The 63787-nt window shown below is 42.4% G+C and overlaps 7 protein-coding genes across 11 annotated transcripts in view; all 7 read right to left on the bottom strand.

Annotated features, from left to right (window-relative positions):
* raver1 (ribonucleoprotein, PTB-binding 1) overlaps positions 1-153 on the bottom strand; it is a 9125-nt gene extending 8972 nt beyond the window's left edge. For both annotated transcript variants that reach the window (XM_062409025.1, XM_062409024.1), the window contains exon 1: positions 1-153. This exon is cut by the window's left edge and continues 190 nt beyond it. In XM_062409025.1, the coding sequence (XP_062265009.1) occupies positions 1-134 (134 nt within the window). In that variant the 5' untranslated portion in view covers positions 135-153.
* A 3019-nt stretch (positions 154-3172) lies between these two features.
* Positions 3173-13096, bottom strand: tyk2 (tyrosine kinase 2). Of its 2 annotated transcripts, XM_062407918.1 has the most exons (24): positions 12937-13096; positions 12240-12438; positions 12004-12127; positions 11779-11911; positions 11514-11677; positions 10906-11284; positions 10640-10816; positions 10176-10333; positions 9965-10082; positions 9680-9863; positions 8662-8777; positions 8404-8568; positions 8116-8203; positions 7786-7913; positions 7385-7520; positions 6838-6989; positions 6288-6438; positions 6106-6197; positions 5833-6022; positions 5381-5499; positions 4727-4899; positions 4031-4148; positions 3814-3924; positions 3173-3729 (listed from the first exon to the last, which is right to left on the bottom strand). In XM_062407918.1, the coding sequence occupies exons 2-24, from the start codon at positions 12421-12423 to the stop codon at positions 3637-3639; spliced, it is 3453 nt and encodes a 1150-aa protein (XP_062263902.1). In that variant the 5' UTR covers positions 12424-12438; positions 12937-13096; the 3' UTR covers positions 3173-3636. The 2 variants fall into 2 exon arrangements, with proteins under 2 accessions (XP_062263902.1, XP_062263901.1); XM_062407917.1 differs by having other exon boundaries at positions 6106-6438.
* Positions 13097-15045: 1949 nt separating this feature from the next.
* LOC133970923 (hsp90 co-chaperone Cdc37-like) lies at positions 15046-19794 on the bottom strand. Its single transcript, XM_062408080.1, has 8 exons — positions 19436-19794; positions 18877-19158; positions 17935-18040; positions 16784-16899; positions 16553-16675; positions 16196-16378; positions 16030-16101; positions 15046-15913 (listed from the first exon to the last, which is right to left on the bottom strand). The coding sequence occupies exons 1-8, from the start codon at positions 19541-19543 to the stop codon at positions 15773-15775; spliced, it is 1131 nt and encodes a 376-aa protein (XP_062264064.1). The 5' UTR covers positions 19544-19794; the 3' UTR covers positions 15046-15772.
* A 1075-nt stretch (positions 19795-20869) lies between these two features.
* Positions 20870-21902, bottom strand: cmc4 (C-x(9)-C motif containing 4 homolog (S. cerevisiae)). Of its 2 annotated transcripts, none has more exons than XM_062408081.1 (3): positions 21745-21902; positions 21601-21660; positions 20870-21494 (listed from the first exon to the last, which is right to left on the bottom strand). In XM_062408081.1, the coding sequence occupies exons 2-3, from the start codon at positions 21656-21658 to the stop codon at positions 21355-21357; spliced, it is 198 nt and encodes a 65-aa protein (XP_062264065.1). In that variant the 5' UTR covers positions 21659-21660; positions 21745-21902; the 3' UTR covers positions 20870-21354. The 2 variants fall into 2 exon arrangements, with proteins under 2 accessions (XP_062264065.1, XP_062264066.1); XM_062408082.1 differs by having other exon boundaries at positions 21751-21876.
* Positions 21903-22576: 674 nt separating this feature from the next.
* On the bottom strand, positions 22577-25491 carry LOC133971260 (vascular cell adhesion protein 1-like). 2 transcript variants are annotated; one of them, XM_062408543.1, is made up of 5 exons: positions 25365-25491; positions 24070-24336; positions 23440-23772; positions 23101-23355; positions 22577-23014 (listed from the first exon to the last, which is right to left on the bottom strand). In XM_062408543.1, the coding sequence occupies exons 1-5, from the start codon at positions 25414-25416 to the stop codon at positions 23007-23009; spliced, it is 915 nt and encodes a 304-aa protein (XP_062264527.1). In that variant the 5' UTR covers positions 25417-25491; the 3' UTR covers positions 22577-23006. The 2 variants fall into 2 exon arrangements, with proteins under 2 accessions (XP_062264527.1, XP_062264526.1); XM_062408542.1 differs by having other exon boundaries at positions 24070-24363; positions 25365-25462.
* Positions 25492-26810: 1319 nt separating this feature from the next.
* Positions 26811-31653, bottom strand: LOC133971110 (cell adhesion molecule 3-like). The gene is made up of 5 exons (XM_062408332.1): positions 31436-31653; positions 30537-30812; positions 30119-30445; positions 29736-29999; positions 26811-29462 (listed from the first exon to the last, which is right to left on the bottom strand). Exons 1-5 carry the CDS (start codon positions 31473-31475, stop codon positions 29314-29316), a joined length of 1056 nt encoding a protein of 351 aa, XP_062264316.1. The 5' UTR covers positions 31476-31653; the 3' UTR covers positions 26811-29313.
* A 1077-nt stretch (positions 31654-32730) lies between these two features.
* On the bottom strand, positions 32731-45902 carry LOC133971208 (hemicentin-1-like). Its single transcript, XM_062408474.1, has 11 exons — positions 45734-45902; positions 42766-43041; positions 41983-42312; positions 41504-41725; positions 41042-41269; positions 40686-40949; positions 37017-37280; positions 36755-36916; positions 35423-35641; positions 34969-35208; positions 32731-34007 (listed from the first exon to the last, which is right to left on the bottom strand). Exons 1-11 carry the CDS (start codon positions 45789-45791, stop codon positions 33805-33807), a joined length of 2466 nt encoding a protein of 821 aa, XP_062264458.1. The 5' UTR covers positions 45792-45902; the 3' UTR covers positions 32731-33804.
* Positions 45903-63787: the final 17885 nt, after the last annotated feature.

Below are 63787 nucleotides of genomic sequence, written 5' to 3'. Positions count from 1 at the left end.
CGGTCTCCGGGCATGCAGCTCTCGTGATCCGCCGCGGGGTCGCGGTGGTCGTGGAGCGGACGAGGGGCGAAGCTGGGTCCCGTGTCTGTGCTCTCATCCTGGGCAGCTGCGCTAACAGACACCGCGGCAGCCATCACTCGTGTCGATGGAAGTTTGATCCGGTCTGGAAACTCCGTGTGATTTGAGCAGTTTAAACAATACACACATGGCCCCAGCTGCGCTTCTCATTGGACGAGAGGGGGACGCATTCTCCATGACTACGACGTAACGGATGACGGGGGCGGGGCCAGTGGTCGCGCTCCGAATATAAAAGCTGCAGATCGATCGGGGTGAGGTGGGGGTGAGGGCCGGGGGCCTTCCACAGACTGAAGGGGCCCACTGGTCGTGTGTGAACAAGCAGACTGGTCACAATGCATACTCTGGTATTTTGAAGTGGTACTTTCCTGACGTACACTGCATCCTTTCACCGAGTTTCATGGAAATCATAGGAGTAGTTTTTGTGTAATCCTGCTTACTATCAAACAAGAACATTCAAAAACCTAACCTACCAGGCAGAGGTGATATATTAACATACATGTCGCATTGCAAAAGAATCCCTTTAATGAATTTATCCAGTCATGCTCATAATTCCAAAAGTCAACATTAAGGTCTATTTATCTAAGTATGATATTATTTTATTTTATAAATGACATGCACTACGTTGTTCCACCTCAAAGTAAACATTTAAACTTCACGAAGGAGGGCCTTTTTAATTAAACCAGTGTACCTAATAAACCGGATACATTCACCTCTGCCAAGGAGGTTCTGTTTTCATTTACATCTTGTTAGCAGGATTATTAAAATACTACTAAACAGATTTATACCAAACCCATAACGATGCAGTATGGATCTGGTGAGAGCCCATTCGATTTTTGTCAGGTAAGGAGGTGAATACAGGGATTTATTTTTCAACTTCCCGAAATAGGGCATTTTGTAACACTTGATTGATTTCTCAGAGAATTATGTGTGAATCTGAAAATATTAAGATATATGTAGGGGGTTGATATCAGTGAGTGTGTCCTTTGTCTTTTTCTTTTCCCAGCAGGTGTAAGGTATCAAAAAGCTACAAACCTGTTGCCAATGAGTGGCTGAGATAATGTGAATGCGGGAATGTAAAAATGGTTATGACATATCTTTTACTGTTTAAGAAGTGTAACCACTTTAATATGAAGGATTTCGTCGTGAAACCAGATCCGACAGTTACCTGCAGGGATTCTGAGGGAAATAATCAGACATACAAAGAGGTCTGATATCTATGAGTGTGTGCAATTTGGTGCGGCTTGATTAAATATAAGGGCACTGTTGGGCCTTGTTGGAGATATGTGCTCTATTGAGTGCCATTATCTATATTTTCAGTCTATTAGTAGAGTTAGATGAGATGGTGTTCCACTCAGAAGCTGTAGATTTGGTTTTGGTTGTTAAATAGGCCCCCCCAGTGTGCAGGGTTAATCCACCCATACATTATCTATACTGCTTATTCCTTGAGAGCTGCAGGCGGCTGGAGCCAATTCCAGCTGACATGCAGAATAACTCCAGGACGGAAAATTTGATTATCGGCCTTACTTTAAAATATGAAGTCACAGAATTTCTACACTGGACTGTGGCAGCTTGTGTCAGCTAATAGGAAACTTTTCTCCACACTGTTACTCAAGGACACAGAGACTCTGTTGCATGTGGCCACAGGATATCTCTGCTCCTCCAGGGTCCTTTGCAGTGCACGACTGGAGGGGGCCGATATCAATTGGCTCCTGGTGGAGTGTTTAGTTTCCCCCCAATGTTATGGATCAGAGCGGTGCAGAGCTGGACCTGCATGAATGGCAAAACCTCTTCCTCAACAATAGAATCAAGAATCCCCCAGACAGGTGACAGTCAGTAGCGTGCGGTGTGCCTCCAGATGCAAGTAGCACCACCTTGAACTATCTCTTGGCACTGATCATGTCCATATAGATTTCTCAATTTTTTTTTTCCGAATTAAACCGGTGAGAACTTGCACCAGCTCTAATCCATAAAGCAGGTTTTACTGGGTCTTTCTCAATTTGCATGAAGAACACTGATCTATGCACCTCGTATATGCAAATAGCGGCTGCTCCCCGCCTGCTACCTGACACGTAAATGTGTGTTTACTGGTTCTATACCGGTCTGATAAATTCAAATTACAGCAAGGTTGTTATTTTTCTCACACTCTTGCAAAAAGAATTTTGGTATAGATACAGCATTTTCCACAACTGAGCTGTTTTTTCAAGCTACATTACAATATACCATTTGTATTATATTTATCTATTGTCAGTGCATACAGTTTCATATAGTATGTGCACTAATTCCAATGTCTGTCTACACCTTGTTTATCTATTTGTGTAATTTCATTCAGTTGCGTGCTTTGTCGTTATATTCACTTGTATCATATTTATCTATTCATTCTTTTACTTGTTATTACAACTTTGTTTTAAATTCAATATCTTTTATACCTAGCATTCTACACATGCGTGACCTGGATTCAATGTAATTTTGTTCTTCTGTGCACTTGCCTTGAGTGTAGTTTGAATGACAACAAAGGGAATTTTGATCTTGGCACATCATGTTTTCACATATTATTTCCGGCCTACAGTCGTGCGATGTGACTAAGTGTCACCTAAATGGTTCAGATTAACCAATTCCTGGGTTAGTGATCTGCTTGTTACATGTATTATTACCTCATCCAAGGAGGTTATCCTTTCACATGTGCTTTTTTAATTTGTTTGCAGGATTACAGAAAAACCTCCGACCCAATTTCCACTGAACTTTCACTTTGCTTTAGCATTGCGACATAGGGCATTTTTTAAACATTTTCGTTTTAAGGGCATAACGCGTAGATCTCCATTTTCCTCTGTTTAGAACGATGTTTTTTGACAAATTACTTAATTGTGATATCAGAGCACATCCCTATTATAAGAACTAGACAGTCACATATATAATTATGTAGGGAGCTCTACTAGGTGCCAGTCTACTTGTAGCACTTTCAGATCCCTATAAACTAGTGGGGCATGAGTTCTAATGCAAGAGAGATGTAGCTGTGCTTTGTTGCACTCTCGACATCCTGGAACACATCATGTCATAATTCCTTACACCTCTTTGACAAACGCCTCAGTCTACTTCAGTCTTTAAAAACATAACATATGAAAAACTTTTTATTAGTATTTGCATTTGTTTTTATTTATACAAAATTATATGAATAGTTAACACACACAAAAAACATTAAAAAAAATTACAAATATAGTGACAGACGTCCTATTCTGAACAGTTTCCGTGGTATTTTGCAAGATGGCATCTGATACTGGGTGCCTGCCTGCTCGTGCTAGCATGTTTCCCCATGCATCCTGAAATCAGCCAGAAAATAAACAGCTGAATGTATAATTGTGTTAATATCACATATATGAGGACAACAGTGGTTGTATCAAAAAGACATCAATGTAAATGGAGGCAGCAGGCAATGCACAGCAGGAAACACATTACTGACTACCAAGTAATAGGTGGTTGCCATAGCTGCAAAGTGATGACACGTTGACAAATAGATCTTCAGCTAATTCATCAGCAAATCTGAGCCAGGGAAGAGTCAATGTTTTAGCCATTAGCCTTCAAACTTTCAATGAGGGATGTGAATGTCGGCCGTTGTGTGGGATTTGCAGCCCAACACTGCTCCATCAACATTTTCACCTGTAGGTAAGAAAAGTAAATATGAGAGTATCCGGCTCCTCGTCATGCCACATGTCAACTTTATTCATGAGCATGTAATGTTACCTCATGTGGACACTTTCTGGGACAAGGCAATCGCATGTTTCTCTCCAACAGTTTTATGAGGGCCATCACAGTCATCTGTTCTCCTGGTTCCGCCATCATTTTCAAAAACTTCTAAAAAAAAATACCAAGCAAGAAGTGACTTAATACAGGGTAAGTCACACATGAAAATATATACCTTTTTTGGTTTGTTTTAATTAAGAGGGCAGAGATGACGTACTGTCGGAGGGCTTTGATGGGAATCACAGTCGGTAAAGATCTCATACAGTGTTACACCAAAGGACCAAATGTCGGACGAAAAGGAAAATTTACTCTCCTTCAGGCACTCGATGGCATACCTATACAGAGACAGAACACAGTGAAGTGGTCCGAGGCAAAGATCAAAACACTGAACACACTGAAAACAACTGAAAAAATGCATTCTGTTAGTAAAGCACAGACTGGATATAAAGATGGACGACATGACAACTCCCAGAAGTGAAGCCAAAACTTCTTAATCGCCCCCTGGTGGCCGGCTACAGTAAAGATCATAAAACCCACAGGCTCCAAGTTAGTGGGTGGGATATGGGCAAAAGTAAAAGATCTAAATACGCTCTAAAAAAAAACACACAACATTTTTTTGCTAGTTCTTTTCACACTGATGTTTAAATATAATTTATCTGACAATTGAGTTTTTAATAAGTTATTTGATGCTATAACAAAGGGGTAAAGCGTAACAAATGACAGATGAGACTGACTTGAATACTGTGATTCCACTTCACTAAGTAACTAAATGTAGCTAAGACTCTGGCTGCAAATAATTTCACCAGTACACGATTGCAACATCTGTGACTGGGATATCCATGTAGTGAGAGGAAGTGGAGATGCATCACCCATCTTTATCTACAGTCTAAGTTTAAATGCTGCATGAACTCACCAGTACACTGGACTGTCCCCATCCTCCCGGACACGATAGTATATTTCGCCTTCAGGGATGTATTTTGTGAGACCAAAGTCTCCAATCTTCACCAAACTGTCGTTTTCCACTAAAACATTACGGGCAGCCAGGTCTCGATGGATGTATCGCATTTTGTGCAAGTACTCCATTCCCTTTAAAACAGAGAGACAAATTACTAAGGGTCAAATGTGGATTTAAAACCAAAAAAGTACGTACCAAGAAATATAAAGACAATCAAAAAATATATAATTATACAATGTCTCTATTAACTTACAAAAAAAGATGTAAACTTGAGGTATGTGATTAACAGGATATTGAATGACATTTCCTCGTTGGTATTTTCCCGGATTCTGAATGTAACATAATTCTATTGCTTTTAAATAACTCAAACAAGATGAAAGAAAGACCTCAGCACTACAGAATGAAATTAAAACATAATATGATGGATGATCTCCCAGGCAGCTGTCTGGTAGGTAGTGTATGGAAATTCTAGCTGTATAAAAAGTGATTAAGAAATACCCAGCTTCTTCTTCTGAAGGAGACATCAACCGGACACTTTGTGCAGTTCGCACACAACAACATTCAGTTCAAGAGGAGACGATACGCTCAAACTACTCAAGTATCTAATCTCACCTGACAGATCTGCTGAGCAAACATAAGGCATTGTGGCACACCCAGTTTGCGTGTGGGAAGGTAGTCTCGCAGACAGCCCTGAGGAAGGTACTCCATTATTAGCTGCACCACTTGTCCTCCTGTCAATAGACGAAGCAACAGTACTTTAATCCTTCTGTTCTTATTATATTTCAACGGCTAGGATGACCTGCTGCTTATCCAGGTTGTGAAGGAGCTGTGAGGCTCAACACGCTGTGTGTTGAAAGTGCAAAATATTGACATATAATGGAAACAGCGTTTCACTTCAACAAGATTTTCATTATTTACAAAGGAACAGCAGGGAACAAAATCAATTGCCTAAATGATCGAAGTGAAAAGGGAGCTTCTGAACAAGCACTCGTTTGCACATGCAGACACTGCACGTTGATGTATATTTAAATCAACGTAGCTGGAGCAGACAGCTGAGGACTCACCCAGTTCAGTACAACAGCCCTTGTACTTGACAATGTTGCTGTGATCGAGAGACTTCAGAATCTCTATCTCCTTTATCCAGCCATCAGGCACATGCCCATTCTCTTGTTTCAAGGACTTCACCGCCACACACTCCCCAGTCCCGTCATTGGCTGGGTCGTACCGGTACAGAATGACCTTTCCAAAGTTACCCTGGAGACAGAACAACGAGCCGTGGATTATTTTCAACATACAGGATAGAAGAGAACCTTTCATGATGCGGTACGAGGACTCACCTTCCCTAGTTCCCGAATCTCAATCAGGTAGCGTTTATGGAAAATGCTGGGGTCCATGTCAGGGAGAGTTTCACAGGTAGATATGTCAAAATCTGTGTCCAGAAGAAAAAAAAAACACACGTTCATTACATATACCGAGACAGATTGAAAGACTAAAATCAAAAGTGTGAGTAAAAACCTACTTTTCGGCATGATTTCTGTGAGCTCTCTGAGCACACCGCGGAATGAGGGCCTCTCCACAGGCTCGTAGGTCAAACACATGCTGATGAAGGTGGCAAGTTCCGGGGAGGACGGTTCAGCAAAGCGGCCCTTTTGCTGATAGAAGCGCTCTTTCTGTTGAGGGCAAAAAGTTCTGATGTTACAATAAAGGTGTCAGAGGAACAAAATGGGTGGCTCACTATAAAAAGAGGTTAAAGGTTCAATGTGTAGGATTTAGTGGCTGCTAGTGGTGACGGTGCAGATTAAAACCAACTAGTACCCCTTCCCTCCCCCGCCAAGTAAAAGTAAAACACAAAAGACCCCCTCAAGAGCCAGTGTTTGGTTATGTCCATTCAGGGTTTACTAAAGAAATATGGCCGGCAACATGCCAGATATAAAGGTCTCATTCTAAGGTAATGAAACAAAACAATTCATAGTTTAAGGCGATTATTTACTTATAATAGCACAATTATATACAATTTCTGCCGACTGATTTCTACACACTGGACCTTCAATGCTACAATATGGGTTTACATGGGCCAATGCATATCCACTCATGGGAAGATCGCCGTTGTTGCAGATTTCGAGCAGAGTGACACCAAAGCTCCACTGGTCCGCAGCAAGGCCAATGGGGGCAGGACTGTCGATACACTCGGGGGCAATCCACGGGATGCGCTCAAGACGCTCTAGAAAGCAGAGTGGCAACAACAAAAACAGATGTAACCTGTAGAATATAGTGTAACGGTGAGTTCACACTCCAGAAAGTGCAGAATTAAGTTAGTGAAAACTGAATTTATTTTTACAAAAGCAGCAATTGTTACTCTCCTTTTTTTTCTAATGACCTAAATTACTTAAAAACACAAAAAAATGTATACCAGAAATGTTACTAATGAATCTACACTTTTGGTTTTCTGTGTATAGTGGTAACACCAACACAAGACAACTGGAAACATTTCACATGAAATGGTCCACTTGAAAGTTCCTGTTTCCTGAACCTGATTGCAACAAGGACGAGCAGTGCAGAAATAAGCTTTTCTTTAAAGTGAAGTTACTTTGGGTAAAGTAAGTTGCTGGTACCGACCGTTCCGTGAGAGGACGCTCAGAGCGATTCCGGGATCACTCAGCTTGATGAAAGGTGTAGTACCCGGCTCCAGACCTTTCCGTGCCACCAGAATGTTCTTGGCACAGACGTTTCCATGAACCAGCCCTTTGGTCTCCTGCAATAGTCAAAGTTACGCTGTTGTGATCAAAGTGTCATCAAAATATGTTTAGAACAAACACTTTTGGTCTTTGGGAAGAATGTACTGCTGTGCTGCAATTATCTTTCAAGGTTTTCCTGAGTGATATTTAATTCTGATTCTTCTTTTTGTGTGTCAGCACGTTTCTTCCCTCTAATGATGACTAAGCTGTGTGTTCCTTCCAGTGAGTTGTACTGAATTCAAATATGTGGCATACAAACAAACAAGGAGTGTTTGAACTCACAAGATAGCTGAGAGCACTTGCAAGTTGTTTGGCAACAATGAATTTCCACTGCGGGGTCACTGCTGCCTTTTCTTTGTGAAGGAAAACATCCAAGGGCCCAAACTCCACAAATTCTTCCACCATGATGTCTGCAAAGACAGGAACACACGTATGAGAGGTCAAGTGTCAGCTCAGAGCCACTAGCAAAATGTAAGTAGCATCCTCTTTAAAGCACTACAGGCTGAATGTGGGTTTGCATTCCTTTCATGGTTCACTTGGCGCTGGAATTACAAATATGACTACAACCGTCTAAAAGCAGAAGTGAGTTCACTGAAGTGATATGTCGCTTACTTTCAGATCCTTTGACAGACACGCCATGCACGAACACCAGGTGACTGTGGGATACCTGGCTCATGAGACTGGCGGTTTCGAAAAAGGCCTAAGAAAGAAAAAGGAGAGATTTACTAAAGAGCGAGCATCAAAGACATGAGCATACCTGCACCAAGGAGGTCACGTTACCTGTCTGTTAGTTAGGGTTATGCCAAATATATACCCAATCTACTGAGTGCATTTCTAGTTAACAGTTGTTTGGATTTGATTAACTATATCCGTAAGTCTTCTGAGAGGCTAGTGGCTTACTAGTGCAACATCTTTATGGCTTTGGTCCAGAATCTTGAGAACCACTTTGATCCCTTTGCGGTCATTGCCGTTGTTATTGAACTCGTCGTCATCTTCACCTCGTCCCAGCCCAAGAAGATGGCCTGAGTAGATATTAGTTCTGGTCCCGCAGCCCAGATGCTGTTCCTGTATACACACATGCAACACCCATCTTGTCAGTACCTAAGCTGGTCAGGGGAAACAGATGATCACAGTGAGGTGACAAGTGGCCGTCATCACCTGTACAATCTGTCTGTCCTTGATTGGGTTGAAGCGAAGCTGGGTCTTGATCCGGGACAAGGCCTCAGTGTTCACCCGGTCGTCACCTCTCCTCATCACCAGAAGGTTGGACAATTCTACATCACACAGAGACAGAATGTATGCAAGATCATAAATATCCTACAACACAGCCACAGAGGCTATATCTCCTCATCACTGTTGCTGTGCTAACGCCTACCATGCATACGCACTCTGCGTTTTCAAGAGGCTAAAAATGGGGAAGTTTGGAAAGGCCACTGAATGTGCTTCAGGGTGAATGTAACTGTGGTTGTGTGCTAATACAGATCAGCAAGAACGAAGACATCATTTTTTGAGAAATTATGACTCAGTCACCCGCACTCTCTTGCTAATTGGTTCTTATCAGTCAGGACTTGATCGCTTACCCTTTTGTCTGTCTAGAAATCAAATCCCTCGTCTTACCTTTCAACCTTGTTGTTTCTTGTTCTTAGTATTTTTTGTGAGTCAGCAAACAACTGCTGTGGAAAAAACTGCTTCCTGTTTACGATGCATGAACATGCCCAGCGAACATTAACGGTCGTTAACAGATCCAAAAGGCTTAAGTGGACAGAGGTCATTTTAATCTTAAAATGCCAACTAGCATGACAGCCCAACACCGCCATCTTTCAAAAAGGACCTCAAAACCCTCTTCAGACTTGCCATCCCCAGCTTAACCCCCCCATCTCATGTTTCTATTCTGCTTATTTGTATTATATTATTGTTTTATTTTGAATTTTTCTAAGTATACCTGACCTTTTTTTTTTAGCTTTTTCATTGTATTCAAGAGTATATTGATGGTTTCACTATTTTATCCCCCAATATGTTAAGCGTCGTTGAGAACTTTGAAAAGCACTATATAAATGGAATGTATTATTATTATTTTAAAAAGAAAGCGAAACTAATATGGAGGGAGCCTAAGTCACAATAAAATCCTCAAAATACACTGGAGGATGTTCGTACTTAGCAAAATACATCCACAAACCTGCTTGTCTTGGCAAACAGCATTTTTTCACAGTGAAGCTGTCTGGTCCAGACTTGAGCATGAAGGACTTGAGGCTGTCGGTGAGCTCCTTCACACTGGAGAACTCCTGGTCCCAGCCCTCCAGACGGAACATCGACTCCTTGTGATGGATCCGAAACTGCTTGTGGCTCGGTGTCGATCCGTTCTGTGAGCCGCGCGCGAACCAAGGGATACACACACAGGGACTGAAAACCTTCATCACTGCACTGCAACAATTCCCAGGGAGGAGAGTGGGTGTTGACTTACTTTATTTTTGTTTAGCACGGCCAGGATGATGCGGCGATAGTCGAGAGCGCTCCAACGTACGAGGAAAGCTCCCTCCTCTGCTGCCTCTTTCTTCAGCTTCAGCAGCACAAAATCATCACTGGGAACACAACAGAGCTCGTGATCTAAACCAATGTGTCTCTTTATAGCCCGTTTGTGTCTGTGTATGCATGTGCAAGAGGGAAAAACTCACTGCATCGGCCCATGCAGTCCATTTGCTTCACTCAGCACTACCCTTGGGGGAGCCACCTCATGACAAAGATAGTGGTGGGCGTCTGCAGTCAGCCGGTAGTATCCATCCAGGAGCGAGATGAAGGAACGCGCCTCCTGGCTGGATTTCATCTGAACCACCTACATACACATACAGAAAAACACCACTACCTTACAATCAGAGCTCCCACCTACAGACACATGCACATTCAAAACACAATACCGTGCCTTAAGTGCACCAGAAGCCAGAGCACAGCACATGAGAATCAAGGCATCCGTGCTTATTGCACAATACACTCAGACACTCTAAGGACTGAACAATCAGATCAGTAGAATAATAAATATACAGTAGATCAATTAGACTAATGCATCACAAGCACATTTATCAATTATATGAATGCATCAAGGCTTTTGCTTTAACACAAAGGAGTAAACCAGTGCTCTCACCAAGCAGCGGTTGTCCTGAGTGCTAATGCACACATTAGCTTCGCTGAGGGCGATGTGAGTTATATCAGGGAAATCGCAGAAGGGGCTCAGTGTGTTGGGAGCTGTTGCATTTGACTGGCTCGACTGGTCCTTGGATTTCTTTATGTAATCGCTCCGGAAGTAGCCATTCACCTGTGCCTACGGATAAGAGACTGAATGAATATGAAGTCCACACAACATCTCACAAGATAAACCCTTAAGAGGCTTTAAATGATGTGTTGACAAACCTTCTGAACTGACACCTTCCTCCACTGAATCCCCTTTGTGCCAGACACCTCGATTTCATGGGTGACGGGAGCCGTGAAGTTGTCTTTTGGATCGCCCTGCACATGGGCGTTGTCGCCGTAAGAGCTGCCACCGTACCCGTCCTCCCTCAGCTCCAGGTGGTACACGGGGAAGGTCTCTGAGCCAAACCGCGGCACCAGGTGTTCGAGAGTAGAGATGTACTTGTACATGATCTCCTGGGCGCCCAGCCGCCCCTTGTCCACAGTGTGTTGCTGGAACATCCGCACAAATTCCGCAAACACCCGATTGATCCTGATTCTTGTCAGAAAGTTGTCTTTGGAGATGTGTTTGGAGAAAGACTTCGGGATGCAGCGCAGGAAGCTGGAGAAATAAAGAGATAAATTAATGTCACCCCTTGTCCAGTGATTAACTGAGTTTGGAAGACGGTTTTGTGATCCAAAGGAGAACATGGATTGTCACACGTTCGGGACAATTGAAAATAACTTGAAATAATTTAACAAATGTAGTCATTGAAATGCCTTTAGTCTTTGTTACTGTCACACAGCTTTGGCTTAACAACAGCACATGATTTGATCCCGCGAATATTTACCAGACTTTCTCTGCGACTTCCTGTAACGTGCAGTCTGTTTGCATCGCCCGGTGCGAGAGGTGAAGCACGGCCATCCCCAAGCTCTCATTTTTGAAGCGACTTAGTTCCGCTTCCGTCTGAATGTCTTCCATCTGCACCACTTCATTCACAAATTCATATTTAGCCTTTCGGAGACCAAGGAGACAAAGAGGTTAGTGTCACACTCTTCATCACCACATGTACAGTATGTGCTTTGAACTAATGTGTAGTAAACTATAGAACAAACCTGAGAGAATAAATACTCCAGGGATGTGATGTCAAGCAGAGGGGAACCCCTGTGGTCAGTCCCAGATCGGAGCCGATAGCGGCACACAACTGGCTCCTCCTCATTTAGTCCGTGCCAATTGTGAAAGTAAAACCTGAGTACAAGGAACAAAGACAGATTTTGTGAGTAAGCTTGGTGCGTTACCTCTGCCCTGCTAATCCAGTGTTACACAAACATGGAGCCAACCTCATACTGTAGTGAAGTATCAGGCTGGAGTCCTCCTCTGGACTGAAGATGTGGTTAGGACTGTACCAACAGCTCAAGAGTGGATTGTACAGAGCGAACAACACATGGCACAGAGGTGTTATTCCTGAGGAACAAAAAACACAGAGTGAACACAGATAGATGAACTCATGAGAAGAAACAGCACTTTCATTCTGATCTGTGTGGGTGTGCCCCGTCAAGGTTGTCCTCCCCCTCACCTACAGCCTCAGCAGCTGCGATGCACAGCTCCTCCGCCGTGACCTCCCCACTCGTGTGGGACAAATACCTCTCGCCTTCTGGGGTCCAGAGGAGGAAAAGATGAATGCCTTTACCTTGAGGAGGCTCAGCCTGGCCTGGAATCGGCCCTGACCTGGACCGCCTGGACCACCACATCCTATACATGGTTGGGATGAGCCACTAACACACACACACACGCACGAACAATGTGTAAATCACAGTTTATGACTATTTTATCAGTCAGCTGTTGCACTGGCTGGAATCACGTGCGTAAATACAAACGCAATTTTAAAGCGACACTTCACTTTTTTCTGAAAGCGCACATTCGACATTTCTCATTTTACACCATCATAATAATTATTATTATTTTTTAATGACTAAGTATAGAGACAAATTAAAAAGCACGTGTATAAATAGAATTAACTTTATTTAAAATGCGACACAAGGTAATAGGATCAACTTGTTAAAAGGCCTTCCGGGGATATCCCCACGTCCAACTTGTTGTTTACATGACATATCAGATTACAGCAAGCGGAGCCCACTCGTTAAATACACATTTATTAATGTAGATACAACACACACTGACTGCGTCACCGAGCGGCTAGGGAACTTGGATTCTATGCATGTAACCGACATCATATCCGAAGCCACGTCTGTGACAAGCACGTCTGTAGTCACCTGGAATCCTGTGTGGATGAAGAACAGTCAGCCAGGCCTCATAGTCCCATCGTTGGGGGGGTTTCAGCCCCACGGGGTCGTTCACTGACTCGGGGGTTCTCCTGGTTTCTACGGAACTAAACAACCGACTTCTGGCGCTTCCCCAAACCGAGCAGACCACGCCCTCCTCCTGCCAGACGAGCCGAGCACAGCGCGCCCAGGCACGTACTACCGGAACGTCCCTTCAGAATAAACGTCAGGGAGTAAAAAAGTATGTTTGTTTCGTTTTCCGTCTTTGATTTGATTTCAAATTTCCTTTTCTTTTAAATGCCATTGAAACATGTTCTTATGTTAAATATAATATATAATATTAATTTTCAGGCAAATTAATTGGCTTTTTGAGGGCTTTAACATGTTCAAATTCTTACCAAAATTTGCAGAAAATTAGAAAGTGTACAAACAAGTGTATATCAAATCAAACCTCCAGCCTCCTGAACTTTTACTTTGAAGGTGAGCTATCTCTCTGCCCCCTCCCCTAGATGTACTCGTTCAAGTTTAGCTTCTCAGGTTGATTTCCACTTCATGCCTCACTAGTGCACGAATTTACAACAACATTATTATCCTCATTATTGTCATTAGTCCTTTTAAATGGCAGTTTTGAGGTGTGGTGTACATACAGCTCTTATTCTTATTATGGCGATTTTAATGAAACTGTTTTTATATAGTAAGTAAAGAAAATACTTATTTTCATTAATTACATTTCATTAAAAGTAATAATAATAATAATAATATAATCATTTAATCTCCACCCTTTGCCAGAATTTAGGGTTAAAACTTTTAATACAGACTTTGTTGTTGTTAATATTTATGGTTAATGTGGGTGTGTTTCTCTTTGGATGTTCCTATTAGTGGTATTCATTATTTTGCTGTTGGTTGGTTTTACTCAATTTAATAAATTTCCTTTTCTAATGCTCCTGTAATTTCGCTTTTATTAAGAATTCCAATCCCAATCTCAATAAGGACATCCTTAGACACCTTCAATGGGTTTTTGTTTGTTTTGTCGTTCATCAATGAATAGCAATGAATGTCATATGATGGTCTGACCATCTAAAACTAGAGAATGACCCGGTTTGAATAATTATCCTCTGGCGTAATTGCTTTTACAACATCATGGCATAAGCATCTGTTTACCTTCTGTATCACTCATCACTATGTGTAAATGTATTCAATAATACAGTTATTAATACCAAAGGCTTCAATTAGAAACCCCAGGCACACCTGCTTTCACGCATTACTAAAAAAGTTTTGCAGATGGATCGGTTAGGGTTAGGGTTTTCTTGTGATTCTCACAGGTCAGACATCAACCACAAAATCACAACATCTGGACTAGCTGGACATAATGTAACCTTTAGTAAAGCAAGTTAGTAGAAAATGTGACATTGGGGGAAATTACCATCTCAAGACCCTGAAATTCTGATAACGAATGTAAAATTGGTTATGGTGCAATTCAAAAGTGACATTAAACAAGGTGAAATGTAAACGAAAAGATTACCAAAGTATAATTGCGTTAGAAATAAATTATGAATGTAAAAGGAGGTTTAAGGATAAAATGTTTATCAGCACATTCATTTTATTAAGTTTCTTAGGGTGGCTGTGGCTGAGGGGTAGAGTGGTCGTCCTCCAACCTGAAGGTCGGCGGTTCGATCCCCAGTCTGAACAATCTGCATGCCGAAGTGTCCTTGGGCAAGATGCTGAACCCTGAATGGCCCCCATAGAATAAAAAAGTGCTGGGATAGATGCATTGTATGAATGTTTGTGTGAGATTGGGTGAATGTGAAACTGTAGTGTAAAGCGCTTTGAGTGGTCATCAAGATTAGAAAAGCGCTATATAAACACAAATCCATTTACTCTCCTTTAATTGTCTGATGATGACTGCTGCCAAAGCAGACCGAAGAGAAGAAAACTAGTTAATGTGTGATGAGGTCATTGGCCTCAAATTTTCTTTTACAATCATTGGAATATTGAACAGGAGTTTTCCCACCAAAACACACCAGATGGTTTTGATTTACTTTTTCTCATGTGGTTTCGAGCAGCAGCGACAGAATAGCGGTTTAAAGCATCAACACTGACAAGAATCAAACATTTTTATTTTTGCTGAGTTAAAATGAAGCTGTAATAGTCATGTTCATAATTCAGTGTGATAAACTCCGTTAGAAGCCGTAATAAAACCAGAGTGGACATGAATAAAGTCTTGATCAGTAAGATGATTCAAATCGATGAGACAATGCATTGCTCTTTATAATGTGACCCTTGATTGTAAACTCTTTAGTCTCTTTCAGGATCCTTTCGAATGAAGCCTTTGGTTTTCTAGTGATCTCAGACTTAATCTGCTCCAGAGAAGATCAGACGGGACAGCTTAGGTTAGCAATTGATTTACCCCTGTCTGAAGTGAACTAGCTTCATTACACTGAAAAAAAAACTACTATTAAAACTGAAGTTCCCTCGTAAACTACAAATCCTGTTTGAAGTACAAGCCCCTGAAAATGTATTGAATGTTTTTTTCAACTAAAACTGATGAAGCAGGTAGAAAAATCAACAGGTGTAGACAAATAATTGTAAGAATACAAATTTTAGCAACGTTCAAACAAATAAAACACCTAAACACAAGCAGCAGTTTATTTTCCAAGCAGGAGTTGCTGATGTTCACCGAACACTTAATCCCTTAAAACTCATCTTTATATATCAGAGAAGAAATTCCATTGATCCTTGGTTGGCAAACTAGTCATACACATAACGGAGCTGCAATACAGTCAGTAAGAACATTTGCAAGAGCAACAAATCATAACATCAACATTGATCATTCCTTCTTAGCTTCTTCCTGCTCCTGTTTCACCTCCTCATAGGTGGCATCCTCCTCTTTTTCATCCCCATCGTCTGTCTTGGAGTTGGGGACCCAGAGCCCCGATTCTATGCACTTCTTCATGATACCCTTCGCCTCCTAAAATATGTATAATCGTCACATTTAAACAGTGAATGCGTGAAACAGAAAAAAAAACATTTACTTATCTGAAATATATTTCCCATCTGGTCACAGTAAAAAACAAAGAAACCTACCGTTGGGTCCATTTTGCTAATAACATCTTGTAACATCTGGATGTCCTTCGAGTCAAAGCATTTCTGCATTTCCTGCAATTAAGGACGTAAAGATGAGGCGGTTTAAACTTACAGGAAAAAATGAAAAGAAGACAGTCCTGAGGATTCTTGGATCAAAAGAACTTACTTCTGGCAGGGACTCGTACACTTCGACAGGATCTAGCCCTCCTGGCCCGAGGCGCTTTTGACGTTCCTCTTCCTCATACTCCCTCATGGCCTTTTCAATGCGGATCTTTGCCCTACTGCGAACTCGCTCCTTAAATGACTCCAGCTCATCATTAAAAGCATCCTGGTACTGCTGATCTGCTGTCTGTAAATGACAGATATACACAATGAGTTGACATTTAAAGTACTTAGTTTCCTCTTCACAGTTCACTCACTGACTTTAGTTCCTCTGGTTCCATTGTTCCTGTAACGTTTTGGTCTGTAAAGGGACTACAAGCTATTTAATATGTTCTGTAGCGTCCAAACACTTTTAAATCACCTTAATCTTGGCGAAAAATTGACGGAAGCACCCGCGGGGATCCACCTTGAGGCTTTTGGCCAACTCTAGAATGAACTGCATGACGATGGTCTGATGAGCCACTTGCTCCATCAATGCATGTTTCTACAAAAAAAGGAAAACACTTTCAGAGGAGCATAATCTGTGCATCCTAAAATACGTATTGTGTAAGGAATATGCAGAAAACAGTGAGCCATTTCTTTAGTTGTTTACCTCCTCAACTTCAAGGTCAATGCACATGATGACCAAGTAGTTAGCAGTCTCCTCACATACAAGATGAGAGTTGTCAGAGAGGTACTTCTGGCTGTCATCCCAGCGTCGCATCATGCCTGTAGTAAAGATAGAAATGAGGTAGCGTCATTACTTTCACATACCAGTATACCATATAATGCAGTAAATAACAATGGCTACCTAGGGCTGTGAGCGGCACTGCGCGGGCCCGAGCACTTGTGATCTTGGGACTGGGCGAAACGGATCTGTGTTGCGTGTGTTTTGTAAACCGAGGGAAAGATAAACATGTCACGTCATGGGTCTGTCAAGCGGCGCTGAACCACGCCCACTAATCACGCATTACGGTCCACGCCATCAAGTGTAGATCACACGGTGAATATGTAATGTCAATCAAAATTAGGTTGTAATGACAATGTGTAGTGAGGTTAAAAAAAACATCCTGTTTCATGGTGAATCAGTCGGTAGCACCATGTCCCTGAGTTAGTTTTGACATATGGAGCTGTTAAGGCTGAGACTCTGATGTATTTTGTTGCTGATAGGACAATGCACATTGGAGTTACAACAACTTTTTGTACATAATGAAACGACACATGTGATTCAGCTATTTGGCCACGCCCATTCCATAAAACCATATGAACGTCCTCAGGTGGGGGCTGTTATTACACACATGTGGTTTGAGGGAGACTGAACAAAGTACACTGAAGTTACAGCAATTTCGTGTGTCACAGGGACAAGTTGAAATTGACGCCGTGCAACTAACACAGTGTTCGACAACACATGACTTCCGGCCCCGAATTTGATCTGATGAAAGCTCTAGGAGGAGTTTGTTAAAATATACCTCGTTTAAACAGCCAAAATGGCTACAAAATCCAAAATGGCCGACTTCCTGTTGCATTAATCAAATTGGTGCAAGAACTTTTATTTCAGTCCGGTCATGATAACCGTTTGTACCGAATGTCTTGAAGACCGGTTTAACCACAGTTGAGCAATTTTGCCACGCCCATTTCAATTACTCCAGAATACATACATTTTCATCCCGCCTAATGTGCGTGCAAAGTTTGGGAACAAAAATTGCAAAAGGCCCTTCGCACTGTCTGTGCTCAGGCCCTATTTAAAAAAACAATTATTCTTACCAAAATGTTTGATCTGCTTTTCATTTTTCTCCACAAAGGTTTTATGCTTTTGCTCTTTCTCCTCTTCAGTCGCTTCAGTTGCGTCCGGTATGACATTAACAACGCTCTGTGGAGGACAGTGACAGAGAGTAATCATGAACAATGAACCAATCTGTTCAAAATCTGAGAGAAGAAAAACATGGTTTTCAGAGATTCATTTAACTCTTAAACTTTTGTGTGTTTTAATGTATGATCTATTGTTAATTTCCCAAACAAACCATTTGCAAAGTCATTCACATGGAAGACAAAACGTGTAGTGTTACCATAAGAAATACACAGCAGCACTCCCAGTCTCACTACACAATCAGCTCCACAGCAACTAAAAGTCCTTCCAAAGCCCACTGGGCCCAAACACCTTCTAATCAGAAGCTGCAGAAATAAAATGGACAGGCTCATGGAGTGATGTTAAACAGAGATGTTGATGGCACAGAGCCAGGGCCAAAATTGAATAGAAAAAGCTCTTTTTTTTGGTAAACCATAAAATAGTGAGTTAGTTTACACAGCAGATCTCCTTGTTAATCTTAACCAGTATTAAATGGATTTTCTCAAGCGCCATCCCTCCACCTGGAAATCTGTTAAGTCGATTTAGCATAATTCTGCCATTACTAAGACACTTTGTGAAAGATGCTGTACACGTCAGGGAAGAACCGATTACATTTTGTTGTGGATCCAGCATTTTTCAATATTAATAATATCTTTCTAAATCATGGATCTTTCTAAAAAGAGTTTAGGGGACTGGTATTTATGACTGTGTACATTTTGGTGCAGATTCTAAATAAAAAATCTAGACCTAGTTAATGTGGTTTTATAAGCGTCTACTGGGAGTGTTTCTGTCTTTGAGTCAAGAAAAACCATAGTATACTGGAAGCCTCCCCCCACCACCATCATCATTCTCTACCTCACCTTGCTGAAACCCTCCTTGCTGAGCGTGTCCACGTTCCATGGCATCTTCTTCTCGTCCCGGATGTGCTCATCCCTCTTCTTCTCCCACTCCCGCGCCTCCTTTTTCAGCTTCTTCTCCTCCGCCTGGGCTTTGCTCAGCTCTGCTTTGGCATCGTCTGTTTCTGTGAGGGTCAGCTCCTGGACTTTCTTCTGGGCCTCTGCAAGCTTGCGTTTGCTCTCCGCGGCTGCCTTGTTTAATTCTTCCTGTTTGCTCTGGTACTCTTCCATTCGCTCCACCCGAGCCTGAGGGACAGATGTCATCAGATCAGTCACAACAACAGGGACAACGCGGGGATCTCCAACAGTGACTTTTAAGGTGAATATCCATGATGCACTATTTGCAATTATCGGGCTAAGTACAACAAAACAAGCTACTGCAATACAATCTTTTCTCGATTATAGGTTATACATCATCCAGTGGGGGTAGTAGAGCAGCTAACACCTCACACAGGACATGTACGAGCCCCACGTATACCCAAAAGAAAGAGCTTAACAAACCGATTTGTCTTAAAAGGTGTACCTGGTGTCTCCATCTGAAGAGACTGGGTGTGTCGATGTTCGGGTGGGTGTCATCTTCATCGTCCGACACCTCGATGTGGTCCCACACACTGTAGTCTATCCTGGACATGATGCCAGCGACAACACAGCACAAGCGGCGTTAGCTCGGAGTGTGACTTCGTGTGCAAACCCGACCTCCACTGGAGATTGAGTCAGAAAAGCAGCCCTCGGACGTAAGCTTCACTTTCTACAGGATGTGTGTTCGTGGGTCGGTGCAGCGACGGGCGGTGCTCAGCCGACACAGACTAAGATTGAGCTAGCTAGCATCAGCTAACGGGGAGACTGTACTTTCTAGAAAGAATTGCTGCTACTCATTTCCGTTTTACGTCGGCGCGTCAATGCGTGGTCAGCCTACGTCATCACGTAAACGGCGTTTCAAACCTCAGCCTCCAAAATGATCCCAAATTAAGATTAAGATTAATCAACAAATGGCCTCAAACCTGAATCTCTGTCAACAGTAGATAAAACCTGGACATTCTAAACTCAACGATGGAAGGAATTATTACAGGATTGTGTGAGTTTGGGCTTTGTGTTCATATTAAACTGGCAACTTTCATTCTACCAAGCAAAGTGCAAACTCCAAAGAATAACACCACCACAGTTCATCGCTTGTTGAAATTAACACGTTTTGTTTTTTGTTCTGAGGCAAAACTCTTTCATTATTTCTTAAGTTAACAATACATGAAGCATACATTTAAAGAAACATTTTTGTGAAAGCAATTTCCTTATTGAGAAAAATTTATATAAAGTTATACATTTTCATATCATTGGATTATTGCTATTTTTGTTGTTGTTTTAAACCTAATAACAATTATCATCGGCATAATTAGTTAAAAGAGTGATGGTTGTTGTTTTAAACTCTTCTTCGACAAAAACTTGATAAACAGTAAACATTTTTACACATCACAGGTAGATCTCATTATAATAATAATAACTATTTATAGAGCACTTTTCAAAATCTCAGGTTTCAAAGCGCTTTACAAGGGCAGTTTAGTAAAAACCACAGGGCTGGAAATCGATGGTACAGCAAAAAATTTAGGAATCACAAACATTAAAAGACAATGTCTTTTACTTCCTCACTGTACTTTCATGTGAGACTAATACATTTACAATAATAACAGTGCAACTCCTCATGTGACACAACAGGAAAGTCATGTCGATTCACATACCTGTTCAGCTTCGAGAGGAGTCCAATATTTGTAGGTGCAGCCCTCGGGTCCTATCAGCTAATACAACCTAAAAATAACCTGTTTGGGTTGGTCATGGGTGTGTGTCAGGCCTTTAACAAGTTACAGGTTCTTTACTACTGTGTAGCTCAGTGGTGACGTGCACAAACAAGCCTCCCTCACATCTGATGTGGGTGTGTGCGATGAAACAAAGACGCTGCACAAATCACTTCACAAAACTTCCCTTTAATAAATACATACTACATTGGACAGGTGGTGTCATGTTGTTGAACTCTTTGCTGGGACCGTGCCGGAGAGGTGCGACATTATTAAACAACACTAAGTTAAATTATAACATTAATATAGATTGCACTCATACTGTGGCTGATCTAAGCTCCAGTGTATTTCTGCAAGGACATGTCAAAAATAATGTCACCTGTGCATTCATAATCATCCACATTGTGCATCAGTTGCAATTAGGGCTGCTCAATAAATCAATACCAATAAGTATTGCAACATAATCTTCACCAATTAATATTCATGTAATGCTTAGGAGTCTTTAAATCGTGAGGATTATCGATATCGATTGATGAGAACATGTTCATCGGGATATTATTTTGACCGTATATCATTCAGCCCTGATGGCACCTTACACAGTAGTGGCTGAATGAGTGCAACACAGATACAGTGCCATTGTGACATGGCTAGAAGGCAGCTATGTGTGACTTCTCTTCTCCTCCGGGGGTTGAGTCTCCCTGAACCCGGAGCAGCAGATGGAGTTTCCGGCCTGAGTCTCGCAGCAGCGCCGCATCTCCCGGATCACGTCCTCACACATGCTCTCCACATACCTGTTGGCTGCAGGAGGAGGGGAAACATCGAGCAGAGGACAATGTTGACAACACATCATGGCACCCAAGTGTGTGTGTGCGTGTGTATATGTGTCTGTGTGCGTGTTGTGTACCTTGTAAACACTTTTGAATCTCACATGCTTGCTTTTGACACGGATCTTTCTGAGGCATGGCTGAAAGAAAACGCATTTCTTTTTAGAAAGTTGTTTTACCGGTTATAAACAAACACACACACACTGGGTGAAAGACTCACTCACCCCCACCTCTGTCCCTTCAGGGGATTTAGTAATAAAGTTATATCGCAGCCAGGTTCTGGATGATTAAAGGTCGCTAAGCTAACGCTAGCTTCTCACACCACTTCCTACCGGGAGGTGACTTTCTAATCAGGTGACACGTCGTTAGCCAATGATATAATGTCTAAAGGAAGTTCAACAGCGACATCTGGTGGTTTATTATATTAGATTCAACTTTATTGTCATTAAACATCAACTTTATTGTCATTGCACAATAATATATCGTATAAATAGATGGTCACCCGACAGGATCCTATGGAAACAAATTGCAACCTTTCTTACTGTAAATTTTTTTTTTAAATTCAGGTGTAATATTATTATTCATAGTCATTTCTGTTGCATTTCAAGTTTCGTAATATCAGCTTATGAATTGTATTATAAATATAATTATTATATATGTATATTATGTTGTATACCATATATATCATTTATACTTGGGTCATTTTATACAGTTGTAATTGGGATACATGTAAAGGTATTATAAGAGTGTGATCAGCTTAGAAATCAGAATAAATGGCATTTATTTGGTTGGTTGATGAGCAAAATATGTATGGTTTTTGATCCAAATCATTCATATGTTTATTTAATTCTGAGAAACAATTCCGCTTTACTATGGAGACAGCCCCCCCCCCCCCCCCCAACAATTATTTGTTTTATAATTTTAAGTCATACAAGTCAGTAGCAGTAAGCAGTTAATACTACTTTTACAATGTCAACAGTAATAAATGAAAATAAAAATGTGATTTTTTTATTTCAATTTTATTCATAAAGATAAGCAAATTAAGAAACAGTTCATATTTACAGTACATATCTTTAACATTGAGTATTAAAGTGACAGTATTTCATTTACAAGCATACATTAACAGTAATGTAGTCATAAGTGCTATATTATGTGTTGCTAATATTTAGTGCTACATGATAATGCTATTATTGGGCAAATAAGTGAAGCAAAAATATACATTAGATACAGGATATCACATGGAGAGCATTAACAGTAGACTGAAGATGAAAATAAATTCATGTTAAAATACTGAGATAGTAAATGGGGAATATAGTATATTCTGGTCTTTCTCTTTATGAGATCTGATTCTGGATGAAAGCAAGATCCTCATAAATATCTGTTGAGTTGTATTAACGTATTGTCATTCCTGTCTCCAAAGCAGCAACAGTAAAAACCCCTTGTATCTCCAATGTGGTCCTGCGATCCCATCTGAAGATCACTCGTTTCAAACGCCTGAGTGAAAGAAAAATAATATGCAGGTTAGGACTCAGAGGGCAGAGACGACTTGCACATAAGTTCTCATCAGAGTTCCCCTCCACCTTTAGTCTTGGCCTTGACAATGAACTGCTTGCTCTTCTTGCCCAGTGCATTGGAGGCGGTGCAGATGTAGGTCCCCGGGACCAGTGAGGAAAAGGTAAGAACTGCCTCGTCCTCCATCGTCTCCTGCGTATGATGGGAGGACTGCCAGCTGTACACCGGGGTGGGATTTCCCGTGGCAGTGCAGTTTAAGGAGATTTCAGCGCCCAATTTGAGATCAAGCACTTCTGGTTCAGGACTGAGGAACATCGGGGGAACTAGAGAGGAGATCAAAGGGATTAAATGCACCAGGGCGCTTGTTAAACATATGAAAGTCTTTTTGAAATAGTGGGAAGACTCACAGTACACAGAGGCATTGAGAGGCTCGGAGGCCACAGTGGGAGGTGGTTGTGGTCCCTCTGGTCCGAGCTCCAGCTCTGCCACACACCTGTACTGCGCTCCGTTCTCTGCTCTGGTCGGCGTGACGACGAGGATGGAGGACACTTGGACAGGCGAGGAGGACGTGAGGTCAGCGAAGGAGTGGTTATACACTTCACTCTGCCCTCTGTACCACCTCAGGTTCAGATACTGAACAGGAGCAACATTTTGAACCTCGCAGAGCAGCTGGTACTCCATTCCCTCCACCATGTGGCCCGTATGGTTCACAGGCCGGATGGAAACACGATCCGGGGTTTCTGTATGAAGGGCAACACAGAGTTCAGGGCGGTCACACATTTGTATGAGTTGCCCGCCGGCTAGATGACATCACATCACTCCAATCCTGGCTTCTTGTTTGGTTTAGAACTAATTGCCTTGGTCTCGGCAAAAACATCATGGTCACCCTATTTGAGGCAGCTTGCAGCGATAGATTACCCCTGAATATCCTGTGTCTGCTTTGTCTGTCAAAGCACTTTGTAAAACCCTATTTTAAAATTGATGAGCAAATAAAGTTATTATTTTTTACTACACAATTAAAAGAAGGTGTGACTCACTGTATAGGACGAGATTGAGTTTCTCCTCACACTGTCTGGGAGCTGTGAAAAACACCCCATAGCAGATGGGCTCCTCTATCCAGTCGATGAGACTGTCTACCTTCCACTGGATGGAAAGGTCCTGCTGGGTGTGCGAGGCGCTGATGGTCGACTCCCACCCCAGGACACGCACCGGGCGGGCGGCCTCACAGCTCACCGTCACCGGCTCCCCGAAGCCCACCACGACCCTGGAGGGCTTCAGGATGAGGGAGCAGCCTTCACCTGACACTGAGACACACAGCAGCAGTGTCACCACTAGAGGGACGTAAGGCAGTACAATCATGTGTTTGTACTTTACTTTGTTCATATATTTACAGCTACTTTTCACTTTTACTCCGCTAAATGTATCAGCACACATCTGTATTTACACTCGAATAATATTCTTACATGTTCACACAAGTAGCCTATAATCAATAATGAGAGGGTCATTCCACCAATCCAATCAGATCAATAATCAAAATTAAGAATAGGCTCCACTTTTAAGTTATTTATATGAATGCTTTCAGGTGAGTCTCATTATCTGTAGCTTTATTTACTAATATGACAGAGTCTGTATTATTCAGTATTAAACAAAATAGGCAGAGTCAACTGCACTAAGGAATAGGCTAAACTCTACAACTTTACATACTTCTATACTAAAGTATATTTAAAAGCAAGTGTTGACCTTTACTAGAAAAAAAGTACTTTAAAAAGTCAGTTTTTCTATGTAATTGTATTTTTACTCAAGTAAAAGGTCTGAGTACCTTCTTCACCACCACCGAATACTTTCAATTCATCGTGACAAATAGGCTGCCTATATGCACCTATTGTGTCTTTAAAACACAAAAGAAATCCTGAAATATGTCCGAAATACACACAAGTGTGTCAAGAAAACAAAATGTAACATACACTATGTAAACCTACTTAAGGTTCAACAACAGAAGGCTGTAAACGGCAACATGCACATGCATATTTACAATATAATTGTAATTGCCTGTCAACTGTTATAGAATATCGTGTTACCACCAAAACACTATTAATAATATTAATAGAAAGTAAATATCTTTTTCAACATTAAGCTAATTACTGAGGATTATAAGGAGATTCAGCTTTCTACATTAAAAATAAAGCAGTGCTTTAACTTTCTGTAGCACTGTTGTTTGTTACCATCACCAACTAGAGTTCATTGTTTTCCTATTTTCAATACAACTACTGCACCAAACATCATCTTCAACTCAAACGAGTGAAGTAAAAACAAATTGGCTTCGACATCTTACCTGAGCAAAACATGTAAAGCGTCAGAATCCATCTCACAAAGTTGTTTCCCATGTTATTCTCTGCACCGAGCCGTCGATTAAAAAAGGGGTGAGCGGAAAAAGAAAACTTGAACTGAGCTTGGCAACTCTGCAGGGAGCTGTGCTCGAAACAAAAGGGCCCCAGTCGTCCCAGCTGACTTTGTGGGTGGGGGGCAAAAGGGAAAAGAGGGAAATTTAACAGGTGGCAGCGGCCTCTAGAAAAACACACAGCCCGATCATGTGTACGTAGTGATCTCATAAACATTATAGCAGCAAAAGTGTAGATCCACAAACACCACAGCATCTGTGTAAACACGAGGGGTTTGAACATATAGTACAATAACACCAAAGTAAGATTAATACGTATATACATTCTCTATTTTCAGTGTCTGGTACATTGCAGAGCAAAACATGTTGCATTTAATGGATAGTTGACAATTTTAAGTTATCTCTTAAAACATGATTATTGTATATAACTGCAATAATCCCTTCCCTCTTTGCAATTCTGTGGCTAATGTATAAACCATTTCACTGTAAACATTCCCATACTGCGGTTGTCAGTTTTTTATTTATATTTACTTACATTTCTAAGTATTGCATGTTTACTTATTTCTTGACTTTACTGATGTCTATTCTTGACTGTCCCCTTTGTTCCTGTAACACGCCAAATTTCCCTGCTGTGGCACTAATGAAGATACATCTCATCCCATCATAATTATAGGTTATATTACAATTATAGATTATAACTTATGTCTTATGTATCATGTTATGCTTTGATAAAGGTAAAGTCACAAAATTATCCATTCCTCTATAATCTCTAATGTGATTGTTTGTGTCAACAAAACCACATTAATCTGATCTAAACTTTGTTTTATTGATTATACTGAGTCAAAGCTATGATATTTCTTGTTTTTCTCTCTACATACCAGTCTAAGGTGTGGCTATGGTCCGCTTTCTGACCACTTATGTCTTATCCTTTTGTTTTCAAACCGTGTCTGGCTGTGTGGACCAAAGTCTGTTTTCAGTTTTGCACGCATGCTTGTCTCCTGTTGCTCCTGAGCCTTGTGAGATCCCAGCAGGCAGGAGGCACTGGTGTTGTGCAGCATGAAGCTCTGCAAGACTCACACTGTGACCAGAATGCTGTGCTGAATATCAGCTGCAAGTGCAAGTGAGCAAGTAACCAGACGCCCTTCGGTATATTTCTGGAGAGCACAGCTGGGAATCTTGATTTAAAGATTACAGTACATGCTTGTTCCATCTTCTCAGGCTTGACAGAAATGTGTGTTAGCGATAAAACTTTTTTTCTCCCGTGACAGATTGAGCTGATATCCCCTGCCAGGTTGTTATAGAAACGCAGTGCATACACAAACAGTGCTTTCTGGCAACAGCTTCAGTGGGAATGACAGCAGCTGAACATAAAGAACATGGTTTCAGAAAAGAAAAAAAAATAGGTTTATATTGGCAACCGAGTGCAGGATAACAAACACTCTCCTTTACATTCACTTTGTTCAGTGCTAATTAGTATGGCAGCCTCAGCACTGTATAATGCAAGCCAGATTGAATGAGAGAGAGAGAGAGAGAGAGAGAGAGAGAGAGAGAGAGAGAGAGAGAGAGAGAGAGAGAGAGAGAGAGAGAGAGAGAGAGAGAAGGGGGGACACTCTGGTTGACAAAAGGTGGCAGGGAAACAAAATAGTCAAGAACTACACTGGTTTGACTTCGCCTCAATCAGTATTCTGCCAAAGGATGTCCCTGACGGAGCAGCTTGTTTTATCTTATGCATGACGATACCTCATGTTCTCGACCAGAATTTTTTTTTAGAACAATGAGGTTGACAAACGAAAACCAGCCTTTGGCATTTTTTTCAAGAATCTTTACTCGTACATCAGACAGACTTCAGGATCTAGTGGGTCATGAGTTCAATTTCAATAAAGCATCACGTATGATATTGTAAAAAAAAAAAAATGGCACAGACAATCTCAGTGCAATTATAATTCAACATTCTAGAGCTGTACCATTGTATACATTTAAAAAAAAAAGAAAATCACATGGTAATACAAATTTACAGAGAATAAAATGAGCAATCCAAAACTGACTACAGTAATTACAAAAATAGAAATATGTTATTTAAAGCACCATTGAGCAATTACTGTAGTGTAATCGGGGTATTCAGTTTAAAAAAAAGGAACAAAATGTACCTGAGTGGATAAAACCCTCCATTTGGCCTTGGTCTTATAACACAGAGACAGAAGAACTTTGCACAAAGCTGACAAACCCACTTTCCTGAACATATATATAGTAATATTGCAATATATATTCTTCTTTTAACTCTGTTTTAGTACCAATGTGCAGTCCATTTTCAAGTTCATACTAATCATCATAATAGTTGCCATCTTTGTCATTTTGTGCTTGAGTGGTAACAGAAGTGGGTCTATCAGAACTTTCTGTGCTGCAAACTGCTGGTCAGTGCAGATAAGAGCGAGTCTCTGTCCACACTAATGTGGATATTTGGCAAAGTGAATGTATTCCTCTGTTTGGGCCTCTCGTCCACAAGCAAATAGCATTTATGTCACTGTCTAATAGAGATTTTCCAAAACACCTTCCAAAGTACAGGTTTCGTGTGTACGTGTATAACTGTGTTTCGGAAACAATGATGTCAGAACTTATTTTGGGCATATCTACTGTTGGTTAGTGTATTAGTGTATATTAGTGTATCAACAATAACCATGGCGGTTATATACCACTTTCTCTAAAGCTGCTTTCAGACATGCACAGAACTCCGGAGATCCTCTGGAGGACGTGTGTGTTTAAAGCGAATGTCAGAGTGAGAGCCTCTGGAGTTCCTCCGGACCTTCTCTGCTTAGCCCCCTGGTATAAAGTCTCCTGCTGTGTTGTGTGAATGGAAAACAGTTGAGAAAGTCTGGACCCGATTCTCCGGAGATCCTCCGCAGGACGTTTTGTTACCACTGCTACGTCTAATTGCAAATCAGTAGCTACATTTAGCATTACTGGCCTTCAAAGGTGTCTGCCTTGCTCACTGCTAATTGGAACGCAGCTCACTGAGCATTCTCACAATGTTGAAAGGATGGTTGATGTCCAACGACCACTGGCCCAGCATGGTTGTTTGAGTGTTTAAAGTCATTTTTTTTTTTAAACAAATGTTGTGTGAATGGAGATTCTTTAAAGAACAAAGAAATTATGAATTCAAAAACATACGTGCAATAGTACAGACAAGGACCAAATATTTCAGTTAATCTTCCATAAAACTCAAAAAATGAGCCTAAACAAGCACAAAAATAAAATAGCTCAGCATAAGTGCAACAAGGATTTGATTCAGTCAGTGTTTACATGCACCCTTGTTACAGTCCAGATTTTGACATGTGCAGGGGATTTCAGGCCCGGCGGTGGAGAAAATAGAGAAACAATTACAGACGAAGTCAGACTCAATCGAGCTACAACAAAGTAGTGTGAGAAGTTTCCATTGTATTGAAACTTTGTATCCGACACAGGCACACAAACACATTTCGCAAATAGAAAGATATTAGATAGATATTGTAACAACAACAGACTCACAAGGTAACATTTGCTTCCAAAATAGGCATCGGGGAAAGATCATGATTACTGACCTGCTGCATGTACACCAGGTTATTACAAGGCATTAAAACTCCATGTCGATGACCTGCGTACCCTGCTTTCTAGAGTGCATTTGACATACTCTTTTGTTAATGCAAAAATTTTGATTAGTGGAGCTTTGCAGATAGCTGATGGGATTATGTCATCTTAAAGCTACGGCGGTAATGCAAAAGCAGCTGTCCACCAACTGAGCATGCAGAGGACACCCAACCCATAGATCTTTAAGAAGCATGTTCACCAAAACAATAAAAAGGATCAAATTGATTGCGAAGCCATGCAAAATGTTCACAAAAAGTGAGCCTTATACTGGTCCTGATGAGGTAGGTTGATAGCTGCCTTTGTTGAGTGAACATGTGCCATCGGCTTTCACAAAATACAGACCAGCAAGGATGAGGACGACTCCCAGGAACCCAAGCGCTCCAACTATGGCTGCAAAGGTTGTTCGATTCCCTGTGGGAGATGGGAGTGTTTCTTTTTATTACATTCTGTCTCTCTCTCTCTCTCTCTCTCTCTCTTGTTCAGACTTGTTCAGATTTTCTCTGTTTCTGATAAACCACACCGCCCATGATGAAAATTAAAACAAAGAAAACCACTAATAAAATCCCAGCCGTGGTTCCAGCGCGGCTACCTGATGGAGAACAACAGCATGAGGGATTTATAGAAAGATTTCTTTACTGCAAGACAATGACCGAGTAAAACAAAGTGAGAAATGGCATGACTTACTTGGAGCTTCGACTAAGGTGAAGTATTTGGTCGTGGTGCCCTGGGGGTTAGATGCTGTGCAGCTGTAGGTCCCTGGAAACTGATGGGACCGGGCTAGGATGAGTTGATTCTTATTTGGATTCATGTCAGTCTGTTGTACGGGTGGTGGGGAATGCCAACTGTACTCCAGGGCTGGGTTTCCTGTCGCACTGCAATTTAAAATTATTTTATCAACAGCTGGAACTTCCAGGGTCTCATTTTCAGGCTGGTCGAAGGTTGGTGGGTCTGAGGAGGCACATGAAATTAAGATTCAGACATGAAGAGAAAAATAACGAGAAATTAAAAAATACCTTCTGAGAGAGGCAAAACACGGCAAATATTCTGTGAAGGTGCAAAGAACTCACACTGTACAATCAATTCTTGTGGTGCTGAAAGCTTTGAGGTATCTTGTAGTCCTGGTGTCAAGAAGTTAAGTTTGGCTTCACACCAGATCCGAGCCCCGTTATCAGCTCTATGGGCGATCAGATCGTAAACTGCTGATACATTGACTGGCTCCAGGCTGGCAACACTAAATGTATTAGTGGAGACTATCTTATTTCCTTTGTGAAAAAGTAAAGAGAGGTTTCTGGCTGGTGCAACGTTGGTAACAATACACTTCAGGGAACGCTGTTCGCCCTCCACCATAGAACCCGGTTGACTTAGCTGTGGCATGGACACACTGTCTGGCATTTCTGTAAAAAAATAAAGGAAAAATGTTTAACGAGAACTTAGTACCATCCAAAAACATTTGTTTGTGTTAAACGTCGACGCAGTAAGACTTACTGTACACGGTGACTGGCAGGCGTTTTGTGCACTGAGATTTATCATTGAGATTGACGTAGCACTGCGGAGACAGTTTCCACAGACTAACAGACGGGATCACTAAGGTAAGAGAGGTGACCCCTGGTGTTAATGGTATGCCATTTTGTTTAGACTCCCAGCCCATCCCAGCTATCTGGTTGAATGATGAGCTGCAGTTGACAGAGAACGAGTGTCCGTATTCCACCACAATGCTTTTGGGGCTGATCTCAGCTGAACACTGGGCACTCACGAGCGTTCCTAGAAGCACACAGGAGGGATCATGTTGAAAACTGCAAGCGGCCATGTACAAATCGGTATTTTGTATAGTATGAAACTTCAGGGACAGGATGATTAAACAGACATTAGGAACACTGTACACTTTATTAACTATTTCATCAATTTCCTTCAGGATCAATGCATTATATCTATCTATTTACCTATTTATTAATATATCTATCTATCTATCTACCTATTTATTAATATATCTATCTATCTATCTATCTATCTATCTATGGAGAAAAACAAGAAGCCCCCCCCCCCCCCCCCCCTGTACCCCACGCTGCTGCCCTGTTCACCAGACATTGAGAGTCGGGGATGAGATACTTCACTAAAGTTTGATGAAATAAAGTAAGTTATAAAACCCACGAGATGAGTCAACAACAACATCTGTTCTACGGACACGTCCAGTGGAGCCGATTCATGTCCCCGGAGACGAGCGAGCAAAATGCGCCTCGCAACAAATCCGCGTCATTAAACACACGCACAATGGGCGTAGGCCAGCCTGCAGAGTTACCGCTCTAAAGTCACGATCTGGCCTAAACTACGTTTCTTACATACATGTAAATAGCCTGTAAGGAAAATAAACAGGACCAAACATTTACCTGCACTCGCCAAAGAACCGACGAACACGAGCAGCCACATGTTTATTGTTTAGTCCTCGACACCCTCACGACTGAATTCAGTAAATAAACCCTGGAGTGTTTCTTCAATCCTTCGCACAGATGTCACAAATGTTTCCTTTCACTTGAGGGGAATCGAGATTAGAAAGTCCCGAAAGTAAAAGTATAACGGTGCGTTTACAGGTTCCTCGTACACTTCTGTTGCGCTCGGGATTATCCTGGTCAGAAGGCAGTGGCAGCCTAGTTCATTTGTTTTCGGGTGGACTCAAAACTAGTGGTTTGAAGTAATAATGCCCGCTATCTTATCGAGAGTTACGTGGGAAAATCAAAGGGACCTAACCTGTAACCTTCCCATGTTGTGAAATAAATTACTAGCAGACGAATGTGTAAGTTGCCCCAAAAAGCAACAGCCCAGTTATCTTAAATACTTGTATAGAAATGTCTGTAGTTGCCATATTTCCCACGGGCCCGGAAGGCAGCATCAAATAAACGTATCAATGACAGGGGAGGAATCGGTCCAAGGTAAGCTGATCAGGAAGGAGGGGTGTTTCCTGTAAAACGGTCACAGACGGTCGCATAAGGAATGTCCTGATCAACGGTTCCTTGTCGCTTTAGTCACATCTCTGTGCTCATGGGGATTCACTGGTAACAGAACTCTGTGCAGCCCCTGATATCAACTGTTCATTCAGTCAGTGCCTCAGCTGCATCCAATGGGAAGTAGTTTGTATGTTATGATTCTATTGTTTCCACGTTCCTTTATCTATTTAGTTGTATTGCCTTGCTGAGAATGATCTGGCTTTTCCATGATTTTGTCATTGTACTTATTTCTTATTTTGAGTCACCTTGTATCTCTGGTTTTCAAAGGTGCTGTAGATATAAAGTTTGTTATTATTCTTATGATTTTCTATCATTGATTGAAAACAAATCTTGCTGGTTATAGTTGATAAATGTGAAAGATAATCCATAAAGTTTCCTAATTTAAATTCTCCTCCTGATTGCGTCTTTGCTCATGACAGCAAGCATTACAGTGTTTTTCATTCATGCATTATTCCCTTGGAAAACGGGGAAGATGTTGAAAAATCCCCGATCTCGCTGTGTTCAGGAAAGGCCAAAACATTTTTTCTGGGTTCTTCTCTGACCTGTACCGCATCCTTCCCCGAGTTTTCTGGAAATTGTATTTCTTGTTTTTGTGTAACTTTCACATATAAACCAACAAACAGACAGAGGTTTTAAAGGTGACCTCCTTAGCAGAGGTAATAAACACATTTGTGTGCACATTTAATTTTTTTAAGGCAATTCTGTTGAAAAGGCACATTTTAATAATAAAATACAGTTTTATGCCAGTCACAAATATTTACAGCATTATTCACAAATACATTACATAGTTTTCATGTCCATATCGTCACAGGCAGGACCTCATCTATTCCATCTTGCAACATACCTATCTGCAGTCTGTCAATAACAATGTCTTCCATCTTTACTGATTCTCATTAATAAATATAAGTTTTTTTCCATTTACATAAAAAATATCCTAAATGTACATTTCTGATAGGCATTAGGCAAAAAAATGAAAATGCCCACAGTCATTCAGACAAAAGCATACAAGTGAGGAACGGGCCAATTTGTCCCCCTGTGGCCGGAGCCTGACACGTTGTGGCACAGCAAAGGGCCAGGCACAGATGAGGCTACAAACAGAGAGAAGTGCATAGTCGCGTACGGAAAGAATAGCGGAGGGACAATGGGCTCAGTGAATGGTGTCGGAACGCAGTGTCCACGCACAGAGCCACGCTGGTCTGTTATTCACACCTTCAGTATCACACTTTCATTGCACTTCCTGTTAATGCGTTCACATCAGTCTCAGGGGCTGCACTTCTTCAAACACATTCTAAAACAACAATTTTGAAATAGAGACACACACGCTGAGATTTGCGTTTGTGTGAATATTAGGGGGCAGAAAAGAAAAGCAAGAAACAAGCGTAAGCGAAACCAAAGTCAACAAAAACATTCTTCGTCATGTTAGTTTGTGCACATGAAAGTGAAGTAGTCCGGCGGAGAATGTTTAAGTTCTTGCTCCTCCCGTTCTTTCTTTCCAGTGAAAACAGGTAGAATCCAGTAGTAAATTTACAAATGTACATCTCAAGCCAAGGCTGCTGGGTTTTTATGATCGGATTATTCTATGAATGGTAAAATATGAAACGTGGGACAATAAATGTGAACCTCGGGGGAATTCAAATGATTTCCAAACAGAGCAGTGGGAGTCACTGTTATCAGGCCTTCAGTGACGGTTGGTGGCAAGAGAGATGCAGCTCATTCAGAGTGGTCGGTTGTCCTGTCCATCAACAGGCGTCCCGCTAAGACAGTTTAGTCATTGGAAACTGCATGTCCCAGCCGTTGTGAGCGACGTTACCGTTGTGGGTGCTGAGTCGGGGGTTTTTGAGGCTGTAGCGACGCATCCTGGTGTTCTTGTAGTAGATCGAGTAGATGAAGAGGAAGACGATGGAGATTGCAACGACGGTGACCGCCACGAATCCAGCGATGAGGGGCAGGTAGTCCTCTGCAACGACAGCAATCACATGCGCCACATGTTAATGTTTTACAAGTCAAAATAATCTGCTCTCACTGTCTGACATGCATTCATTAATATTTTGTATTCCTTGGTTTGCAGCTGTTTGTCATTGTCTATTAAACAAATATGTATATGCCCTTTAGCATGCACTTTCAACCATGGTCAACTATTTTTATCATTCCTGAAAAAAATGGGAGTGATTATTTATTAACCCACTTGATAATAGAACACAAGATGCACGATACTTTCAACAAAACTTACCCAAACCTACAACTCCTGCCACTTCTGCCCTTTCTTTCTGTCTTTGACACAACCATCACTGACAAATCAAACGCTACAATTTTGAAATAAATCCTCTTTGAATGGGTTTTTCCATGTGCTAGGCAAACTTAATTTGTATAAATGAATGCTGTCCAGAGCACGATTATATTTACTGGTTATAGCTAAGCTCACATTTTTCTGTTGACTCACTTCACGAGAGCATCTATCATCTATATTTTTTATGTAATTTGCTCACACAGGTTAATTGAAAGTGAAGTTAATCATTTGTACATGTTTGTAACTTATCATTTCTGAACGAGGTATAACACCAAATTCATCGAAACGTTTTGGCTTCCAACCCTATTCCACTAATCTTAGATATTTGTATTGTTTTTGTTTTGTTCTAATTTGTGTTTTATGCATGTTAGAAATGTCATCAAGCCGTCACTCGCTCCCGGTGAATCCCTCCGGACAATCTCCTGCTGTATTCTCACATGGGCTCACTTGGACATTATCTAGAGTTTTTTACAAGTAGGCTGTCAGGGGAAACTCTGGAGAATGTCTGCAGCTACTGACAGAACCTCTGGAAAATTTCAAGAGACGATCCGGAATTGGTATGAACTAGATTGGTGTGGGAAGAGGTGCATGGCGTCTACTAAAAAGTAAAGAATGGAGTTTAAATTGTTACCCTTTAAAATCACTTCGACCACATAGAAGGTGGATTCAATTTCATTGGTCGCGGTACAGTTGTAGAGGCCTGCTTCAGACACAGTGAGCGTGCCATTGGTCACTCGGAGCACTTTGTTTGTGCTATTCCACTTGATGTTTGGACGTGGGTGACCATCAGCCTCACAGTCCAGCTCCTCAGGGTAACCTCTGAACACTGGGATCTTCTTTGGGAGCTTTGTGGTGTTGATGGCAGGCTTATCTGTTGAGACAAAGAGGCAAGTAGAGCGTTGTGAGGTCAAGCGATGACCAAAACTGATGGACAAGATGGTGAACATCCCTGGTATGTTGCATGTTTATTTACAGACGTGCAACTACCCACGTCATTTCTCAATAATGATTTTGCCTGAGGAGATAAAACACCTGTCATCACTTCCGTCTTAACTGTGACATCTGAGCAGCAAATGTAAACTCACAGTGGACGGTGATGCTGAGCGGCTCGGACCTCATGCTCGGAGGAGGCTGCGGTCCCTCGGGTCCCAGGTCCATCTGAGCCTCACATCTGAACTCGACTCCGTTGTGCGCTCTGTTCGCAGTGATGTTGATGGTGTACGACACATCTACCGGTGATCTGACCACACTGATGTCACACTTTGTTCCGTTCTCAAACAGACAGCCAGCCACCCGCATTGGGCCTGATGGACAAATGAACATTAAAGTTAAGAGGACAAAAGTAGCAGGTGTTTTCGTCCCTACTTTCTAAATCACACTGCACCAGATCACAATTTCCTTCCATTTTACAGTCAGTGTTAGAGATGATGACAGCGAAGCATGACTCTTTTGGGACTTCACTGTCTGCCCTGTCGACATATACCAATGTATCTTGATTTGTCACTAACATCACACTGTCAGACTCACATACACATGCAGAGTCCTTTCTGGAATGCAGTACTTTAAAAACAACGCCCTGATCAAACCGGGTGTTAACAATCGTCCTGAGAAATTAAATCACAAGTGGACAGTGTTAAATTGCAACAACCAAATAATGTTTTATAAAACCCAGCATGAGTTTACAGATATGCCCGATGCCAATGGTAATGAGTATGTCGGTGTGTGTGTGTGTGTGTGTGTGTGTGTGTGTGTGTGTGTGTGTGTGTGTGTGTGTGTGTGTGTATGTGTGTGTGTGTGTGTGTGCGAGCGCAAGAGAGAGGGAGAAAGAAAGCGGAAAGAGTCAGGTGTGACTGAATTAATGTGTTAATGTATGTGTTAATGAACTGTATTCTATGAATAAATAAAAAAAGAATAAATCATTATGTGATGGTCAGTGTTGATATTAGGACTTTGGCCACAAGCAAATCAGTGAGACCCTGGGAAGAGTGCCAGCTGAGGAGGCCGTCCAGAACCCAATCAAACAGCGATTAGGAAAGTGGGCACGTGATTGCATTTGTTGTCCTTGTTATATGCTGAAGCCACATCCGACTGCTCACAAGCACATTATCCCTTCAATTAACTTCTCTCACAATCTCTGACAATCCGATTTTCCTAATTATGTCGGTTGTTTACAGAGCAACACCTGCATAATAAGTGGATAATGCGTTACGTTGTTGAAGTAACTGATCTGCAGTCATTCTATTTGTGACCATAAGCTTCAACTTGTCTTTTGAAACAGTCCCTTTTAATCAATGTTGGGTGATTATTATTTAATGTCATCAGCGTCATCTGCTTTCAAATACACGTGAGACTAGCACTGGTTACATTTCCTTGACCTCCCAGATAAGGCAGAGCATGTGTAAACAAAGATAACCCACCTCCGATAAGTGTTTGGAGGGTGTCATTTCCTTGATACAAGCGCACAGTGAGGTTCCCTGCAGGGGCCACACTGATCACGTCACACTGCAGCTGGAGCCCACTGCCCTCAACCACTGACGTCCTGTTATGGACAGGGCGGATGGAGACGCTGCCTGGGGTTTCTACCGACGCAAAATACAGTGGAGTGAAACAAAAATCAGGATTAAATGATGGTTTAAAGGCGATGACAGTGAAAGGACAAAACAAGTTATTCGGACATACTGTAGAGAGTGAAGTTTAAATATTTTTGGCATGGTCCTAATCCTCGAAACGTAGCGGTACAAAAAGGCCTCGGGTCCCAGTCTTCACGGGTCTCAGGGCTCCAGCTTTCATTGTAAAATTTAATCCCGTGCACTTCCCAGGATATCTCTGTGACACTGCTTGCGCCGGCGGATGTCGGTTTGCACGCTGCGGTCTGGGTCGGCCCCCGGTATGGTATCACCATCCTGTGTGGAGTAATTTCGATAGGGCATTCCGGCTTGGCATCTGAGGAGCGTAGGGCGAGAGGGAGAGGTGATAAAAAATGTTATTCCAGCCCAAGTCAATACACATCCATTATCGTGACACAACATTCCCACGTCCAGGGCTGAGGTTGAATGGGGTTGAAAAGCCACATAGTTGTAAAACAATGAAGGATAATGTGTGTGTGTGAGGGGGGGCGTCTAAGGAAGGAAGTGATCCCTCCCTTAGGAAACTGCACTTGCTGTCGAGCATTCTTTCTCCTGGAGCTTGTTGTAGAATTCATTTCGGAGTTAAATGATAGTTATATGATCATATTACTAATTCTCATGAATAATACATACAACTAGGGCTTTGTTAATAACACAATATTAATATAAGCGTCCAATATATATCAATATATTCTGTGAGCACAGTGAGCAGGTATAACACATAATTGATCAACCTCAGATTTGCTGTTTATCAAGGGGTTTGTCATTCTCCGCTAAGAACGAAGGATTTAAAACCACAAACTTCACTTAGAAGCAAAAAAAAAAACACTCTTTAAATTTAGACAGAATTGTAATTTGATATTGATTGTGATAATTATCAATTGCACTGATGTAGACATGTAAAATCATGAGGGTGTGAGAGGAGACTTGAAACTTCCCTACAGAAGACTACGTTCTTATTAACCGTTCATTCAATAACTTATATTTATAACTGTGAAATACATTGAAGTAGGGCAAAAGCCAAAATAAAAGCTGTAGGAGTAAATACAGTACATTAAACAGCTGGAGGTAAAACAAGGCTAAAATTTCAAATTGCTTTTAATCAGATACACAGATACTATAAATGTAGTAATGTTACTGCTTTTCCACTAGTGCTGACACACTCAGTATTATTGTCTTTTGTTCCCATTTAAAGCACAGGCAACCTATACCAAGGATATGACTCATTAAATCCAGACTTTCCAGTCTCCTCTTTATTTTTAAACAGCACTGGGAAGCCTGGAGTTAGCTCGTGCCACACAATCCGGGCTCTTTTTTCTTTAGAAACTTAATCGAGTCATTTCAGAGAAGAAAACACAAAGATCTGCTCAACTTACTCGGGTCTGTCCCGTTAGAAAGCGACAACAGCAGCTCTACTGTCAAAACCACTGGAAGCAGACGAAAGGAGTTTAGATCCGGCATTGGGAGAAATAAGAGGAGCTTTGTTTACTGCTTCCGTTTCACTGACTCCTGCAGCAGAACAGCCAGCGGAGACTTGTGGAGCTTTTTTTTTAGGGGGAAAGCTACCAAGCTAAGAAGTTATTATGGCTGCATGCTCTCACTGCTCGGTCTGAGCCTGCCCCCGGTCCTGCATCACCACCGGGCAGGAAACCCCTCCCCATTCAGCAACACGCACACACGCACACACACACACACACGCGCGCACACGCACACACACACACACACACACACACCTTACTAGGCCTAACCCTTACCCAAACCCTAACCACAAGATATGTATATTATATATGAGAATTGTGCTTTAACTGACCTGATTAATTCCTCTCACTAAACCTTTGCCCCCCCCCCCCCATACACACACACACGTTTTTTCTTTCTTTAAATAAGTCTTATGTCGGTCCTTCTATTAATGTTGATTTTAAATGTATTAATTACGGTAATCTATCACAGCATACCACCCTGTTTGATTAAACAACCAGGGGGAGGCTGTGGAGACTGAAGGAATTTTTATTAGAAAGTTAACTCCCTTCGCCTCGCTGACCTGGTGTCTATTTAATTTTAGATTTTTATTTAAAGGGGTAGTTCACCCAGAAATGAAAAATTCACCCACCCCTCCATCGGAGAGGGGTGGTTGAAGTATTTGAGTCCACAAAACATGTTTAGTGTTTCAGGGGTAAACAGTGTTGCAGACAAATCTAGTACAATTTAAGTAACTGGTGACCACTTCTTCCACCGTAAAAAGAAAGCCCGGAAACGGCATCATTTACACCTTGTTTTATGCCTAAATGTTGAGTATAGCAAGTTGCGCGGTAGTCATGAGTTTCGAGTTGAATTTAAATGTTGGAGCATACAGATGCTTGGATGACACCAAAGGAGCAGTATGGAGGCATTTCATGTTTGTTTGTTTATGTTTGAAGAAGTGGTCCCCAGTTACTTCAATTTGTTTTGTGGACTCAAACACTTCACCCACCACTTTATTGGCATAGTGGTGAGTCGATAATGAGTGAATTATCATTTTTTAGGTGAACCACCCCTTTAAAAATGTTATGAAGGCCCATTTATTCATGTTAATTAATACCTTACCCTTTTTAATTAAACAACCGGGGAAAGACCGTGGAGACCCAAGGAATTTTTATTAAAAAGGCCAACTCCCTCAGCCTCGTTGACCTGGTGTCTTTTTAATTTAGAATTTATATTAAAGTGTTTTTCCTAAATTTTTTTTAAACCTTATTAACATCGCTTTAACAAAGTTTTTTTTGTTAAGACCCACAATCCCAATTTCCCCATTGCATGTAGTCCTTGTGTGTGCGTGATTGTCGGACAATATAGGAATCTTAATCTTAATCTTAATCTCAATATTAATCCTAATCTTAACCCTGAAACTGCTTATTGAAATGGGTCAGTGAGGACTGGCCAAAAAGTCTGTAGGTTGTCGGCTCTTTTAGATTAGCTGTAGTCTTCATCTCCGATTTTCTCCATTCAAACGGATAGACTACTTTTTTTCTTTGCACTACATAAAAGTTTGCAAATACAATAGCCAGGACATACATCAACTGTATACATGGTAACAAAGATAGGAACCTTGGTTTGGACCCTGGTCCAGACTTACTGATGAGGAAACACCCTTGCAAAGGAACAAAAATGCTCCGTCGGTTTGAATCACATGAGAATTCCCATCACGTTTAATGTTAATGCAGCATTGGTTCCAGGAAATTTTTCCAAGGAACTAAAATGTTCCTTTGGACCAGTGTTTGCTGGCTTATCCACTATTTAAACTAGTATGCTGATGTGAAAAAAACTGATGTCTACAAAGCTGTCCCCCCCTCCCCCCCCCAGTCCACCAGGTGGCGGTAATGCAGAAGACTCAATGACAGATGGATGGGACATGGACCAAAATAAAAGGTCCAAGTACAAGGTAAATTTTTCATCGTTTTAGTCATTTTAGGTGGTTGATATCCCACTGATGTATGTTTAAGGTCAACATTTGTGAGTAAGTTTGGTTCTAATTGGTTATTTGATGCTCATGATTGACAGCTGAGACTGTCTCGTGATTGGTCAAGAGTGTATATCAGTGGTACCTCAATACTGTTGCTCCCCCCAAATCCAGAAACCCAAGATGGTCTGGAATGTCCGTAGAATTACTTTTCAAGTTTTTTTAGGTATTTCAGTGAGTGCATCAGGCCTTTTCGTTTATATGGTCACTATGTTAAATTGACCTTACCTTTCACAGTGAGTCTGACTGTTTTAGAGACATGTCCTCCTTTATTGGAGGCGAGACACGTGTAGGAGCCCATGTTGTACCCAGTGGCATTGTGGATGGCCAGAAGGGAGTATCCCTCTTCATTTTTCTCCATCACATTGGTGGCATTGAAATAATTCCAGATATATGTTGGCCTTGGGTTTCCCTTGGAAGAGCAGTTCAGGAACGCATCAGAACCAATCTTAACTTCAGAGTCTTCGAGCTCAACTATGAGTGAGGGAGGGTCTGCGGAGAGTTCAATCCAGAAAAATCAGAAAAAAAGAAAATTCACAGAATATAAAACACTTTCACTCATAATGTTCATCAATTTAACTTACACATGACATTAATCTCCACTGTCACGTTGACACTTGACCGATTGTTTGAAGCTGTGATCACGTACAGCCCTGTGTCATTTCTTGTTAGGTTCCCTTCAAGTTTACCCCCCCCACCATCTTTGTACCATGTTTTCTTCGGTTCAGGGTAGCCCTTGACCGTGCAGTTCAGGTTGAGAGGAGAGTGCTCCATTATAGTGTAAGAGCGTGGACACATTAGCTCTGGTCCATCTGAAAGCAAAATAAAACATATTGTATTTGCATATGTAAGTCAACAAAATAGATAACATAAGCCTGGTTGTATTTTTGACGTTTCCGTGAATAATTGTTAAATATGATTTCTTTTGAACAACAAAACTACAACTTAGTAAGTACAATTGATACAATAAAAGCCAATATCATAGAACTAATTTAGAGTTGCAGTATTTTGGTAGATTTGCCATAACAACTGAATGTGACACTCACACATCACCAGAACCTGGATGTCTTTTGTGAGGTTGGAGGCACCCTGGGCCTCAACAATGTACCGCCCTGCGTTCTCCCTGGTCAGAGGATGGCTCGGGTCCATCAGCTTGCCATCTTTCATCCATCTGACCGAGGGGGTGGGATTTCCTTCCACAGGACACTTACTCTCCAAAGTTTCCCCTTCCAGTATGTTAATGTCAGAACATTTTACTTCTGGTCCATCTGTGCAGAAGCAAAAACACACAAAATCACATTTATTAAATTTTGTTTTTGTTTACTAGATGGAAAGCAGTTAGGATACATCCATACAGTTTTATTACACAGAAAACAAAAAATGTAGTATTGCAAAGTGCGATTTAGGGCTGCAGCTGACAAATATAATCTTATTTAAAAATCGGACTTTTTTGAACGGCTGCACTGATTATACATTTGGGATATAAAACAAAACACTGTGTAAATACCTACCCAAAAATACTTACAGTGAACTGTAATATTAATCTCTTGTGATGATACATTCAGTTGTGGCCCCTCTGGCCCGAGGTCCATAGTTGCCTCGCATCTGAATGTGACGCCATTGTCCCGTCTAGTCGGTGTAACTGTGTAAACAGATAGCTCATCCACTGGTTTCTTAGTGGGAGTTTTGGTAAAATTGAACTTGCTTCCTGGTCTATCTCCTTTGTACCACGTGACAATGAGATATTCCACAGGTGCCACGTGTCGGATGTGACATGTGAGGTTATATTGCTTGTTTTCTCTCATCACACCATGGGAGTCGCTGCTGGAGTTGATTGAGATGTTTTCTGGGAACGCTAAAGGAAAAGTAGATGTTAGCCACATAGCAGAATTGTTTTGCCCCAGATGTGGCCCAAATGTGGTCCACACTGTCACACTGCCACAGTGTCATCAACCCCACACAGTGCCTGGAATGATGGCACTTCTGGCCCACAAGTAAGCCATAGCAATGCCACCTGTCAACTTTGAATAGCACAAAATTTGTTTTGCGATATTTTGATCTCTATTTGGGTTCATATCCAGATTAAACCTTGGGTATAGAGCCAGATGTTTGCCAGAAAAGGTCCTCTATTGGGATATTTGTGCCACATGTGCCATTTTACAACTGGGCCTTTTTACGCTCAAATCCATTTTGTCTGGGCCAGAAGTACTGCATCATTGCCTGAAGTGGGTCACATCCAGATGCTATCTGGGTATGAAACACAGTCACAGCATTTTTCCACTCTGTGTTGATTAAGAAAAATACTTACTGTAAAGAGAAATGTTTAGGTTTTTTTGGCACTGGGGACCTTCTTTCATATTTTTAAGGTTGATGAAGCATTTGGGAGAGATGGTCCATTCCGTCAGCTTCCCCACAGTCCAGGTCGAATGGTTGACCATCTCTAGAGAGCGGCCTCCTATTTTCGCCTCCCATCCCATTCCGGTGTGCTGTCTCACTGATGTGCTGCAGTTCACTGAGACCGGGTCTCCATATTTCACCACAACTCTGGGGGGGCTCAGCTCAATGGGACAAGTGGCTTGCACACCTAAGGCATGGAAGTGAAGGTATGTGTGTTATGTTTGTATACGTGGAACATTTAATTTCACCTTTTCCTTCTCCTATATTGTCGATAGGTGAATAAAAAGGAGATTGGTCCAACAACTGCAGCCCATTAAGGATTCCAATGTATTTCAAGAGCTATAGTTATTTTATCAAAAGGAGAATGTCTGGCTAAGTCAGGCAATTTTAACCATGTGGATTTTCAGCATTCACTATCACTAATAGATTATAACCATTCCTCATTATAATGCTTGTTTTCCTAAACAGGAAAGTCAGTGAACTGAAAACATTTAGCCTGTACACCATTGAATATTTCTACTATATTGAAATATTATTTCAATATAGAAACTATAGGATTAGAAAAGGAAAAAAAATTCTGGCAAGTTGAGCAGCACCTAAATGGTTCTCAATCTAATCCAGTCAGAAATAATCATTGTACAATAAATACATTGTGTTCCATAATCACATATTTATTATTAAACTAAAAACCTTCACTTTCACTTTCACTAATGTGAATGTGTGTCCACAATAATACAGAAAACATCAAATATAGTACAACCCCAATCTCAGAAAAATTTTGGACGGTATGGAAAATGCAATAAAAAAAGACAGCAGTGATTTTAAAATTAAATTTGAACATAAGCTATTTTATGTTTTGTCTGGTCAATTTCATTTTATCTGTCAATAAACATCCATTCCTGCCATTCAGGCCTACAACATATTCCCAAAAAAGTGGGGCTAGTGGTTGGAAATAGGTGATGTCAACAGGTGATTGTAATCATGATTTGGTACAAAAGCCGCATCCAGGAAAGGCCTAGCTCTTTAGGAGTAAAGATTGGCCCGGGATCGCTAGTTTTCAAACCAATGTGTGAGAAATTCATTGAAATGTTTCAAAACAGTGTTCCTAAAAGAAGGATAGGAAGGGATTTGGATATGGTGTCCTCTTTGGTGCATAACATCATTAAAAGATTCAAGGAATCTGGAGGAATTTCAGTGCATAAAGAGCAAGGGCTCAAGCCTAAGCTGACTAACCGTGCTCTCCGATCCCTCAGACGAAACTGAATCAAGAATCATTTGTCTTTAAGCAATATAACCACTTGGGCCTCAAGATTACTTTGGCAAACCTTTGTCAAGCACTACATCCACAAATGCCAGTTAAAACTTTACTATGCCAAAACGAAGCCTTATGCTAACTGTGGCCGGAAGCACCGGAATCGACTTTACTGGACTCGAAAGCATCTGGGATGGACCGTAACACAGTGGAAACGTGTATTGTGGTCAGACGAGTCAGTATTTCAGGTCTTTTGGGGGAAAAATGGACTCTGTGTACTCCAGACCAAAGATGAAAAGGATCATCCAAGCTGTTACTAGCAACAAGTACAAAAGCCCGGGTCTGTCACGGTCTGGTGTTGTGTCAGTGCCCTTGTTAAAGGTAACTTACACTTCTGAGATGAAACCATTAATGCCGAAAAGTACATAGGGATTTTGGAGCAGCATCTGCTGGCTTCAAGACAACATTTTCCAGAAACGATAATGCATATTGCAACAAGACAATGCAAAACCACATTGTGCACAAATTACAAAGGCATGGCTGCCGGAAGAAGAGGGTGGGTTAGCTGAGTCGGCATGGGTGCAGTCCCAATTTGGCCACAATAGAGAATATGTGGCGCCTTTTAAAACCCAAAATGTAACAACGTTGACTCTGTACTGTTGCCCACCTTAAGACTTGTTTGCAGGAATAACGGGACAAAATTACCCCTGAAATGCTTCATTACTTGGTGTCTCGAGTCCCTGAACGTCTTTTAAGTGTTGTGAAAAGGAATGGCAACATTACAAAGTGGTATATTTTTTACTGTCCCAACTTTTTTTGAAGTATGTTGCAAGAATCAAAATAGCAATAGGCGTTTATTCTGAAAAAAACAATAGAATTCATGAAGTCAAACATCAAATAATGTACTAATTGTTTTTATTGTTATACAGTTCAAAGATCATTTATAAATCACTGTTCTCAGTCTGATTTGGGGTTGTATAATGTAAGAGTATTAATGTGAAAAGGACAAATAATATGAGAAAAATGAAATATAACAGAATATGTTCTCTGTGTATCCCTGTATCCCTGTATTCCCTAAAATGACAAGCCCCCAAATATACAGAGATCATTTTGATTGTTTTTAATATGGGCTTCATATAAAAAAGACACATTTAAAAGTTTATAAGGAGTTCAACACAGAACATATCTCAGATGTACAAGATCTTTAAGGATTGGTGGTTTACAGTCAATGTGGTGTCAGGCTATTGTTTTCAAGGGGATACAGTTGACAGTACTAATTAGTAATGTACAAACTCTGACATCAAACATATTATTTATTATGGCATGATGGGTTTATGTGAAACTTCTTTTTCCCACTTTGCTCTGGATCTAGTTCTTGTCAGATGACACCGCTCCCCTCTGGTTAAAGTAAAGTTCTGCACCTATTCGACGTGTTATACGTTCACCCAGTGTCTTACTGCAGATGGATGCACGCGGCTCTGATCGAAGACAATCAAATGTCACAGAGGGGATTTTTTACAAAGAGCCCAGTTTACCACGCACAACGTGACACAATCGATTCCAGGGTCTACTTTACTACGCTCGTTGACTATCGTTTCGGTGAATAAAGGTAGCGTATGCAGCCTACCTGTCGCAGTGAGAATGAACCCCACGAAAAATGGAACAAGTGATGTTGCTCCACTCATTTGATAAGAAGGACGTTACTCCTGCGGTTCAGTCCAGCTCTGCTCGGAGGCTCTGCTCGGATCACGCTGTCCACTGAGCCACTGAAGTGCATTTAGAGCTGAGGCACAGAGACATATATTGTTCTGCCAACACACTCATACCTAAGCTCTCTCTCTCCCTCTCTCTCTCTCTCTCTCTCTCTCTCTCTCTCTCTCTCTCTCGCTCTCTCTCGCTCTCTCTTTCTCTCTGTCTCACAAACACAGTCCCTTGGTAGATTGTGTATGTGTGTGTGTGAGTGTGTGTGTTGGGGGGGGGGGGGGTACATTCATGAGTCAGACAGTGTTACATAGCCTGCATATTATCACTCTACTCAAAATATATAATATATAACATGATATAATCAAATATGATGTAATACTATAGTAGATTACAAGATGATCAATAAGTTAACATTTAGACCACTGCAAATTATTTCATGCCAATTGCATATGAAAATCTGTCAGATATATTTATTTATTTATATATACAGTGGTGGCCAAAATTATTAGAACACTAGAGGTTTCAGTTGTTTTTGTTGAATTGGCCATTAAAATACCCATTAAACGAATGAAATATCTACAAAGTCATCAATGATGCTCTATAAACAATAGAATAGAGCCATATTAAGGAGATATAGGTAATTTCCCTTACAAAAAACAAGCTAGGCCTATTTCCCTGTCAATGTTTAGACCGCCATGATGCCACCAGTTCACACCAGAATCGAAAGGGGAGAGGTGGAAAAAATAAACTTTCTGACAGACAAGTGAAGCATCTCAAAATTCTAAGTCTTAAGGATCGAAGAAAGACCTCACGAGAACTGTGTGATGAGATCAACACCACAATGACTGATGGTGCAACAGTGTCTTCAAGAACTTTGCGATGGGAACTGGGAGAAGAAGGAGCAGCAAAAAAAAAATCAATACTGAGAGAGAAAAATAGAGTGAAAAGCCTGAAATTTGCAAAAGAACACAAGAAATGGACAAAGAAAGATTGGTATAAAGTGTTGTGGACTGATTAGTCCAAGTGTGACATTTTGGCGACAATCGAAGAGTGTACATTGACGGAGGGTGAGGGAAAAATATAAAAATGAGTGTCTCTTGCCAACAGTTAAATATGGAGGGGGTAGTACATTGGAGTGGGGTGCCATTTCAGCCTCAGGAACTGGTGACTTAGAGAAAATTGAAGGCACAATGGATAAGAAAGTATACCACAACATTCTGGTGAGGCACAGAATAGTATCTGAGAGTCGTCTTATTGGGCCTTGAATTATTTTCCAAGAGGACAATGATCCTAAACTTCTTCTAACTATTGCTGGAACTACCTGCGACAGAAGGAATCTGCTGGAACATTGAAAATGATGGACTGGCCCCCTCAAAGTCCAGACCTGAACCCCATCGAACAAATTTGGGGCGAGTTGGAAAATAAACTGGACAGATCTATTGTAAATTCAAAGGAAAGCCTTTGGCTTGAGTTGCAGAAGGCAAGGGATCAAATAAGTGTTGAAATTCTCAGAAAATATATTGACACTATGCCAGAGAGATACGCAGCTGTAATTGCTGCAAAAGGTGGACATACCAAATAATAAAGTTAAAAGTGGATAAAAACAGTAGTCACTTCATCTGTTATTTGTTTGTGCTCAGCGGAACCATCTGCATGTTTCATGAACATTATGAAATTAAAAGAGAAACTTGGTGACAGTGATGGTATCAAATTCCTTCTCTCAGTCAGGCCTAGCTGAGCTGCTCTCTATGCGCGCTGGCAGGCTTTACAACATGCCCACACTGTAAGGTCGCCAGCGCATTTGCACCCACACACCCACATCTCGAGACAGATTGTGTGTATTTAGCTCTCCCAGCTCCACGTCTGCATATTTCACACAGAATGTTCTTCTGGATCATTTTTTTATGTGACAGTGATTCAGAGACACAGCTCTTGTGTATTTCTTTAATATATACAAGCTCATTAACTTTATAGTACATTGTGTGTGTATATGGGTGGGTGTGTATGTGGGTGGGTATTGTTTTATTGTCATAAAAAAACGTTGACTTCCCAAGAACATTCCTGCATCAATAACACACCTCTGAATGTCAGGAAGATACAAGATTGAACACTGCATTTTCCACACACCACCCGGCATACTGTCACATCCTGCTTTTAGTTTCATATTTCACAATTGCAGGAAATGCCGGTTATAAATTATATGAATTCCTTGAAATAGAGATATTTCCCTGAAACACAGATGAGTGAATGTTGGGATTTTTAGGATGATTCACCTTGAGGGGGTTGAATTTGAATTTGAGAAGTACATGTCACAATAAATACGAGATCTGGAGGCCAAGGCACTGATTATGCAGGAAGGCAAAGATAGTGTGATGACATTCTCCCTCTTCTCTTGTGCTTGTGGCCCAGGGAAACGATTAATAGAAACAGAACATGGCGGGGGGGGGGGGGGGGGGGGGGGCAAATGAGAGAATAAACAGCTGCACACAGCCAGTTGCCTTTAATCCAGCTGGGGTCAAGGGTTATTTGAAGAGTCCATCAGATGGGAGCAGAAGGACAAGATAGAAGAAGATGTGGGACGGGGGAGGCGCTGAAATACAAACAGGGGGCTTTGGTTAAGAAAACAAGCATTGAGATTCCAGTCATGTTGCTGAAACACTCACTATTCCCCCCCCCAAAAAAAATAAAAGAGGCAGTAAACTCACCACTCTGTACTCTGAAGCCAGGAGCCTTTTACACAATATCAGTGTTTTGCTGCGAAGTCAGAGGAAAAGAAAATTAAACAAAGCTTCATCAAACAGAAGTGATATAGATGTACAGACACTTCCTGATGTTGACCTCGGAGAGGCACGTCGGCTGAGGCATTTCCTCATCATGTAGATTACGTGTGTTCAGGGGATTGCAAAAGTCTGTCACCAAGTGATAATAAGGTTGTGATAATGTGATAGTGTTGATCCTTTTCTGGCAGCACAGCCAATTTAGGTTAGACAATGGACACAGCATATTTTCTCCACAGTAGATTATTACCTCCACCAAGGATGTTATGTTTTCACCCCTGTCTGTATGTTTGTTGATTGGATTGTGAACAAGATTAAACAAAGACAGCTGAATGGATTCCATGAAACTGGATGGCAGGATGCTCTTGTGATCAATAAAGGATGTAATGCATATCTGGATCAGGGTGTTAATCCAAGAATAGTTTTCTTTAACATTGCAAGATAGACGTTTTTCTGTATTTTCATTGGTTTCCGAGAGAATAATTATTGGGTCTTGATGAAATGTTTAAGGGGCTGAGGTTTGTGTGTGTGTGCAACTTGGTGCAGGTCCAAATAAAAATTCTAGAATCCAGATCGTCTGGTGTGAGCTCTACTGAGTGACATAATAGTTTCAGGGTTTTTTGTATATATAAAAGAGTTAACCATCTCAAATACACACAAATCCATATCCCCATCCAATAAACGAAAGACTAATTTATCCTTCCACAGTAGATTTGTATGATTGTTTGAATATTGTCTCAAATCTGTCCTCAGACTATAAAACGAAACGAGAAGTAGCACGATGAAATCCCCTGCCAATTTAATGAGAGCCTTGAAAGCAATGGAGTAAAAGATAAGTAGCAAAGAGGAAATGAGGCACGAGATTCTCACGAAAAACTCCCCACATCCCACCCAACTCATTTTCGGTTATCAGCGGAAGTGATGCTGATGTGCATGTTCTTTGTAGACATACCAGGATATGAGAACACTGAGTGGGACAAAGAGTGAAATCAATGAGCTGTCTGCACAACTCAACTAAGGGGAGAGCGTGGCCTAGGGGATAGAGCGGGTGCTCTGCAACAAGAAGGTTGCCGGTTCGAATCCCACACTATCCCATCTGCATGCCTAAGTGTCCTTGGCAAGATACTGAACCCCTAGATGGCCCCTCATAAAATGATGAGTGTTCTAAAAATGTAAGTCGCTTTGGATAAAAGCGTCTGCTAAATGACATGTAATGTAATGTAACTCCAGAGAAGATCTCAGGGGCTCCAGGTGGTGACATTAACCCTTAAAACCCTTTCCTACAACAAAGAGGAAATGGCTGTGTAAATGTGACAATACAAGGGAGTACATCGGAGACCATGTAAAGGAGTGAGGTCACAGACCATGCTGAGATTAATGACTTGTTGGAACACTGATAGAGTGACCTTGTACTTTCAGAGCAAACCCCACAGCAGCCGTCGTGTCCAGATGTTATTTCTCACCCACTCTGTATCTGCGTTCTAAAACCGAGTGGGTATTTAATGTTTAACCAGTAGAAAAACAGACTCTCACTTTGAAACAATATGAGTGTTATCTGTTTCATGTAATGTGATCATGGAAAATGCATGAGTCCAACAGAGATCCCTCTGTGTCCTCAGATTCTTTCGGTCTCTGCTGACATTTGAAGCCGTTTCCTTTATTTGGTGCAACAGGGTTTTCTTGGACGGAGTTTTTGGGAAAGCACACACAGTTTTGTTTTGTTGTTGCGAAATTGAGCCTCGTACTCATCTGATAATTGGCAGGGGTTCATAAGGATTTCTGAGTCAAACCTCAACATGCCGTTCCACTGACCAATCCATTTGTCTCAGAATTCCAATGTAGTTTGAATCTAGTTTCAACACACTGTCATTTCAGGCCAGACCCCGCGGTGCACCCTGACTCCCCCTGAGAGTTAACACTCTACATACCACAATGTAGAGAGCAAAGATGAACTCCCCTGCCAAGGTCTGCATTCTTCCCTTGATCATTAAAACCGAGCACAGTCATTTCTGGAATTTATATTTGCTTTTTCGGGAATGATACTGAAAATATCGGTAACAGTATTCGTATCCTGAAACGGAAACAAAACATGAGAGGATTCCAGAGATTCCAGATTTCCAGATGCTTAATTGTACAAAACTTTGTGTGATAACACTATAATGATGTATTATTACAGCGAACATGAAACCTTCATTATCTAATCAAATGTAAAAGGACCAATCACTATAGTTTATGAAATCTTTACATACAAAATGCTTTCCTCTCTGTATAGAAATTACATAAAATCTTGTCCCTCCTTTTCAAATTCTCCATATTCACATCCAGAATGTGTTTATAAAGATTCATGTGGAACCAGCTGATGTGCCTGAACAACACACAACACAAAATCATTTAGCAGCAAAGCAACTACAAGCTCCACACAAAAAACAGACTCCCTTTGCTCAAGTTCTATTACTGCATATCCTGAGGAATCTTCCATTCTGGCCAGCCGTGCCCTGAAGTTTGCCCTCCCAAAAACTGTCACCAACGTGACCAACGTGGAAAACCAGCTGCAAGTAGTATCATCATCGTCATCACTACCATCTGACATCAGACGCCTTCCAGCTATCACATTTGTCAGGTTAGTGTGATATTCATGTGTTAAGTTAATTGGTATGGCCCTCGAAGGATGGTATAAAATCCGAAAGGGCCTCTTGACAGGAAGAAGCGTTCCCTGCATTATCACTTTCAGTATTGGCCGGGTTAATGGGACATATGCAGGAACCAGATAACAAACAGGAAATATCAGATTTACTCTGGACGATTGAAAGGAGGCTACAAATAACAGGAAGGGTGTTTACAATCAGGTATAGTTGGCGTCATGCCAGTGATTATTACAAAGTAGTAAACTCTTTGCCTGGATTCCCCCTGTTCAGATTACTGGAAATCCCATCCAGAGGATCTCCCCTCCTCATTAAAACCTCAATCCTTTCTGTTTCAGTTCCTGATCGCATCGTTTCAGTTTACTTGAAATGATCACAGTGTTAGCCCGGGCCGCTATCTCAACCTCTCCATAACCTTTTCTCATTTGTAAAGGCAATACATCCTGTGCTTTGAGTCTGCGGTGAAAAGATGTTGATCTCTGCTTTACATTGTAAAGTTGCTGGCCTAAATGCTAAGTTTCTATTTGAATTCCCCCCAACTTTTCCTTTCCACTGTTCTACCCCCGACTTCTTTTAAATGCAATTGCTCTCTTCAGTTGGAAATGAAGTCCTGGTGGCTATTGAGAGTCTCGGCTGAGACTGAAAGCCTCCTTTCACAGTAATTGCATTGTTCGTCGTTATTGTTTCTCACAGGGAGACTCACTCCTGTAGAGCTCTGTCGTCTCAACAACAATCTCCTCTCACAGCCTGTCCCTTTGCTCGCCTGACGACCAAAACAATTAGATACAGCAGAAACTCAGTTGTTGGGGAGGATGAGTCAGAGGCGCCTCTAGACAGCCCCCTGAAGTCGTTAAGTAAACAGGATACACTTTAGGTATGTCAGAAAACTCCAAATTGCTTGGCTCATTTTTTGATCAGGAAATCTGGGTTTTTCCCCCCATTAAAGGAATTTCAGAGAAGTTAAAAAGGCAGCTTCAGCAGGTCAGATATTTGCTGACGGTTGATTTGTGTGTGTTTAACAGAGCACTACTGAGCCTGATGGTCCCAAGAGAGAATTATAACTATGCAACATAAAACCTGACATCATCGCCATATGGGAATGTTTAGAGCAGGTATGAGGAACCCTTTTCCAAGGGTCATTTTGATTTTGAGGGCTATACTGATACAATGAATACAGATCCCACCAAGGTCTCCAATGTGATCCTGGAACTGCTTCTTCTTCTTTAGTGAAGCAGATGCCAGATGGTAGTGATGATGATGCCGCTATCAGCTTAAAGTGTTCACAGTTGTTGGCTGTCGCAAACTTCAGTTCATGTCTCCTCAGAATGGGAAAATCCTCGGATAAAGTATGTACAGCTTAGAAGTCTCTGTTTTGTGTTGTATGTTGTAAGCTGCTTATGTATTCATCAGCTAAGCAAATATGTTCGATTCCTGTTGGTTTACATTTCATGTTCTGAAACCTCTTGCTTAATGCTCGAAAGAGTTTTACGAACCCGTCAGCCTATTTCGAGAGACCTGATCCAGGGTTTTGTTCTAGCAGAGTAGGACAATTCGCAGAAACACAGTAATCTGATCTCCATGGGGCAGCTGGTCAGTATTTTATTTATCTGTTTTTTCATTGTGGACCTGAGAGACAAACTAGAAATTTACTGCCACATACTTCCTCCCCCATGGAATGAGACACACTGACAAAACACAATTTGTGCTTTTCTCTCGGGAAACACTGGAAATCTACTTTCTTTTTGACATTTGCCATGATTTCAGTGAGGCAACATAACCTCTGCATATGTGTTTCATTCACCCTGGACCATGACTCAGACAAGCATATAGCTGGGAGGGACCACCACGAAAGTCTGTTGGTCTATTATTTAGATTTCTATTAGAAAGACAGTATTTGTGCTTCCTCCTCTTGTCTTTATGAATTGTGGGCTGAATAGGCTTTGCAGGCTGGATATCCCTACTGCCTGGTATTGTGGGCTGCGTGATAAGTGAAATTTAATTCAACAAGACATTGGATTTCCTTTTCAAAGAACAAAAGAAAAATATGTAACCAATAAGCTTCAATTATATTTGCTTCATCTCAAGAGAATACTGCTTAAGGAGGGCTGAGTGCATAGGCTGTGATAGATGATGTCACGTATTTGGGAGTAATAAAGTGCAAATACTTTTCCAGTTGACCGCAAAGACAGACCTGTATCATCGAGGTCCGTGTGATGCCAGGAGAAGTCCCCCAGAATGCTTCGCTTTAAATCCTCTAAAATATCTGCTCATGAGGTTGAGTGCGTCTGTAGGGAGAAAGAAACACACATGTGAATGTTTTATCGTTTTGGTTCTTTATGGAAGATCTGCCTGAGAGTTTAGTAACTTCACTGCAGAGGCCCCTGCATGGAAGTCAGCGCTGAGGTGACTGATCCCTGGCTCCCCCTGCATGTTGAATCCAACAAGGAGATCCCAAGTCAATCACAGTCCATCATCACCCTGAAAAAAACACATTGATACATATAGTCATTAAATACAGGGATCACAAATAATGCCCTCAATTGTTTCACGTCATTTATTTAGGAGTCTATTTTGTTCAAGTTCTGAACACTAAAGCTGTGTCTTATTCTTGTCTTCTACCACTAGATGGCAGCAAAGTGTCAAATCACGCAACCCAACTCTCACCCACAGCTCCTCTAATCACTTTGTACATTTGATCCCCTCTGGCTGTGCAGAGATTTGTGGGGCAGACAGGGTTTTCTGTGGAGGTGGAGGAGGGGGGGGGAGCGGCTGCTAACAGTTGAATATCATATGGATATGGGAAACCTCAGCAGTGGCGACCACAGCGACCACATACGCACACATTGAGGCCATAACAAAGCCTGTGGGAAAACCCAATTAGCGAGGTCAAAGTCAACTGGATAGAAACGTGGGATTCCTGCTATCAGATTTAATTTGAATCAATCATGACGTGGGCTCACATGCCCGAGCTTGCTCCTCCTTTTGTTTTTGTAATCATAAGGAGAAGTCTCATTTTTCTTGGTTATCAGGTACTGATGAAACAGAAACTGCAAATGCTGCAAATCAAGTTTCTTACAGGAAACATGATTCAATGGCTGATCACAGACAGCAGCTCCCAGTTTCATTACCATCACCAAGTAGGTTATGTTTCTACCCCTGTCTGATAGTTTGTTGGTTTGTTATTTAGTCAGCAGGATTACACAAACACTACTTATTCAAGATCAAGGTTTTTATTTTCACTTGATGGATATTGATAAAAAAAATTGGCATATTTAGGGGACTGATATTTAGGATTGTTTGCAATTTGGTGCAGATCCAAATACAAATCTGGATCTAGTGAGTTTAAATGTGGTTTCATAAGGAGACTGTTGAACCTTGTCTTGTCTGGTTTTGTCTGGTTTGACATTTCATGGTCTTGTTGCAAAAGCGAGAAATAGATGATTCGTTGTTTCCCCTTTACATCACAAGTGTCACTAAACTTTAAATACACTGCCTTGTAAAACATTTCTGATTTCTGACTGTTTTTTTTATAATCACATTGAGAACGTTGCATGCCAAGGGAAAAGTGATGTTACAGCTTTTTGGAAAATGAATGTTAAAGATCAAAATTCTTCAAAACCACAAAATGTCCCGATGAGGCACCTGCAAGACCTTGTGTGTGCGTAGCCCTTTATCGTCATAAACATACATCCATATCTTCCCTGTGCCAACCAGCTGTGGCTCAGCCAGCAGTGCAGCTGTTATAGAGATTACTGGTCTCATTGATGCAGGATAAAACCACAGAAACTGACAATTTCTCAGACCTTGGACATGGTGACATGGTAATCCTCTGTTTGCGGGAACTTTAAACACGGACATTCGCTGTCTTTCTGTGGTTTAATTTTAACTTGTTTGTTTTGGGCCGGCTCCAATACGAGCTGCGGATGGACACTTTCTCACAGAGCTGCACGGCCCGAAGCTTTTCCCTAGCCTCTTCGCTCGCTCTCTCTCCTCTTTGTTGTTGTACCGTCTCGCTTAATGTCCCTTTGCCCCTGCGGAGGCTGGTGTACGGTCCGTCCATCTTCTCCTGCGAGTTGCCAGAGGAACGCCCGAAAACAATGTTTGGAAGACGTGTTGGTGACCGTTGCATTTCATCATCGCGCCGCCACAAAGCTCCACAGTAAATAAGCATTATTGAAAAAGCAAATATATGTTTTCAGGGCAGCCAGATGAGCTGCAGTGCTGGTTTTAAAGAGGAGATTAGCATTTTAAAAAAACATCACCCGAGGGAGTGTGGCTGTCTACCATGTCCCGGGGCATTTTAGTGTCTACACTGAGAAACAGATAAGACCCTAATGATTGACCTTTTACGGATTAATAGACCGCAGCTTGGGACATTGCATGAAGCATAAATCGGAGACTGTGACATTGGATCATTTAGCGAGGGTCACTGAGAGGAGAAGGGGGGGAGATGGTAACGTAAGCTAGCTCCTCAGAGAAGCTATTGATTTTTTTACACTCTTAAGACATCGAAATGAAAGGGGAAAGAGGAGAAACATCGACTGGATTGCAATAAGCAGACGAGGAAAAGCCCATGGGGGCCGCTGACACGAGATACCCAAAGGCCCAACCCAGGGATGTAGACAAATGAAACCTAATAGTATTTACCACCACTACCCATCTGGCCAGAGAACAGCTGCCGGGGACTTTGTTATCCTGTTTGTGAGCACACCTTCTTTTCTCAACTGTCAGCAGGCCGTCTTTCTAAACCACACCCATGCTCCTCGCGCAACTTCTCATTTGAAACCCTGCTGGTTGGAGCAAAGACAGGAGAGATCAGCGATTACCCTCTGAAAGGGAAAGGATGCTGTGGTGCTTTTTGTGGGCACAGTAGGAGCTTGAAAGGTCTTGTGACCCCCCCCCCCCCCCCCCCCCCCCCCCCTCAGCGGCCTCCAGATCACCATTAACACCATGCGAGAAGGGGCACTGACTTCCAAGGCTTGAGCTGGAGAGTACAACATCTCAACATCTGGAAGGCATTATGCGGTTTCTGCCCGAGGGTGAAACACAGGGAGACGATGACGGGGGAGTGAGTGTATGTGAGCGTATGTGAGTGTGAGTGTGTTTTTGTGTGTGTGTGTGTGTGTGGGGAGGGGTATGTGTGTGTGTCTGTGTGTGTTTCGAGTTAATTGCATTGTTGTGTGAGAGTTAGGGTATGAAAGCATGACCTCTTGAGAAACGCTCAGAGTTAAAGGAGGGTGGCATGGGGAAGTCAAATGTGTGAGATGGAGCAAGATAGTGCATTACAGTGTGGCCTCTCTGTGTGTGCCGGTGTATGGGCGCTCGTGCACGTAGCTGTATGGCTCTTTGTTCGTGCGACTTGTTTGAAGACTGGGTCTTTGACTGGGCGGCAGGATGTAGGGATCTGGACCCTTGGCAACTGAGCAAGTCCATCTGAGCCCGGCCTGAAACAAGATGGCTTTGTATGTGCAATCGCCATCCTGCCCCTCCCTTACTTCCCCCGACCTCCACCTACAGTACGGGGCTGCCGCCTCAGGCACTGCGCACCAGGTGCTCGCCCTCTCCACAGCCTCGCAGCAGCTCGGGTCCTGCCGTCTACAGGGACCAGAAGTTACCTCAGAGCAACCTGATCTTCACTGGGACCGAAGGCCGCCCGCTCTTTAATCAAGAGGACGATGACATCAGCCAGGAGCCAGAGGGAGGCAGGCCAGCTGACAGGGAGCAGCATGTGATACCACAAGTCACTTCATACACCATATTTGAGACGCTTCCCTTTTTTGTGCTAAACTGCTTCATTGTGACAGGATGACAGTTGTAAAAGCTCAACAGACAATCATCTGGCTTGTAGCAGGCTTTATTTGGTTGGTCATAAATGAGGCCGGCCTCAGGGCGAGGCACAGCATTCTGGCATATGGAGCCCTGGTCCTTATCTGAACCCCCAGATCACTGCACAAAGTGGGATTCTAGGTCTGCGAACTGGCTCGGATAGCAATTACTAACTGACACGCACGTGATTAATGAAAAACAGAGAGTTTTGTGCCAGACGGAAACATTCTCAGCCATTTTGTGCGATTTTTCCTGGCTGTGGAGCTTTCGCACCCCCACCCTCTTTGACAATCTTATTATAATTTTTTTTTTTTTAAGAGCTAGCCCAGTCCTCTCCATAACATGAGCACATGCTGTGCTCCGCCAAATGCCTCAGGCTCACAAGAGACAGGCACTGTACACTCTTCCCCCCCGCCCACCTTACTCCTCCTCCCCCCCCCCCAACCTGTCATCCACTCCTCTGCCCCCACTGCATGTCCCACTCCTCCTTTTTTCATCCCCCCCCTCCCTCTCCCCGCCGTGCCCCGCCATCGGTCGGCTGTTATTGAGCAGGCATTTCACAGACACTCCCACTGAGACCGATGACCTCATCAGTGGGCAGGAAGTCAGAGGGTTCAAGTTCCTCCTGTGAGAGCAATCCCACACATCTCTGCGTATTTGATTCAGGAGAGGGGGGGGGCCATGGGGGTGTGGAGTCCCCGCGCTCACTAGTTTCTCACTATCAGCCCATGCCACATCATCATCATCATCATTGTCATCACATGACCGTGGACTTTGGCCCGAGCTATTCTGGAGGGAGAACCATTTTGAGTGGAAGCTAGCTGGATCCAGGTGTCTCTACCCCCCCCTCTTTGAACGGTTGCAACGTGGCAGTGGAACAATGTGAAGGAAGAGGTCCGATTAGAAAAGAAAGGAGAGAAGAGGAAGGGGCTGTGAACAAATGACAAAGAGGTTGGGTATATTTAACCGTTAATGGACAAAGATGTGGCATGAATGAGAGTCAACAGACAAAGACACTGTTTCCCCTGTGCGTCGTCCCACATCAGGGAATACTGATTAATGTGAAACATCAGGGACAGTTAGGGTGATTGGTGGCTTTTCCCCCTGAGGTTGGTCAATGACCTTGACTGTTTGTCAGTCCCCTTCCTGCCAAAGTTCTGTTGCCTCAACAAATGACATCAGTGGGAATACGAACCAACACTGATTCATCTCCGAGCTGGACACACCCAACTGGGCCTATCATTGAGAGCAAACTAATGTTTTATTTCTTCCTGGCTTTAATGCAAAGTATAAATATGCGTATCTCCCTCATCGAGTGGCTGGATTTATTTTGTTGTCCTCCAGTGTTGACCCATTTCTATTCAATCCATGGAAATGTGGTGTTTGAGGACGTGTACGCAGCAGATCAATGGAGCACCAGTCAAATGCATCCTGGAGCTATATCATGCTGACAAGAATTGCACGCGACAAAAAAGCACAAATCCAGACTGTACATTAGCGTGCAAGTCCAATAATAACCCAGCACTCCGGAGTTGTAAACACACCTACTTTCTGACTAATTTGTCCCACATCCCTCACACACCTCCCACTCCTTGCCTCGTTCAGGGAGCCAAAAGTTGCAACACGTTTGTTACCGGCTGGTCTTGCCTTGTGCTGACTCTGCAAAAAAAGCAATTCAGTATTCAGAGGGCCGTGCCTGGGCTTGGCCAATCCCGCCTTTTGCACGACACAAAGGCAAAAGAAAGAAAAACGCAGACAAAGAATAAACACAGAGCCCTGGAGGAGCTCGCAAGACCTGGCAAAAATCAAATGGAGGGTGTGAATGTGTGTGCGTGTGCTTGTGCGTGCGAGTGTGCCTGCGGGTGTGCGTGTGTTTCTGTGTGTGCGTGTGTGCGTGCGTGTGCGTGTGTGTGTGTGTTGGGCAGCAACCCAGCTTGACTCAGCTCATCACAGATCTATGCCGACGGGGGGAACATTGACGGGTTTGTGCCCAGATGTGTGGGAGGGCGGCCGAGCTCAACAGTCACATCCAGTGTTTGTGAATTTGTTCCAACTCTTCAGTCACGGCCCATTCTCCACAATAAATCTGCCGTACTTCCAGGCACTTGGCATCAGTGACGCGATCACTGATTCTAGCACGAACAAATAATGAGCTTCTCTGACCCTCCCCCCGGACCTGAATTATGAGGTGCTTGCACAAAGCTTTACTGTAAAATGAGAGAGAGTAGAATAAGGAAGCTTTCCTGGGTAGCTTTATCTCAGACTTTATCATTCTTGGAAAAAGGAATGCGGCGATAAAGTGTTGCAATTTTGCACCGAATGTCTGTGAGGCCCCACTGTCCCGAGCCATATCACAATCAGCCTTCTCTGCGTCGGATGTGCAGTCAATGTGGAGGCCCAATGTGTTTCAAGGGCCTTCTCTCCCCCACGGTCGGACTCTGAGCCAATATTCATACTTTAGTGAAGCAGAACATTCAGATAGAGACGGCAGTGAGACTGGGAGGACATTCACTGATAAACTCTGAACCCTCACAATGAGAACATTCAGACTTTGCAGCCCGGGATGAGCTGCTCTCACTCAGCACCCAACAGGTCACCACCACCATGCAGCCGGTCTTGAACCTCAGATTAGGGTCGCTTTCGTCATTCAGCGTGGATCTAATAATGAAAACGCTTACTTGTACAGACAATGTACCTCACTGTCATGTGAAACCAGCACCACCGCATAGTAAGCCTTCTTAACGGGAGCACGTGGAAGACAGAAACGGACTCGACTTGATACTTAAGGAGTCAATAAAGCTTTGTGTGTAAATGTGTGATGTACATTTAATGTCTCCAGAATTGGGTCAGGACTTTCTCCAGAGTTTCCATTTCACACATGAACAATGCAACTGAAGATTCTCTGCTCAGACTTGTGCATAACGGCCCAGAAATGTCCGGAGAGTTCAGGTGAGGCGTGGTGCGGCAGGCAGAGGCGGGACATAGCGTAATGATTCCTGTGTCGGGATTCCACATGTTTTTGTTTACGTCACATTCACAACGCTGCCGGCTCTTATTAACAAAAGCGCTCTTGACATATTCGTCATGTGAATTCTACATGTTTCAAACTGCTTTTGATATTTTTCTTTTTAATTTTGTGTCTGTTGCACGATAAAAACATCATCAACACGCCCACCTGGTCTTGGACAATCGTGCAGAGGAGCCCCTGCTGTATTCTCACATCGGCTCCTTCAGATACTCTGTGGATTTAATACTGGGGTCTGGCCGGATAAACTGCTGAGACAGTCCAGAGGCTCTCACTCAGACATTTACGTTCACACATACAGGCCCTCCGGAAAATTTCCGGAGGATCTCCAGGGTTCAGTGCAAGTCTGAAAGCAGCTGGGAAAACGTTGGGAGAGAGGAGGAGTGATAGAGAAAGCATGTGAAAGTGCGAGAGAGTGTGTCGGAGGAGATAAAGGGCAGGTCGCTGGAGTCTGGCAGTGCCGGGGTCAAGAAGGTCAGGGCTGATGTAGAAACATGGGACGTCATGGGCCCAGCCGCTGTGTGGGAACGTCGGAGGGGGAAAAAGGAACGGGGAATATTTTCAGGTCTGTTTGGGATAATTGAAGTGCGTCCTTCAGCTGGAGTGTGTGTCAGCGGAGCGTTGGTCCTCCAGAGAGAGGAGAAGGAGGAGTGTGGGGGGAGGAGAGGATGGAAGGAGAGAGAGAAGAGATTTGGTCCTCCAGCAGGTCTGGTTCCCATTAGACCAGAGGCCCGGGGTCGGTTTGTTTGTACAGGCAGAGCGTCCCAGAGGAGAACTGAGGCAGCCTGATGTTGCTCCTCCCAACTGGGTCGCCATGGAGAGAATATCAGCTGCAGTACTTCCCCCCCCCCCCCCCCCCCCCCCCCCCCCCCCCCCCCCTTCTCCATCCCTCCTTCCCATCCACCCGCCCACCCTACTGGAACAAAGTCCAAACGGGTCTTCTAAACTGTTTACGGATGTTCTTTGTTTATGCGTTATTCATGAGAGCCGTGCCGAGAGTTCCTGTCAGAGCCCTCGGACCTACTGTCCCAGGAACCGAGCCATGTGATGGATATGTCATACATGCGCGAACCAAACCCTGTGTGTTAATCAGCGCGCCTGTGTCTAACGGGCATGCAGAGACAGGTCTATCCCTCACATGGGATGGGCCGCAGGCCTGCAGTCACACGCTCCTTTTAGGCCTAAACTCAGGCCAATCAATAAAAAGCTTTTCCACGAGTACTGTACAACAATGCTTGTGTAACATGTGTTTCCAGTAGAGTGTGTTGTGTCATGGAACATTTTCCCATTATACATTTTGCAGCTCTGTCCTTGTCAGTTTTTTTATGTGCTGTAAGCCTTGCGAAGGGAGCCTCCCTCCAAGCAATCCCCCCCCCCTGCAGGAGTATGGTCAGGGGGTTTTCTTGTTTGCCGCTGTGCTCGCTATAAAAACACTGCCAGGAGATCGTCGTCAGTGAGACTTGACTGGCACCGCTGCTGTGAATTACGGGCAATAAAGTCCTAACAACACCATGACCCCATGCAGAAACACTGACAGGTAAAAAGAGGAAAGCAGGGAGACTGATTGAAGCCGCATGACTTTGACGCCACCGTGGTGTGACAGACAAGATCGTAAAGATCATAGCACACAGTGACTGGCTCGAAGTGGAGCGGAGACCCGTTTAGGTTGTGGTAAAATGGTGAGGAAGTACTCATTTGTTCCCCTGCACACTTTTAAAACAGTCGGAGGACGAGGGGGGTGAAGCCGGAGGGTCTCAGGGAAAGGGAAGAGGATGAGGTTTCTTCCTCGGCGCTCCGCAGGGAGCGGCTCCGGAGCCGAACAGTGATTTATGGAAGACAGAACTTTGCTGCAACTTTTCCTGGAATTCGTGGCTGTTCTGAGGGAGCGGCTGGACGGGGGAGTCCGGGGGTGTTGGCTGAGGATGGGGTTAAGGGGCAAGAGTGGTCAGGATAGGAGCAATATTTCACACAGGCCGCGTTAAATCAATTCACCCCCACAGCTGGAAAGCCATGAACATTCTGTCTTTTCCTTTTACAAGTGCCTTTGTCCAGGCGCCCGGAGGTTAAAGGACTGTTTCTCTTAGATGGAGCCGTGTTATTGGAACTGGTGGAGGTCAGCGGTGCGGATCTTTAGGTGACTGTAGCTTTCACCTGAAGTACAAAGTCAAAGAAGAAAGCTGTAACTGTTTGGAGTTTTGTCCAAACAGTACTAAAAGTCTAATGGTTGGTACAGGGGTCCCCTCCTGCTCTTTTTACACTTGGAGCAGTGCGAATAAAATTGAGCTGAGTCGGTGAAAAATGAGATATTATTAAAGGTGGCACCTTGACTGGCTCACTTTTAAGTACCGCACAAGGAATACGTACCGTTTTTAGAGGATTGTAAATAACTGGAAGGGTTCGTTTACAGATGGATTGGATAAATACAAATTTAGTGAAATAGAAAAAATACATGGTGGTCCTGTTACTGCCGTACCATGAGGAAGAATGTCTTTTTCAGTCTGTTTTAGGTTAGTGAGATCACGGCCAGTCAGAGACGAATCCATGAGCTGTTAATTAAAGCCACATTTTCTTTTCTGTTATCCAGCAGTGATGTTCACCAGTTTTATGGAGCGTTCTCTGTGGCAGCTGCCAAATTCTACATTTTAGGATTTCACGCTTGAACACGGACTCCCCGTCACACACACACACACACGAACATACACAGGACATGCCCACCTCTGACTTTGCATTTCCCATCATCTACCCCAACACCCTGAAGGCCTGAATGTTAGTTGCAGCGGATGCTGTCTCGATCAAACCTGCAGCCTGATTAGATCATTATGCAGCCTGCTTTATTCAACCACGCAGACGTCTTCTTTTGTTTTTGCTCAAATGACTCACAAATCTCTAGTCAGAACCAGCCCAGCTGGCAAGCAGCAGCATGAGCACACTGTCATTTCATGTGCAAACCTCACACACAGATGTGTGTATCCAGTGCCGACAGATCCAATGACGTTAAGCCTCCTCAAAATGTGTTGAGCGAGAAATCGAGTAGAGGGCGCCGCACACTACTCATTATGGCTCATTGTGGAATTGAGTGTGGAAAAAGTGACGGCTACATGTCATTAGCAAGTGTAATGATTGTTTAGTGATATTGTGTGTGGGATGGGTTGCCAGTTCTTTAGCAGGTCGGTGAAATTCTGAGCTGTAGTTAAGTATTGTTTATACTGTGTTTCATCAGTTGTGCCTTTAACTTGCAATTTGGTTCCCTCGCTGTGGTATCTGGTGAGTTTCCTTTAATTGCCGGGGTCATTACAGTTTTGGCTGTGGTGATAAATAATTTTGAACTTGAGTGGATGTGGCCGGTGAGGTCATCGTGCATTTAGAGCGTGGCTGTATCAATATCAGCATTCGCTTTGCTCGCAGTGTCATTTTCCTTCCCCACCTTCTAACGACCGATGTCAGTAGTTGATCCATAAAAAAGATCAACATTTGGATAGAAAGCAATTTTCGAACACTGTTTAGCAGGGCTTTTAATTCGACAACACACTTCTGTAACAGAGAAGCTTATGGAAAAGTTCAGGTGAAAATTGGGAAATGGTCTTTATTTATGTAACACTTTTCTAGTCTTTATGGCCACTTAAAGAGCTTTGCAGTACAGTTAAGCTATCCACCCTTTCACAGATCACTCACACTGCTGCACACACTCAAACGCAATTCAAGGTTCA

Source organism: Platichthys flesus, chromosome 16 (genome assembly GCF_949316205.1).
Source record: "Platichthys flesus chromosome 16, fPlaFle2.1, whole genome shotgun sequence".
In the NCBI taxonomy this organism is placed as follows: Eukaryota; Metazoa; Chordata; class Actinopteri; order Pleuronectiformes; family Pleuronectidae; genus Platichthys; species Platichthys flesus.
The sequence above is the reverse complement of the archived record's forward strand: the minus strand, read 5'-3'. Positions and strand labels throughout refer to the sequence as shown.

Bases quoted from the DNA above. Each gene is read 5' to 3' on its own strand.
- tyk2 (XM_062407917.1), bottom strand. From the start codon at position 12,423: ATGTATAGGATGTGGTGGTCCAGGCGGTCCAGGTCAGGGCCGATTCCA. The intron at 10,334-10,639 runs GTGAGAGCACTG...ATGTGTATGTAG, and splicing joins CTCAGGACAACCGCTGCTTG to GTGGTTCAGATGAAATCCAG. The intron at 9,864-9,964 runs GTAAGTCAACAC...CGCGGCTCACAG, and splicing joins CCGTGCTAAACAAAAATAAA to AACGGATCGACACCGAGCCA.
- LOC133970923 (XM_062408080.1), bottom strand. From the start codon at position 19,543: ATGTCCAGGATAGACTACAGTGTGTGGGACCACATCGAGGTGTCGGAC. The intron at 19,159-19,435 runs GTACACCTTTTA...TCTGTCCCTCAG, and splicing joins TCTTCAGATGGAGACACCAG to GCTCGGGTGGAGCGAATGGA. The intron at 18,041-18,876 runs GTGAGGTAGAGA...TGTCCTCCACAG, and splicing joins GCAAGGAGGGTTTCAGCAAG to AGCGTTGTTAATGTCATACC.
- cmc4 (XM_062408081.1), bottom strand. From the start codon at position 21,658: ATGCCTCAGAAAGATCCGTGTCAAAAGCAAGCATGTGAGATTCAAAAG. The intron at 21,495-21,600 runs GTACACAACACG...CTCCTCCTGCAG, and splicing joins GATTCAAAAGTGTTTACAAG to CCAACAGGTATGTGGAGAGC.
- LOC133971260 (XM_062408542.1), bottom strand. From the start codon at position 25,416: ATGGGAAACAACTTTGTGAGATGGATTCTGACGCTTTACATGTTTTGC. The intron at 24,364-25,364 runs GTAAGATGTCGA...ACGTCCCTCTAG, and splicing joins GCTTTACATGTTTTGCTCAG to TGGTGACACTGCTGCTGTGT. The intron at 23,773-24,069 runs GTGAGTCACACC...CCCTTCATACAG, and splicing joins ACTCAATCTCGTCCTATACA to AAACCCCGGATCGTGTTTCC.
- LOC133971110 (XM_062408332.1), bottom strand. From the start codon at position 31,475: ATGTGGCTGCTCGTGTTCGTCGGTTCTTTGGCGAGTGCAG. The intron at 30,813-31,435 runs GTAAATGTTTGG...GTGTGCTTCTAG, and splicing joins CGGTTCTTTGGCGAGTGCAG to GAACGCTCGTGAGTGCCCAG. The intron at 29,463-29,735 runs GTAAGTCATGCC...CATCTCCCACAG, and splicing joins CACCTTAGTCGAAGCTCCAA to GGAATCGAACAACCTTTGCA.
- LOC133971208 (XM_062408474.1), bottom strand. From the start codon at position 45,791: ATGAGTGGAGCAACATCACTTGTTCCATTTTTCGTGGGGTTCATTCTC. The intron at 42,313-42,765 runs GTAAGTATTTTT...CTTTTCCTTTAG, and splicing joins CCTAAACATTTCTCTTTACA to CGTTCCCAGAAAACATCTCA. The intron at 41,726-41,982 runs GTAAGTATTTTT...GCTTCTGCACAG, and splicing joins GATTAATATTACAGTTCACT to ATGGACCAGAAGTAAAATGT.